This window comes from Chenopodium quinoa, unplaced genomic scaffold (genome assembly GCF_001683475.1).
Source record: "Chenopodium quinoa cultivar QQ74 unplaced genomic scaffold, ASM168347v1, whole genome shotgun sequence".
Classification (NCBI taxonomy): Eukaryota; Viridiplantae; Streptophyta; class Magnoliopsida; order Caryophyllales; family Amaranthaceae; genus Chenopodium; species Chenopodium quinoa.
The window spans coordinates 4,828,244-4,887,111 of NW_018745003.1; the positions used below are offsets into that span (position 1 = coordinate 4,828,244).

Here is a 58,868-nt window from a genome sequence, read left to right on the forward strand (position 1 = left end):
TACAGATTACTAACCAGCTCATACAATTAACTAACTCATACAATTCTACACTTGCTAGTCTGCAACTGCATTTATAATAAATATAGGTGACTTTCAGCTTATGTTATAACCGCAAAGGTAACACTACCTATACAATTGCATAGTTCACACTTCACATGACATAATTAATTTGCCATAATGGTCACGACAAAAGAGTCATCCTAACCGCATTTTTTTTGAGGAAAACTCATCCTAACCCCATCTAAGACATGATAACTTGTAATTGACTTATGTTACCCTACTTTCCTTTCGTTAGTGTTAAACTCAGTTTAATTAATGTAATTTCAGTCGTTTTCAAAATTTTTTTAAAAAAAAAACCATATAAACTTACAAACAAATTATACAAGCTTTGGTGTGTGAAGTTAATATTTGAGAAATGAGTGTAATGATAAACTAATACTCTCTACTTTTTAAAACAGGTTTACTCTAAACCCTTAAAAGTTCCGTTCCGCCCCATAATTGAACGATCCTATAAAGACTCAGCCCATTTATTTATTAGACGGATCTAACTCATTAATAACTGTGGCGGGTCATGGGTCATGGCTTTTAGTAGGGATCCAAGGCGTCCAACCCATTGAATTGCTCTGTTGAAGCGCATTCAACGTTCTCCATTGAAGCGCAGTTGCCGTTCTCCGTCGAATCTAGTTCTTGTATCCCCCTTGAAGCAGCTTCTGAGGTAAGTTGTTTGTATTTGTTATCATCATATCAAATATCCCTAAAATTATGAGATAATTGAATCAAGTATCCCTAAAATTATGAGATAATTGAATCAAATTTGGTTGCTAATGTATTGCACAACACTTTAATGTTAGGATTCAACTATGAAATCAGAGCTCTTTTCCTTGGGTCCAGGGCTGCCGCCCCTCTTGCCCTTCCTCAGGGACGGGCTTGGTTTTGCTTGAGATTGGACATTTGTTTGGGCAAAATTTGATGTTAGCAAACTTGGGTAATTTCTATTTTTGGGGTTTGTTTTGAATTTTATGCAATAATTGGGTTTAAAGGGGATAATTAGTGAGGTTTGTTAGTGGTAAAATCAATGAATTGGAGTATGTTTTTGAGAGGGAGAGAGAATGGGCGTTAAGCTTCATTCCCCTTTTATTGGGACACCCATTTGCAGCTCTACAGATGGAAGAAAGGGTGGTAATCTTGTGTATTTGAGGCGGGGATTGCTGCCCGAAAGAAGGAGCTCAAGCCCTTCAAAATGTAGATGTTGGAAGAAAAATCATTGGTTACCAAATGGTGTTTGGTTTCCCCAAATATATGGAAAAATTGCTAAATTTTTGAATGAGGACCTTGAATCAAGAAATGAACTGAGGGTAAATTATGTGAAAAAGCGATTTTCGCAAGGGAAAGGGCTGGTGAAGTCTCTTTCTCCGTTATGGCAAGAAGGTCTACTTCTTTTCCGGTGCTCAATTTTTGCCGCGGTGATATCTGGGGTGTGCTTGTTGCTGTGGTATGGCCGAGCTAAGGCTAAGGAATACGTTGAATTGAAGCTGCCTTCTGTTTCTTCGGCATTGAGTGAATACATTCAACGTGACATTGATTTTGGTAAGGTTCGACGGATCTCACCTTTGAGCATTACGTTGGAGTCGTCTTCTTTTGGGTCTCATTCTCAGGAATTCTCATGTGGTGAGGTTCCCACAATAAAGGTCAGGATTCATCCTTTTTCTAGTTTAAGGAGGGGAAAAGTTGTGATTGATGCTGTTTTGTCTCACCCCACATTGTTGGTTGCACAAAAGAAGGATTTTACTTGGTTGGGGATTCCCTATACTGAAGGTAGCTTTCAGAAACATACTTCAACGGAAGAAGGAATTGATTCTCGTACGAGGACTAGGAGGGCCGCTAGAGAGGAGGCAGGTGCTCAGTGGGATAGAGAAAGAGTTGATGAAGCTAGGCGAGCTGCAGAGACAGGATACATTGTGCCTAACCATGGCTCTAGTTCTTCTGAGGTTTATGCTGAGGAAAATAAAATGGGTACAACAGAATCGATGAATGAAAAGTCACACTTCTGTGGGGATGAAGGGATGCATCGGAGGGATCATTATTCCATGGATATGGGTGTTCCATATGATGTGAAGCATGATGATTTGGAGAAGTCGTTTGGCATAAAGGCTCCTAGATCAAGGCTACAGTCCCTTTTCCAAATCATGCTTGGTCCAACAATGCCTAAATATAAAAGAAAAACCAACGGGAAAGATCTCTCTGCGTCTGGTGATGCTGCTAAAAGAAGGATTCTTGAGCGAAGTGCTGCTGCTGCTTTTTTGTACTTCCAAAGGCTTGGACTTGAAGACTATACTCAGTCTTCTAGTTCAGGTGTGGCATTCACTTCCCTTACAAATACACATGAATTCACAAGGCTAGCCACCAACCGCAGTGATAATCTTGATGCCAATAGAGAGGAAGATGCTGATTATGGGACGCCTGAACTGTCAACTCACAGTGCTAGAAGCTCATATTTAGGAGCTCATGCGGAGGGTCCACATTCATCAATTCTGTTGGACAAAGAGATTGAAAATACAGCTGGATCCGAATCATCTAGTATTGTAGTGGACAAGGCTGAATTAACCAGTGACAAATTACCATGTATTGCTGATGGTGATGTCACAGGAATGAAAGATGCTACTGATCTGAGTAGCAGAAGTCCAGAAAGTGTTGATGAAAGCCTATCAGATGGATCAGACACGACGCAAAACCAAAGTTTTGAAATCGTCAGAGGCATGTCTTCTGATCAAGGATATCTTGGATCGTTTGATCAAGCCACTGTCTGTCAAGAACCTTCACCTATGGGTAATGATTTCCAACCTGCTTGGCCTCCAAATTTGAAATCAACCTCTTCCTCACCTCCAGGAAGCATTGGAGAGAAATTTTCTTATCTTGTGTCTGGTCCATTCCAAGAGTTGAAAAATGGCATGGGTCATAAATTTGAGGATGTTGTCACCGAATTAGTTGAAGAAGTGGATGATATTGAGACTGAAAGGATTGATAAGACACTACCAGTTACTCTCGATTCTGTTTATTTCAAAGGAGGAACTTTGATGCTGCTTGGATACGGGGATGCAGAACCCAGGTGCGACTTATTCACTTTTTTGAAGATTAATTATCGGTTAAAATATTGATGACTAATTTCTGAATTACTATTTGGTAGGATATTACTCTTGAGTGTTTTTATTGCACTTCCATTTCTGTGCTCGTTATCTCTGGTGTCAAGCTTACCGTTGGCAATATGTTAAAATTGTGTTTGTTGAGTGATACTCTTGACATTTCTTTTGAACTTGTATGCTTGCTGCCGCCTTGCCCTGAAGTGTGTCAAAGATAAACAGTTGGCGTTTTTGGGAAATTGTTGTTTGAAACTAGCATGTCCTTGATCCAGTTCTGGGTTCAATGGGGTAGATTCTATGAGATAATGAAGTAACTATCTGTCAAAGGAAAATTCAACTAAGATTTACATTGCTATTTGATACCTAATACAATCCTTCCTGTTAGAAAATGGAGATAGGTCTGCTGGAGCAGAAAATTCAGAGGTAAGATACAGAACAAGAATGCCAATGCAGAATGCGATTGGCATTGGTTTTTAGGTTTTCATTACCATTTGATACCTAATACAATCCTTCCAGTTAGAAAAGGGAGATTAGTCTGCTGGAGCAGAAAAGTTAGACGTAAGATATAGAAAATGTGCACCAACACACATCAACCAAAGGGCAATAGAGGAGAACAAGAATGTCTGTGCAGGATACAATTGCCATCAGTTTCCTGATTTATTGGCTTTTCCTTAAACTTCGAAACACCTTTTCTAAATAGTTGTTCTGTCAAGATTTATTTTATTGTCTTCTTTTAGGCTCTGGCATCATGTCCTTGGAAGCGTCATAAAACATCCCTCCCACCCTTCTGTTGCTTCGTACGAGCCTTTTTGAAAAGAAATTCAATGGAAGAAAGAACTAATTTGGATATATTGGATTTACAGACTTCACCTACCTCTTTTGTTTTGTAGGTTGTGCAAGGTCAAAGAGCAGTGCAAAGATATACCATACTGATACAATAGGGGGAGGGGATATGGAATTATGGATGTGGAATTCTATTTACCCACTACTTCAATCTTGATGACCAAGAGCATGAAATCATTTGGCTAATTTGGCCAAGTCTTCTCATGTAAAGCTAATTTGGTTTAGTCGTTTAGACATATGCAAGCCATGAAATCATTTATTGCCTATTGCTTTAGAAATATGGCCGGAGTCCTTAAATAATGTCAAATATGTTCTGTTTTTAATTCAAAGTTTTGCTTTACTTCTTTCTGACTTTGCAGCATATGCTTTTACTGGAAGTTCCGTTGTTACTGCTGTGCATTCGTTGGCTTAATTTATTTTTGTTGGTTGCCTTAAAGGCTCCTGTGTCATAGGAGTGTTGTTTAGTGCTGCCTAACATTTTTACTAAGTATGTGGGCTTTAGGATGTATTCTTTTCACATCTTTTGGCGCTACTAGAGGTCTAGAGTTGGAGATCTGGCATGGTCTACATCTCTGATGTAAGCCAAATTTTTGACTTGGATCTAGGGTTTTCTTTGCTTTGTTATTGGTGATGCTAAATGTGTCAGCTAGTAACATCAAGCATTCAAAAGGCTTGCAATCTTCTAAAATACAAAACAAAAAAAATACAAAACAAAAACGAAACAGAATTCTTATCTATAATAATCACACCTTTCTCTATAGTGTGCTCTATATATAGAAAACTTCCTCCAACAAATACTCTAACTTCTTTTCTAAGTTACTAATAACAAAACTATTATGCATTACCTAAAGTATCTCTCCCCCTAATATCAGTTCTTTGCAGTTTCTTGACGTACAAAAGGATGATGTCTGCTATGATTTCTATTTGATTGCTTTTATACTTTCAAATTTTGTTTCCAAATTTTCATTAATTGTCTGAACACTTCATCTTGGTGGGTTGTAGGGTATCATACTTAAAGACCAATGTACATGTCCTTTTACTCTTAATTTAAATATCTTCATTAAAGCATGATCTGCAACACTTAGTGTCAGATTTTTTTAGAGGTTTATACTTCAGGTGTACCTAGCCATCCATCTGCTGAGAGACTTTTTCTTTCTCTTTTGTACTCGTAAAATTTTTTCTGCTTAATTTGTTATCTTACCCTTTATTTTCCTTCTCTGTAGGGTGATGGAGAATGTTGATGGACATGTAAAGTTTCAAAACCACTATAGCCGAGTACACGTGCAACTTAGTGGAAATTGTATGATGTGGAGATCAGAGAGGGAAATCGATGATGGCGGCTGGTTATCAACGGATGTTTTTGTTGATATTATTGAGCAAAAGTGGCATGCCAATCTGAAAGTTACTAACCTTTTCGTTCCGGTAAGGTATATGCTGATTTTTATATGAAGTTGTGGAATTTGTCCAGCATTATATTCTTGAAAGCTATGAATGTTTATGATGTTATGTACTTTGTTTTTTTTTTTTTTTTTTGCTTTACAGCTTTTTGAAAGGATCCTAGAAATTCCAATTGCATGGTCAAAAGGAAGAGCAAGTGGTGAGGTGCTTATCTGCCTTTTTATTGCGTTGGTGTTATTTAACGGTATATGCCTGTATGATAGACTTGTAATGAAAAAAATATTTCATGGGCTTATTTGACGATAACATTTGTTTGAGTAAATGCTATATGTATCCATGATTTTTTTCCCTGGGCCTTATGGATTGAAAACTCCATAGGGTCACTGTCTAATTGTCTATTAACTCTATTGTGAGGCCTACTAATCTTAAATATTTAGGTATCTTTGCTATGTTCATGTAAATGTTTACTTGTCTAGAGATTCATGATGAATTAAAAAGACAAAGAAAGAATAGATGAGACATATGGGAGACACTAATTATTTATAGAAATCCATAGAAACTACAAAAAGGGAGGAAACAAACGGTCAGGACTCAGGAGTCTTCTTTAGTTACTCTATGCTTACTCTTGAGGCTCTTGCTTATGGAGTTAGGGGGCATTTCCTAACATGTTCCTTTCTGTTGTTTTGCAAGATTGGGAGTTCCTTTCTAATGTATCGTCTCTTTATTTTTGTCAAATGAAGTTTATCATGTTTTTAAAAAGTTCTCCTTGAAACATCCGAGTATCCAACTACTACTATAGTGTATATGATTCCTTTTTAGACAATCATGTTAGGTTTGGGGTTGGAAGCATGGATCCCTTCATATTAATTAATACTCTCTTTGCAGGTACACATTTGCATGTCGAGTGGGGAATCTTTTCCTAACCTACATGGTCAGCTAGATGTCACTGGATTGTCCTTCCAGATATTGGATGCCCCCTCATGGTTTTTAGTATGTTCTTTTAAATTCTCTCTCTCTCTCTCTCTCTCTCTCTCTCTCTCTCTCTCGCTATATATAGAATGCTAAGAATTTGATTTCTTCAGTAGGGGGTGTCTTTTCACCAATTATATTTTCCTATGCTCCAGAATACTCAGTGCTTTATTTTATCTATTTATTCATTTATTATTTACCTCTCCTCTTTACCCTCTTATAAAACTTCTTAATATTTTATTTTTATACCCTCCTTTTTTTTGGGTTTTCATTTTACACTGCTGTTGTTTCCACTTCCGCTTTCTCACTTTTCCTTGTTTGGTTTCTTTTAACTTATCTCTTTATTTTTCTTGTTTAATATTTTGTTGACAGTTCCTTATAATTAGTCACGTTGTCTGACACTAAATCAATTGGAGGCTCAATTGTGAGATTCTTGGCTTCTTGGCACAACTTCAAAACTTGCTTTTTAAAACTCTGAAGGAGTGATCCACTTAGTCTTGATAAAGTAAGGAATAGGGCTTAAATTAAAGTGGACAAGACTCCTAAATAAAATAATAAGGAAGTGATCAGAAACCACATTTTTAGAGTTTTCGACCAAGGCTTGCACCAAATTAGAAACTACTTACTCCATTTATGAGTGAAAATTCTGATGCAACCTAGAGCAGTTTTTGAAAAAGTGCGCCTAGGCGCTGAGGTGTAAGGCGCTAGGGGGTAAGCACTTAACTTGGTCTGGGCGAGGCATTTGTGGTTAGGCACATGAGACGCAACCAAGGCGCACTCGAGGCGCATCTGAAGCAAACTTTAGCCATTTTTTTTAAAGGTTCCTATAGTGCACTTCACTTCAAAGAAGCACACTTACGCGCAGCAGAACCCCTCTCGCTTTAGCGTGCCTTAAGCTTTTTTATACATTTACCTAGAGAAACTTTGGCCACCATCCACACACAAATTCGCATTGTAAAGTGAACATCCTTTGAGGGAAAATCAACAAGGTCACTATCATAAAAATCTCAAGTCTTCTCACAAGTATATTGAAAGACACAAAAGTCCATAGGAGCACACACTACCCCATAGTTCCCAAAGCTTATCACAGAATTTGGGTCAAGGACTGGGTTAAGAAGGAACATTGGTAGGCAGACAGACACAAACCACCCAGCACCCCTATCCGAAGTGGCTCAGGCTCACAAGTTTTGCAATATATTTGATGAGAAACCTTTTTTCCGAGAAAATTTTCTACATGCTTTTTAAGTACTTGTAAATTTAAATGCTTAAATGCGGAAACAATTTAAAGAAATTACCTATAGCGTGGTAGTAGGATCAAGACTCTGTTATTTTATTTAAGCACGATACTTTTTCATAATGTTATGCACCACTAAGGAGAGTTGGAATTTAGAACTAGAGAAGGGAAGCTGACTTAAATACTATTTAAACAGGTTTACGAGTTGCTTATTTTATGATTGCTTTAGAGGGTGCTTGCTTGAATTTATGCATTATCCTATGATAGGATAACTTCATTCTCAAATTGAATCGTATACCTTATTTTTTTTATTTATTTAGAATGATAATAAAAAACCAATGCGTTTCACTATTGCAGTGTAATTCATTATTGCATTATGCCAATGTTATTTCCAGGATATGTCAGCAAGTTTATGCTTTCGTGGTCAACGTGTATTTTTGCACAATGCAAATGGTTGGTTTGGGGGTGTTCCTTTGGAAGCTTCTGGAGATTTTGGCATTAATCCCGAGGAAGGAGAGTTCCATCTAATGTGCCAGGTATTGTTCTAGTAATCCTGGAATGCTGCTCACTTGCTCAGAGTGCTCACAGATATTTTGAATGTGCATTATCTATTATTATTAATGTAAGTGGTACTAAGTGATAAGATATAGTATTACCTCTGTGTAGCCATTAAGAATGTGTATGTAACATTGTAACTTGCTTTATGTTGGGATGGTATGTCATGGAATTGCCGTTGTGCTTGAGCTTTTGTTTACACCATGTCATCCTGTCTCTATTGCCGTAAGTTATGATTAATTTCCAGCCAGCATTCTGATAGTTGTCTTTTGTTTTGCAGGTTCCCTGTGTTGAAGTCAATGCTCTTATGAAAACTTTCAAGATGAAGCCTTTATTATTTCCAGTAAGTAGATTGTCTCTTATGGAAGGTTAAAATCTGTTTGTTTTAACCAGCTACTTTCTCATATGAAGTGAGTGATACGATGGTGTCAAATCCAACCTTGCTTTATGACAAGGTCCATAAGCTTTTGGTGGCTGGTTTCTATTGGAATTGGCATGTATGGTCGTACAGAAACCAGACCAGACTGAGCTTAGGTGGCTTAATCTTACTTCTGCTGAAAATTTTCATAGGTGCAAGTGTGCAATGTTATACTTTTTTCAACCCTCAATAGTTTTTACGCTTCTATATTTTTAATTAAGATTTAAATTCAAGAAAACCTTTTTTTTTTCTCTTGCCTATCAACCCTATTTCCTCTCTTTTTCATAATTCTTTCTCTTATTTTTCTTCTCTCTCTATTTACTGTGACACCTATACACATAGCATCCTTGATAGTTGTTAATGTGGAAATTTTTAATGGATGGAGTAGTTATTTTTGCGTTGAAATATTGTTGGCTTTAAGATTTAGGGTTTTCTGTTTCTGGAGTATAGCGGGCACTAGGGCTGCAGAAAACTGAATCATAGATCTCTTGAGAAGATGAATTTAGGAGCAGAAAATTCCACTTTATAATAACAAGAAAAAAAGGTTTTGGTTTCAGTTTGATCTTGGAAGCAAGTACCTGCTTTTCCAAGAAAGTACTCATCCTGTTATTTGTTTTTTTTGTTTTGTAAAAGGAACTCAGATTTTTAATCCTAGTATCTGATTATGATTTTTGTAGACGTATCATAGGAGGTTTATTTTAGTAATTGATGCCTTGATAGTCACCTGTTTTCATATGACGTTGAGTTTATTTATAGGCTCAATGTTTTCATTGTTTTGTGAGCTCAAAGATGCTCTTTTAAATCTGTTTTGTATTATGGGATGGTCAGTACTGGATTTTCTAGCAAGGGAAGTTCATTGGTTATGTTCTGATACCCTTATAACCTGTTTAAAAGAATATGTATAATAGTACAATTGATTTAATAAATGTGAGGGATCAGGTTATATCCTAGAAGTCTAATTTTTTAATGCTGGTAATGTATGAATTGACTAATAGTTAGCTGCATTATTAAGCATATCTGTGATCAGTTGCTAGTTTCTGCTGGCTCATATTTCTTGCCATCTTTTGTTTTGCATGGATCTTCTAGCTTTTAGATATAGTAATTAATTTGTTTGGTTACAGTTAGCTGGATTTGTGACTGCCATCTTCAATTGTCAAGGACCATTGGATGCTCCTATATTTGTGGGCAGTGGAATGGCCACAAGAAAGATGAGTCCCTCAGCGTTTGATATACATGCATCATCTGCATCTGAAGCAGTAGCAAAAAGTAAAGATGCGGGTGCTGTGGCTGCAATTGATCATATTCCCTTCTCTTATTTATCAGCTAATTTCACCTTCAACACTGATAATTGTGTAAGTGAATCTTAAAAACAGCAAATTTGTTAGTGCTCAGTATGATATGGTAGTTTTATGTTTCTATGTTAGACTCTTGGTATATCTGTCAGAAATTTCAGCACAGTTGTTAAATTCGTTGAGTTAGGTCTTAATGTTTCACTATGCTGGAATGTTCTTATATGTGATTGCTTCACCTGTAGTCTGGAAATTTAACAATTTTTTTTTTTTAATCATGTATGCTCTTGTTGAAATATCAGGAAGTGTATGTTAGCGCATTAGATGAGAAATGGTGGTGTCAGAATTATTTTTCTTTTTGGTTAAATTTGTCCATCTTTTAGGCTTTTAAACATGCGTAAGCCTTTAACATATAATAGATTCTTGTATATATTACCTGGTTTCAAAAAGGGTATAATATCTTGGCGTTTGATTTGCTAAGATGATCAAGTCTAGCTTTATCATTAGTCATAACTATTTTTTCATAGGCAAACATGAGTTTAATAAGATTCATCCTCTACGGGAATAAAATTCCCACTAGCCAGAGTAGATAATCACTTGAATATAATTGATTCATTGACTATTTTCAAATGTGTAGGTAAGTGTGTTTTTCTTGTGTATCCATCAATGAGAATAAACTGAGTCAAATGACTGCAAACTTATATGTACAGATCGCAGATTTATATGGAATTCGGGCAAGCCTTGTGGATGGCGGTGAAATTCGAGGGGCAGGGAATGCCTGGATTTGCCCTGAGGTAATGTATTGTTTAGTGATTATATACAGTTACCAAACAAACTAGCTGCAGTTTTCAGATAATTTCAACAAATTTAAATTTACCATTGGACACTTTATTAGCTTTAAAATGCAATGGACTAATCCAATATAACATTTATCTATCTTTTGCCTTTTGATTTTTTAAGGTAGTGGGTAATCCAATTGCCTTATTGATCAAGACTCCAATGTAAAATCTGCTTTTGCTGGGGTATTGCTGTTATCGGCCCATTTATGAGCTCATTCTTTTACTTGCTATAGGCGGGAGCCTTAATAGACTCAATAGAGCATTAGGGTGATGGTTGTGTATGATAGGTGCTATATTTGATACCTTCTTATCAGTCTTTGGTTATGTGATCCATTATTAATCAATTATTTTAAGCGAAAGGCTTCTATGAGATAAATAGATGACGTGACTTTTTATGTGATATTGTGTGACTCTTTGGATGACCTATAACACCTATTGATTGTTTGAGATGAGTGATTTACAACTACTTTTAGGTGTGAACTATGAAGTGACTTTTAACAAAAATTAGGTATAACTTGAGTTGTCTTTTTGTGTACATCCTTCTGAAGTAAGAGCTTGTCTTATATTCCTTTTCCGTATCTTTGGCATGTGAGTTTATCTTTGTTTGGAATTAGTTGGCTTAAGGGCTCAGTGAAGTAAATGATGTTCTTAAGGTTTAAAAGAGGAGTTTGAAGGATAAAGAAATTGTAAGTATTTGGAAGTTACTTTTCTCTCGCTATGTGTGTGTACATGGAGGGAGAGGAACTGGTTGAGTTGTAATAGATTCAAGCTTGTTGGACTTCCACACACACAAGTAACATTGAAAACAGAGATAAAGATAGTCTTTGATTGAAAATATTGAAACCGAGGCCAGAAGGATCCTTAGTTTGCTCCAATGTGTAATAGTCTGTGGAATTGCATTAGTTCTTCACACAATTCATCTCACTAATATTTGAATATTCTCTTGTGGAAACTTTTACTTTCTATCATTGCTGAAAATAGCAATATTTTGCAATTTGTAGTTCAATTAGAGGCTTGCATCTATATTTTACTCACTTGTTTAGAATCTTTAGAGCTAGTTAGTGATTATGTTGATTGGGTGGTTGGTTGAACTTGCCATTCATGTGATCAAGCTTTATTGACATCCTATAAGTAACTTATGATTGGATGATTCAGTATTATCCTGTTTTAGTTGTATTACTATTGTGGTTAAGATGAAATCAAGAACTATCCAACTTTTGTTCCTTTGATACTTGAGCTGTTTGCTTTATCACGAATTTCTCTCTTTTAATTTTCCTTATCAAAACATAAAAACAGGCCGAGGTAGATGAGACAGCATTGGATGTGAATTTTTCTGGAAGTTTATCCTTCAACAAGATTCTGCACAGATATTTACCTGGTTTTCTGGATCTACTACCTATGAAATTGGGGGAACTGAAGGGCGAGACTAAAGTTTCTGGATCCCTTCTAAAACCGTAGAACTCTAATCTCTTGAATTTATTTTATTAGCATATATGCAATTATGCAAAATTTTGTATGCCTATTCATAATTTTATAGAAAAGTCAGATTGTCTTTAAAATATTGCTTATCTATATCACTATTGTTATATCTCTATAAAATACTTAAGTTAATATTACAATCAACTCTTGTCTTTAAATGTAGGGTATGCAATTGTAAATGTAAATATAAAAAGAAATTAATATTTTTAATTTATTGATAACTTCTTCTACTATGTAGATGATAATTGTAAGGTGTGTAGATATGTTCTTTGCATATTGATGAGTCAATTCTGGTAGTTTGAAAAAATAATTATATGCACTATTACTTTAAATTTGAAAATATTTTCCTTTAGTTTTTTTATTTTTTTATTTTTTTAATCTTCTTTATCTAATATATTCTGTGTTTCTTGTGAAATACAAATTTGACTTTTGCAATATTCATATGCAATGTTTTCTTTAGACGCATAACATTAAAATTAAAAAATGTTGTTGGATTAGTTTCTATCTTTTTTTTTTTATTCGTATCAAATTTTCATAATTTATAATAACTTCATGTTCAAAGTTATGTCTTGGCAACTATGAAAGTGAACTAATTTCTTAAAACCAATACTCCTAAAACTTACTGACCATATAATATTTGCTAATGAGTATTTTAATTTTTTTTTTATAAGAAGATAACTTGTGTATATGTATTTTTGAGATAAATTTTTCCACATTTATTTATTTTTGGTGCTTTTATACAAATTGACACTAAGGCTAGCAAGGGTGTAATAAAAAAATTCAAAATTTGGACACCAAGTTATCGGGAGTTCACTTATATCATAGACAATAGATATAATTGGTGTGGCTCTGCAAAAGATTATGGTATTGTTGTTTATATTCTGTCATATTGCATTTGTACTTATGTGCCAATCGGTGTAATTGTAGGAGATTTGATGTGAAATGGAACGCACCTAAAGCTGAGGGTTCATTTGTTGATGCACGAGGAGATGTCATAATATGCCATGACTACATTGCTGTTAATTCTTCATCAATTGCTTTTGATTTTTATACAAAAGTGCTGATGCATTATCCAGAAGAAAACTGGTTAAATGAAGAAGACTATGCTGTGAAGACTGCAAAAGCTTTTATTATGGAAGGACTGGAATTAGATTTACGCATGCGTGGCTTTGAGTTTTTCAGTATGATTTCGTCCTATCCATTTGATGCTCCAAGACCTGTAAATCTCAAAGCAACTGGAAGAATCAAGTTCCAAGGGCAAGTAACAAGTGCTTTAAATACATCTGACCAATCTGCTGCTGATGATAATGATAGCGATAAGAAAATGGATTGTCTTGTAGGTGATGTTTCAGTGTCTGGCTTGAAACTCAACCAGTTGATACTGGCTCCTCAATTGGCTGGACATATGAGCTTTTCACGTGATCGTATCAAGGTAAGCTTCAGAAGTATGATTTATTCTTTTTTTTTTTTTTTTTTTTTTTGGGGGGGGGTGGGGGGTGGGGGAGTGGGGGTGGGGTGGGGTTGGTGGGATAAATGGGGGATTCATGTGATGATGTTTGCATTTATATTTCCTTACACAGGATGAATCTGCCTATCCTTGGGCCTCTTTATTGTATCCTTTCACAAATACTGGCATATGCTGCACATCTATTCAAGTTTTGCGAGAACCTAATATGAAAATTGTTTTGAGCATATGATTCCTATATACTACCTCTGTTTCATTATAGTGGTCGAGCTTTCGTTTTTTGGATGCTCAAATAATGGCTGCACTTACATTTTTTCTCTTGACATATGGGCCACAATAATTTATCATTATAATGGTTGCACTATTTTTTTTGGGGATTCAAAATTAATGTTGCATTAAGGTAATAGGGCTCATAATTGATGACCAATAGATCTCTTCTGACAATTTGAAATTCTTTCATTTCAGCTGGATGCTACAGGAAGACCAGATGAAAGTCTTTCTCTGGAGATCATAGGTCTATTAAATCACACAGCTGAAGAAGCGCAAGGAAAACTGTTTTCATTTTCTCTTCAAAAAGGACAACTGAAAGTAAATATTTTCTATCAACCAGAACTTTCAGCTAATTTAGAGGCATATCCTTCATCTCTTTTGCTTCTGTTCTTTTTATCCTTTTGGGCACTTTCTTTTCAAACTTTTTAAACATATTAAAGCAATTGTATACATGTGATTGTGTAGATTCGTCACTTGCCTCTTGATGAATTAGAGCTTGCTTCACTCAGAGGAACCATGCAGAGGGTAAGTTATTGTCTCCCTTTTTACAGCTGACTTTTACGATAGTACATTTCATAAGTTAAATAAGCCATAGAATAGGAACATAACAGTCTTTTGCTCGCTTTCTATTTTCTTTCCCATTCTTTGTGTCCTGCATTGCACTGATTCATTTTTTTTTTTTAATAAATCTGTGTTCAGAATTAATGGGAAAAAGAGTTTGCAATTTTTTTTGCATTGATTGAACCTTTATCCTAACTCATTATCCATTTAGGTTATGTTATTCCGTGTTTCTTGTTTGCATAATTTCATTTTTGCATCTTGAAAGAATGGTCTTACTGATTAGCCATCATTGAAAGAATGGTCTTACTAACTCTGACATATTCTATTCATTAACCCTGTCTGGTTATTATAATTGGGGATTTACCTAGGATCGGTGAGTGGGGTAGAATAAAATTGGTAAAATCGAATCATAGGATCGTATGAATCTACATGATTAAAAAATTGGGTCTCAAAATGTTACTTGGACGTGGCATGGTTGTGGCTTGTTTTATTGATATTTATCATTGGCATGCACTAATCTGATTAGCTTGATACTGTCGCTTCCTTTAAATTAGATTATTAAGAACCCCTGTACCCTGGCATTTATTTTTTGAGCAAAAAGCCCCCTGCATTTTGTCTTCAGATTTGGCTTTATGAACTTTGGTACTGGTTACTGGTTTATTTGGTCACTTTGTATATTTCTCTTCTACTATCAATTTGAGAATATTCCTCTAGTAATGCTATTCCCATTACTTCAATTAAAAAAAAGAAGAATCAAAGTTGCTATTGGACCATCAGCTACCTTGACATTAATGACATATTTCAGATGTTCTCTCTGTTTTTCTCTTTGTTTTCTGAGTGATAAAAGAATTTCGGATGCCTAAGGGATGTTTCATTTGAAGAATTTTGATTTACGAGGAACATGAACGTATAATCTGTCACCATTACCTTATTCCTATCATGCTCTAAATTATACACAGAATCAAGAGAAGCATTTGATGGTCAGTATGACCGTATGAAATACTTGGCTGCTATACAATATTCTCAAAAGGAAAAAACTAAATCCTTTTTACGAGAAGAAGCTTTGGTCTTATTTTTTATTTATTTTTTATTTTTTTTGTTTTGTTATTTCATGACTATGTTTGTCTTCTGATACTAATTATTGAAGTACATTGTTTACCTTTGTTTTCTTCAGGCGGAAGTTCAACTGAATTTTCAAAAGAGGAGGGGATTAGGTGTGCTTTCAATGTTACGTCCAAAATTCAGTGGAGTGTTGGGTGAAGCCTTGGACATTGCTGTTAGATGGAGTGGAGATGTTGTGAGTTCTTAAACTGATGTCTATTTACTCTAGAATAACAAGCTTGCTAACTCCACAATATGAAATAATTGTTTTATTGATGTTTTATTTCTATTTCCCCCTTTAGGTTTTTTTTTGGTGATTCTGATATAAATAACGAAGGTTAGTTCTAAAGTATCAAAGGTAACACAAGCAATGTTTGTACAAGCGAATAAATGACTTTCCGTGGAGAAAGGAACTTGGAAAATAATATCCTTGTGGTTTTAAAAGTTACTTTTTTTATCCAATGACATTTCCAATTGTGAAGAAATAATTTGCCATTAATTACTGGTTGGAGAACTATGTAATATTGTCATCACCATCATCATCAATTTTCACTAAAATGGCTAATTTTCACTAAAATGGGGCCTTTGAAACAATAATTTCATTGATAGATAGGATTTTAATGACATAAGACTGTGCTTCTCAAGGCTTCAAAGACCTCTTATATGTGTTGATTCCTGTGTTGCACCTGTTTACTCCCCTCTTATCATGTGTTAGCCATTGCTGTTTCTGCATATATGTCATGAAGTAATCATTCACTTATGCACCTATATGGATATACTTGATTTCCAGCACTTGGTCATTCCTTTTCTCCTGCTGTCCTACTCTTGGGACTCAAACACTCTCCCCACCCCACCCCTCCCCCAAAAAAAACCTTCTTTGAAAAGGAGATTAAGAATTCAAGATACTGTTGCCTATTTTTCTACGATAATTATTCAAAAATATACGCCCTATTAAAAATGGCTGTACCACTACTATTCCATGACGTTATCAGTACAAGGGGCTGAATGAAATGTGTAAACTTCAAATGCTCAAAGGGAAGCAGAAGTTTCTAAGGTCATAGTATATTTATAATGTGGAATTTTACTGTGCAAGGAAGTGAACAATGATCATACGGGCCCTTAGTCTTAATTACTGCCTGGCTGGTCAATTCTAGATTACTGTTGAGAAAACTGTTTTGGGACAAGGGAAGCAGAAGGTTTTAAGGACATAGTGTAATTATTATGTGGAATTTTAGTATTTTACTATGCAAGTGAATATAGTTCATATGGGGCCTCAGTCTTAATTCTCTGTTTATACTACCATAAAATCTATCTAATTATCTGTTTTGTTGCCTTGCTGGTCAATTCTAGATTACTGTTGAGAAAACTGTTTTGGAACAAAGCTACAGCCGATATGAGCTTCAAGGTGAATATGTGTTGCCTGGCACACGAGACTGAAAGTCTAGTCCTGAGCTAAGTGGCGGCTTTTTTCAGCAGGGCCATGTCTGGGCATTTGGGTAGTGTTATGTCATCAATGGGTCGATGGAGAGTGAGGCTTGAAGTTCCTCAAGCTGAAGCTGCAGAAATGCTTCCACTTGCAAGGCTCCTTTCCCGGAGTACTGACCCTGCTGTTCGCTCTAGATCTAAGGTTATATCTTATAACTCTAACCCATGGCAAATCAGAACATCGTTTTGTCCATAATTATGCTCTGTACTACATTTCCATGGTTTATTTTTTTCTCTTTTTTTTTTTTTTTTTTTTTTTTTAATTTTAACATTCAATCTTTTGGTAAACCATTCAATGATATTTTTTTTTTTTTTTTTTTTATAGAGCCTATAGATTGATTGCTCTTTGGCTTTATTCAAGATTGACTTAATTAAATGCTATATGCTTATATCAAACTAATGTGTTGTGCTTTCATTGTGTAAGTTGTTGCTGGTCATTTTATATTGAGTGTGTGATTTCAGCAACCATATTGATATTACAGGATCCATCTTTCTAGTTGCTTTGAATGCTTTCCCCTATAGTATCTGTTTGCATCTCTATCTGTTACATTATCTCATTAAGTTTCACCTTTCTAACCATAAGTATCACATTTAGGTTTTTTTCCCTATAATCTATTTCGTAATTTATTACACTTATTATGTGTAACTTGTGTGTTTTATGATCACATAGTTGTTTATGATTTGTGCTTCACTAGTAGAAGCTTAATTCTGTAACAAGCACTAATATGGCCAAAGTAATATCTTCCCTTTCAAAATGTATTTGCAGGATCTCTTCATGAAAAGTTTGCAATCAGTGGGTTTAAGTGCCGGAAGTCTCCAAGAACTGCTTGAGGTAAGTCGGCTCTTCAAATTTTGCACCAGTTTTCTTATAAAAAAATAACGTGGCAGCCCCAGTTTATTTCCGAAATAAATATATTTCGTTTAACAAGTAGCAAAATTGTAATATTTTGGCGAGAAACCGGTGATAGGCCTAATAGCATCAGCAGTTTTACCCTAAAACTGCTAACACCGTAAAACCAATACTGGTGTTAGCAGTTTTGCCTATAAATAGTGCAAAATTACGCCATTTAATTACAAGTTTGTCATTTGATAAACAACTAGGTAAACTTGTAATTTTCTAAAAAAAACTAGTCATTAGTAAAAATAAGACTGTTGCATGTTTTTTTTTATTACTAATTTTTGAACATGCTTGGGGTGAATCTGAGTTTTATACAAATGTAAAATAATGCAGCTGTTTGTAGATGAAATTGTGTTTCTCTTCAATTTCTTTGATACTGTGCTCAAATTCTGTTTCACAATTTCCTTCTGTGTTTATTTTCTTTCATTATCAGACTCTAATGCAGTACCAATTTGAATTTTCAGGTCATAAGAAGGGAATATACTTCATCTGATGAAGTTGTTCCTGAAGATATAAGTTTACCAGGTTTATCTGAACTTAAAGGCCACTGGCATGGATCTCTTGATGCAAGTGGCGGCGGCAATGGTGACACAGTGGTAGGTTACATCTGATTCATTTTTGTAATACCCGAAATTAATTTACAGTTTTGTCTTGTGCTACTTGACAGTGAAGTTTGGTGTCGTCAGTATGGTTATAGATTTCGTAGGGTGAATTTTCTAGTTTTCTATTGTAGATAAGAGGTCTTTCTTTTTGTTGCCAACTGTGACTCTGTCATATTGAACTGTTATTATTTGAAACCTATTAAACTTACTATTTCTGGCTTGCATTGCTGGTAGAATAGTATAAGCTATATAATTTAGAAGGACATGATGCTTTTCTTTTATGATGAGTGTAAAGTTTGTCATTTGAAGAGGGGGTTATAGAAGAGAACAATACGTTGCATATTTTGTCCTGAAAATGTTCTTGATCCATAACTTTTCTTTTTTTGAAAAAGAATATTTCTTATGGGTCTGGAAACACCCTCTCTTCTAGACTATTAAGAGGAAAAAGTGGATACTGGTGCTCCTGCCTAAACCCACAATAGGTGATATAATCCATATTGCTTGTTGGTAATAGCTACATTATTCCTCCTGCCTATTAACATCTACAGTCCCATATTGTGGATGGTAAAAGGTTAAACAAAACTGCTAACCTCTGTACATCCTATCTTACGCATATGTTACTTCTGAAGTTTGACTAACTAAAAAGAAGAGGGTTTTTTTTTTTTTTTTTTTTTTTTTTTTTTTTTTTTTTTTTGGGGGGGGGGGGTGGGTGGTGAGGTTTCTAGACTGTAATTTTTTAATTCCTTTTCTTTGGACTTCTCAAGTTGAGAGCAGTATGATTGTTCTTCTACCTGGAGGCTGTGCACTTTAACTCTATCTTTTGAGTTTATGGCTTAATTGGAGTTTGTTTCTGGGTGTTTTTTAGTTTATTTTGATGTATAATTTTGTGGCACTTTATCTTCCTCAACATATATTTGCATTGTTACAACTAAATTCAGAGGAATTTCAGACTTTCAGTTGACGAGTGACTAACCTAAATAACTTTTCAGGCAGAATTTGATTTCCGTGGGGATGAATGGGAATGGGGAGCTTACAAAACACAGCATGTTCAAGCAATTGGTGCATACAGCAATGATGGTGGTTTACGCCTTGAGAAGATTTTTATCCAAAAGGACAATGCCACCATTCATGCTGATGGCACATTGTTGGGACCCAAGACAAATCTTCATTTTGCAGTTCTGAATTTCCCCGTTAGTCTAGTACCTATGCTTGTGCAGGTCATTGAATCTTCAACCACTGCTGCAATTATGTCATTAAGGCAATTTTTAGCACCAGTGAAAGGAATTCTTCATATGGAGGGGGATCTACGAGGCAACCTCTTGAAACCAGAGTGTGATGTACAAATAAGGCTCCTGGATGGTGCTATTGGGGGTATAGATCTTGGTCGAGCAGAAGTAGTTGCTTCCTTGACCTCAGGAAGTCGTTTCCTGTTCAATGCCAAATTTGAACCTATTGTTCAAAATGGTCATGTTCATGTTCAAGAAAGCGTTCCAGTAACGTTTGTGAACAATGGTGTTTCAAAAGAAGAAGATACAACTACTAATGGTGGCAAATCAATCTGGAGCCCTGGTTGGGTTAAGAACAGAGGCAAAGAGTCTGGTGATGGTGATGCAGAAAAAAAAGCTTCAAGAGACAGAAATGAAGATGTTTGGGATATTCAGCTTGCTGAAAGTTTGAGGGGACTGAACTGGAACTTATTAGATGCTGGAGAAGTTAGAGTTGATGCTGATATAAAAGATGGGGGCATGATGTTATTGACTGCTTTGTCTCCCTATGCTGACTGGCTTCATGGAAATGCAGAAATCATGCTTCAGGTTTCTCTCGAATCTTTTCTCTTTCTGCACTTGATGTGATCAAAGATATACCAATGTGCAACCTATTAGTAATTTGCATCTCTAATGTATATGTTTCAATAACTAGGTGAGAGGTACTGTTGAACAACCAGAGCTTGATGGATCTGCAACTTTCCACAGGGCTTCCGTATCTTCACCAGTACTTCGCAAACCTATTACAAACTTAGGTGGTAGAGTTCTCGTAAAATCTAATAGATTATGCATAAACTCTTTGGAAAGTAGAGTAAGCAGACGAGGAAAGCTACTGCTCAAAGGGAACCTTCCCCTTACCGCAGCTGAAGCTTCCCCTGATGATAAAATTGACTTGAAATGTGAAGATCTGGAAGTCAGGGCAAAAAATATATTAAGGTAGGTACATGTTACCTCCTTAGTTGTCTTTAATTATCCAAGGTATATAGATAAAGATCACCTGGTTTAATAAACACTGTGTGCCTACTCAGCTTTTTTTTTTTTTTTGATTAGATACTCAGCTATTTAATACATTTCCTACAATGAAGAAAGTCTTTATTGACTTCCGCAATTACATAGACATTAGTCCCTCTCTACTTTTGGATTCTACTCGCATGGCTGACTTTTTGGTTCAACTTATAGTGGTCAGGTTGACACTCAGTTGCAAATAACTGGATCGATATTGCAACCTAGTATTTCCGGGAAGATAAAATTGAGTCATGGTGAAGCATATTTACCTCATGATAAGGGCAGTGGAGCTGCTCCATTCAATAGATTGCCATCTAATCAAACAAGGCTCCCAAAGGACACTTATAACCGGATGGTTGCTGCAAGATATGTTTCACGGTTTTTTGGCTCAGAACCTGCTACCTCAACCTCCAGTTTCTTACAAGAATTGCAACCCTCAGGTAGCTATTACCTTGATTAGATTTGTTGTTGTCACATTTTTGTTCTTGTTTTATTTTTCTCTTCAACCAAGACTACAGCCTGAAGATTAGCCAAACCTAGGCCTTGTGACTTGTCCTTGGCATAACTTTTTTTTTTTTTTTTTTTTTTTGAACATGTTATACTCATTTTCTCATTTACCTCAAGCATTGGCAGGAAAACAGACTGAAGTTGGGAAGCAAACTGAACAAGTAAATAGAAAACCACAAGTGGATCTACAATTGATCAACTTGAAGCTTGTTCTTGGACCTGAATTGAGAATAGTCTATCCACTGATACTGAATTTTGCTGTGAGTGGGGAGGTAGAACTGAATGGTGTTGCACATCCTAAGCTAATTAAACCTAAAGGAGTTCTTACATTTGAAAATGGTGATGTTAATCTTGTTGCAACACAGGTAAAGTTCAGTCCTTTTTTGATGTCCATCTGGCTACAGGCTGTTGTGTATGCTCATGTATTCATTTCAAATTTCAGGTCAGACTCAAAAGAGAGCATTTAAATGTTGCAAAATTTGAGCCTGATAATGGATTGGATCCGACATTGGACCTAGCTTTGGTTGGTTCAGAGTGGCAATTCAGGATTCAGGGTCTAGCTAGTAATTGGCACGAAAAATTGGTTGTAACCTCTACACGCTCTGTCGAGCAGGATGTTCTTTCTCCTACTGAGGTAAAGTATTGTACATTTAATTGGGTTTTTTTCAATGGATGTGATGATCTGTACATTTACATGTTTCTATCCAGTTGTAAACCTATTGAGTTGATGACGATGCATAAAATCTTATTCAATTGTCCACTTAAATTTATAATTGATGAAGGTTAAATTCTGGCTGTAGTGTACTGAATTGTGAATGTGCTTAAATCCTTGTAGCATGATTAGCTCTTGCTTCTTTTACTCCGACCACTGTCGAAGTAGTAGATCTTCGATAGATGTATTCTCTAGATGTTATTCTATGTATACTTAGTTCTGCGCATATTCTAGGAACACTTAAGTGCCTGTTTGGCCCGGCTTCTTGAAGAGTTTCTAAGTGGTAAAAGGAGAAACTTGGCCAAACGGTGTGATTTGCAAAAGTAATTTTAGCTTCTTGGTTTAGCTTCTCGGGGAGGAGTTTAGGCTATTAAATGAAATTTTTTTCAGACCAATATGCCCTTAAAAAAGTTAAAATGGCCATATATCCCCTCCTAAAATAAGGCCACTCTCTTTCGTTTATCTTCATCTCCATAGATTTGACCACAATTCCAAAAAAATATGCTCTGTATCTGCTAAAAACCCCGAAGATTTATTGTTCGATAGCCTAGTGGAGATTGTGGTGGCGAAATTGGTCACTTATAAGGAGACGATGGGAGGATTGATGTTTGGATCGGATGAAATTTTGGGTATTTTTAGGGTGGGTTTTTATGGGTCACTAGGTTGAACTTGGACAAGTGACAAACTAAGAACGACATTAAAGATCCATTACTCCATTAGTGGTGGGGCCGTGGTGGTGGGTGGTTTGATTAAAAAAAAAGTGAAATAATGGCATAAAGGGATTAAGGCTTCGATTGATTGATTGAATGGCATAAAGTTGCAGCACTTGCAGCTTTGCAGGGGAAAGGTGGAGAAATGTGAGAAAGAGAATGTGTATTTTTTCATTCAAGGGGCCAAACAATGTAAAATTGTTTCTATTTCTTAAAAAGCACTTCTAAACTTTTGTGGCCAAACAAGTATGTTTCTCACAAGTCTCTCTCTAGAAACAGTTTTTAAAAAAACTACTTCTAGGAATCAGAAACTGTTTTACAAAAGCTTGGCCAAACATACCCTAAATTGGATAACATTTTGCATGGATCTTCGAAATGATATCCTTTCTGGTTCTTATTGTGTCCTATACCTGCAATAGAAATATAGAATGCAGCCTGTTTATAGGCAAGGAGTTAATGTTGATGTTGTTTTGTTGATCCATTAGTGCTCCAGGTTCAGCCGTTCAGGTTATGATCCCAGAGCAATTTCTATGCAAGTCTTTGCAAGTTTTTTTTTGCTTCCTTTTCTTCCCTTTCAATAGCTTTGTCAGTAATACAGAGAACTATAAGAAGTTACCAATTTGGAATTTCTCAGTAAGCTTTTCTTGCTGCCTGTAAATAGTAGTTCTGGAAGAGAAATTTCTATGCAAGTCTTTATTACCAAATATTTCTTTTGGTGATGAATATCCTGCTTTGTAGAGGCTTGTGTTGTGAGGAAAACCCTTTCTTCCAACATTTTTCTTTCTTTTTTTAATGATGTGAATAATATGGAATAGGGATTACTTGTCATATTCAAAATCAAATAGGTATGTAGCACAAAAGCTGGCTCTTTTTTCTCAGAAATTAATGCTTATATCTCTTTTCCTGCAGGCTGCTAGAGTTTTTGAAAGTCAACTTGCAGAGTCGATATTGGAAGGTGATGGACAGCTTGCACTCAAGAAACTTGCGACTGCTACACTTGAGACTTTGATGCCAAGAATAGAGGGGATGGGTGAGATTGGGCATGCTAGATGGAGGCTTGTTTATGCTCCGCAAATCCCTACTCTGCTGTCTGTTGACCCCACTGTCGATCCTCTCAAGTCTCTGGCTAGCAATATATCATTTGGCACTGAAGTAGAAGTTCAGCTTGGCAAACGACTACAGGTTATTCTGGCATCCTTTATACTTTCTTTTGGGGCTGGGATAGACAGACAGACTGTATTTCTTGTTTTCCTCCTGCATGTGATGAAATCCTTTTCCTTTTCAGGCTTCTATTGTCAGACAAATGAAGGACTCAGAAATGGCAATGCAGTGGACATTAATATACCAGCTTACTAGCCGCTTAAGGGTGCTGCTACAATCTGCACCCTCCAAACGTCTTCTTTTCGAATATTCTACAACATCACAGGATTGACTTGCCTGCTTCCTCAGCTGCAGTTAGCTCACTTGTCTACTGGGAAGTACCTAATGAATCCAGTCAGAAATGCAAGATTGAAGGCAGGAATTCGGACTAGCTCATTGGTTAGGATTTGAATATGTACATAGAAAGCAATCATTTGTGTTCTCTAATATGAGATCTTTGCTCACAAGTGATGCATTGTATTTTTTTTTTTTTGGTGGGGTGGGGGGGGGGGGGGGGGGGGGCGGGGGGAAGGAATTTAAGAAACATGTAGATTAGGGTTAGAGAAGGCATGGATTCAAATGGGTTAGGACAAGTGCGTAGCATATTATTTGTATGTTACTAATTGGATTTTGTAAATATGAATATCATTCAATTGATTGGTTGTTACAAAGAAAATGCAGATCCTAAAGCCAAGAACTCTTTAGGGTCTACGTATCGGTGTGCCATTTATGGCTAGAATCTGAAAATTGACATGAAAAATACTACTAGTTGGTAAAATTAACTAATCGTACTAGATAAGAGCAAATGCATTGATCAGTTGACACACTATAGTAAGCCAATACTACCAAGACCAACTCATAGAATAAGTGTTGGTCGTGCTCATTGACTACGGAGAGAGTTGAGTTGAGATCTAAACCCGAACTCAGCTTTGAAGTATTATTCATACATTATGCCTCAAGACAATCAACCTGAAATCTAAAGTCTTTCTGTCGAGTAGGAACCTTGCTCTGAAATGCTATGAATAAAATGTACAAGTGCTTATTTGAAAATTCTTTCAATATAACAACAAAATCAGTTATCTCCAAGCTACATATAGCAACATATAAGCCCTACATTGTAATATTTCAGCTCTCTCTCAGAGAAGAGCCATGCAGACTCACTGGCTGCTGTGCATGAAAAAACATTTACATTGCTCTGAGAAGGGGACAAGAACAAGTGAACAACCGATGGTTGATGGAAAAAAGATCACCAAAACCTCCACGGATCCTTGTATGGAGGGCCATAATTTTCGGTTGGGGGGAGAAGCCGAAAGGAGCTGGCCGTTCTCTTCAAGATAGGTCCCATCTGCACCAAATAGAAAACAGCAGTCAAAAGATCAGATATAACCACAAGAACCACATGCCAATCTTTGGATGACTAACAATGCCTCCTCAATATCTAAGTGAGGAGGGTCAAATGCTGCAATGCCAAGATAAGAGAGCTTACAGTTTCCCACTGCTTGCTCAAAGTTGAAGCGTTCAGAGTGTATAAAAAACCTGCAAATATTGCACGAGTTAAATGAGTCTTTGGAAAAAAATGTTAGTGTATCAAAGACACACTTTTTAATATGTTAGTGTATCAAAGACACTTTTTAGATTAAAGCTTAATAGTCAAACATACTATTTTATACCTAGTATGCCAGAACTTAAATATTCATTTTTTTAAAGGTAAGACATCAGGAAACTTTCCTCACAAGAGGAAATCCTAATGCAACCAGAACTTAAATTAAGTAATGGGGATAGAATAGAAGAAAAAAAAAATCTTCAATAAAAAGTCTCTTAGTAAAATCATGTCATAATGTCATATCCTCTCTTTCTCAATACTTTTTCTTCGCTTTGCAGAAATAAAGCTTCAATTTTTATTTTTTTAAAATCTAGTTTTCTACTTTGTAATTATCCAAAGAGGGGAAAGCCTCTTGGAGACAGCAACCCTTGCAGAGACCTTGTGTTCAATATCTTAAGGTGTGTCATATAGATAAAAGAATATGTGTTATGGACTCACAGACGGGTCGACGGTTTCAGGTGCATACTCGGCGTCCAAGACAACAAACCATGGGGCAGCAACAAGACATGAGGCAACAACAACAGCAACAGCACACTGATCAGCAAGAAGACGCAGGCAACAGCAAATACTCAGGCAGCAGGGACACAAGGCAGTAAACAACAAACATGCAAGAAGGGGAGACTACTTTTGGGAAGAAACTATTTTTGAGCAAGGCAACAAAGTAAAGCAGATGTTTCACCGTTGAGGAAATAGGACTTTAGACTCTTGTTTCCTTACTTTTGTATTATCTATTTTTAGCATTTGAGGAAATCAAATTTGTAATATAATGAAAGGCTTGTGCCCTGTAGGATTCATTCAGAAATTGGAGTGTAAACACATTGGAGAGTTGTAGCCTCAAGCTACTTGTGAGATTGATAGCCTCAAGCTATTATTTTAATTATAATCCTATCATTCTCAGTTATAATTCTAGTTTGTATTAATTACAAATTAGTCAATCTGAATTCTTCGAGCTTGAACTATTAGTATTGTGTTGATTGAGAACCCACTATCGTGACGTTTCGGAAGGACTGGTTGGTAAGATTCCGGCCAACCATGGCTGGTCTCTACCAATATGCCAGAAACATACCATCATGCTCAGCTGTAGGAGCAACATATTGTCTATAATTGTTTGACTCCTGTGCCTACAGATAAAGGAAGTTGGATTAAATTTGCAAAACAGATGTAAAAGATCCCCAGGAAATCCAATTTGATTAAAAAAAAAAAAAAACATACAGATTTGGTTGGTGATTTGCGGACCAAGTATTCATAAAACAAGTATCTTTCGCCATCAACCTGAGAAGAAAAGGTACAACATAAACATCACTTCGGAATGAAAATGCGATTTTTATTTAAGTAATCGCTATAGATGTTAATTGTCAACTAAAACACCAAACAACCAAAATTCTGAGTACTTCATTTGATTGTGCATCAAGTATGGAGCTCTCAGCCAATTTTTGAGTTGATGTAACTCGCTGCAGAAAACCAATACCATATTAATTAAACCTGAAACGAATTTGAAATTAATGACGGATGCATCATTTCAACAACTGAGTCATATTTCAAGCAGCAAACTGACCTTCAATATATGGAATTTGAGAAGTACTATGGTGTATGCTTTTTAAATCAAACTTATTTTCATTACATACTCCATACTTCCATAACTCAGCAAGTTTAGAGCTGGGACTATGTGAAGGCAATTTAAATGGATTTGCAGTACATAGAAAAATGATTGTTATTAAGATGCTTGTGATTCCCTCAAATGAAAAGCTTCTCCATATTTCAGCATGCAGTGTATCTCTTTAATCTACTTAATTGATATTTGCTTACAAGCAATATTTGAATTCTTATTAATACCAATTATAACAGTGATCATGGCTTTGACATACAGGTGGTAGACTTGGTACTGACAATCATGATGAATGCATTAGCTACAGATCAATCTTCGAATCATAACAAGATTGCCACAATAATAAGTGCGGAGTTTTATAAACTCCAAACGAAGACTAGGAGTTCCCAAAACCTACATTATGTTTGGATAGCGAGAAATGGAGGAAAAGGAAGAGAAAAGGAGGGATGCATCATCCTTTGTTTGGATATCTAATGCAAGGAAGGAAGGGGAGGGAATTTCCATTTTCCTTCCCCTTTTAATATATCAAAGCCCTCCATTGTTGGAGAGATTTGGAAGGAAAATCGAAGTTCACCTTTTCTCTCCCCTCCCCTCCCCTCCCTTTTCCTTCCCTCTTTTTCCTTCTCCTTCCTTTTCCTTCACTATTGTTATCCAAACATAGTGTTAGTATGTAGTATAATTCCTCAAGAACAATCTATGACTTTAGGGATGGCATTTATGGCAACAAAGCAAAAATGTAAGACAACGCTGAACCAATCAATTTTCATTCTGTCAGGTGAAAAACAGCAGAGAAAATGACAAATTACCAAAGCAGATTTGTCAGACAATACTGAATCGGCAACGTCTTTCGGATTCCATGTACTCTTATCCTTGGATTTCAAGAACTCTGGATTGGAGGGGCCTATCTGAATCAATATACCAAGTCAGCTAATGTAACAAGATATCCCCAAAACAATTTAGCAGATACGTGTTTATGGTAATCACCGTAACAGATATGATGACATTGTCGATAAAGTCAACACGCTCGGACACTATACGCAGCCGCGCATTAGCTGCATCAATTCACATCAATGTCTGATCAGCTCAACTAAGATGAGGTACTATGGTTGATAAAATAGAAATTCATGACTACATGTCTACATTAATCATATTCAGGAATGAGTAAATGAACCAATCTTGCGCGCGTGCGTGGGGGGGGGGGGGGGGAACAAGGCGAAGTTTAACTTGCGGGCCAGAGGAGCAGCTGATGAATATCTTTCTGGCTTTCTGGATTCCACCCTTAAAATAGATGAAAAGAGTCAGGTCCCTACATTTGGGACAAAAAGAAGTGATTCGCAATAGAAGTAGTGCGTTAAATTTTTGAAAGCAAACTACAAGAATGAAATGTCATAGGAAGCATAAGATACAACTTCTCACTTTCAAATACGCAAACATATAAATTGATATATAAAAAAATCAGGAAAAGCTACTTTCTATTGCTGTACTCTTTTCAATACTAAGAGAACAGTTTTTTAGTAAAACATGTTGCTAAATCTGTTGGCATTTAGACTTAATTTACATAACTTCATGCTTGCAGCTTGAGAGGGGGAGCGGGGGATGCTTCAGAAAAATCAAAGTGAATGGTGGTTACAGTTATTTTAGCGCCACACAAAAATAAGCAAGAACAATAGCAGTTCCCTTCTAGAAGTAGAAGATAACAACATATGGTAAGCTGTCAATACCATCAATGTAAGACTTAAAGTGACTTGTTTGGGAGTGATACTAATTCAAGATAGGAGACATAAGGAGGATTAACTGATAAACAGCAGACCGAAAAAAAATAAGGGTGGAAGTAATTGAAAGAGGATGACAACCACCCAAATTATAAGGGACACATCTAACAAATAACCCATAAAGCTGAAGAAAACTCCAAACTGACTTAAAACTAGGTTGCCAACAACTATAATTGAATTCAAGATTGTGAAGCAAGTGCAAGAACTTTAGAAAAATAATTTCCATGAATAACAAGAAAGTAAGAGAAAGCTCATCGAGGAACTAAAAGTTGGTTTTTTCACTCTTGCCGTCCCAATATTATATGGTTCATTAAGATGTTCAACCACTAATTTCTCAAACATTATAAAGTGATTTACAATTTTACTAGATTTATCTCAGTAAGTACATTCATAGGTTTTTTTTTAACGGTTTAGTCATAGGTAGTAATCAACAACTTTTCGGTTTGAGTGAGTATACTTGACTATTATGAAGCTATGAACTGTAATACTCTGATCACTAATTGCAATCAAAGGGCCATGATATAATTAAACACTTACATGAGTGGATCAAGATTAAACGAAAACACAAGGATTAACTTCATAATAGTCCACACTCCACAGTCCCACGTATAACAAATTCTTCTCCCCCAATCCCAAGGAGCATCGCACTAAAGTTCAAGTTACACAATTGTAATCATAGGTTTAACAGTAGTATTAGAAAATAGAAAATATAACATTTAAAGGCAAGCTTTCTGGAGGGAAGTTTCATTGGATATGAGTAAGAATAGGCATTTAAATCATCAACAAATTCAAGCATTTTCATTTCCTCTACAGCATCAATTCCTGCAGCATTAGCTACTTAATTAGCGATATAATTCCAAACTCAATGACTATTTTTATTAATAAAAAAATTGGTTTTGATACATGTATCGCCACTCCATTACGGGGAAATTACAACAAAATCACACGTCCATTGGTGTTATTTTTGTCTTAATTTTCTACTCCATAGTAGTTAAATATTAGGATTCTACATATCATTTTCCAAAAAAATACTACAATATAAATAAACCCACATCAATAATAAGCAAAAATAGCATAAAAACACAAATTTAGAGTAAAATGAGCTCACCGTTAGTAGGGAAAATCAAGGCCATAGAAGAAGATAAGCCAAAGAGCAACAAATCCCTCTTGCAAAACACAAGTACTGAAGTGGGTATTGATGAATCGCAAGAACAAGAAATAATTTTACCTTTTGATTTGCATTTTTTCAGGAAAACAGAGGAATTTATCTGATTTCTGAACCCCAAATAACAATATTAATTACATAAAAAATAATATCCAAAATGGAATTAAAACAAAGTATTATTGCTAAAAGATAAAGAGAGAGAAAAAAGGAGTACCTGAAGAGTAAAAGATGAGAGGGTAATTGAGAGGGAGAATTAAAGATTGTTGGAGTGTAAGAATGAAAGACATACGCCATTGTTGAAGCTTCTTTCTCTCTCCTCTCCCGCGCTAAGGGAGGATAAACCGATAGAGTTTATTAATGGAATCAAATTATCTTTTTAAGAGTACTATTTTGTTTTCATTTTTTTTTTTTTTTTTTGACTTGTTTACCCTTTCGATAGAATGCTCTATGCACTGGTGCTAATGCACGAGATAATTATTCAAGCAAAACGATAATTTTCTTTAACGATGGATCAACTGATCGAGTAGATTTAAGTATTTAAGGCTCGAAGCGAGTTTAAAGGAGTAAATATATCATATACTTAGTACAATTTTTACTGAGTAGATCGGAATCTTTAAGGTTTGTCACAAATTTGATTATGAGGTTCTTTATATATTTATTTATCTATTGAATAATTATGAGGTTCTTTTTAATCTTGAATGAAAATATGGTTTTACAAAAATACTATTAACACTATGAATTTTTTGTATTAATTGATAAATTAAGTATATTATTTGTTCTTAATTCTAATTCAATATCTTTGAACCTTAGATACTTGATAATGTGCTCCTAATTTTTTAATCTTATAACCATTTTGATAAGGATGCACATCTTTGTGTTCAACACCAAAGTATGACAGAGAATTTAATTTGGTCTCCAGTTGTGCGTGGCTGCGGTTGATTATTGCTCGGATACGGGTTACAAAATCAGCACAAGAATTTTCATTTTCACAAAAGTATGAAGCGGCAACGGATCCATTCAAAAAGTTGTATGAGACAACGAATCGAGAATGCGCCGAATTGTTATATTTATGTATTTGGATTTTTAGCCCTTCCCCGATCAATTCTTGTTTAATTTTGTTAGATCTGTTTTCATTATTGTTATTGTCAATTGTAGATGTCGTATGACTTTTATTAATGATATATAATGTCCTCTAGGAATTCTTTCCAAAAAAAAAAAAAAAAAAAAAAAAAAAAAAAAAAAAAAACAAGTTGTATATTGTACTTTCGTATATTTTAAGAATGATTAATTTAGGGTTTTCTTAAGGAAATTTTGGGAAAAAGACCCTATTAATTAACTTATTTTTCAAAAAAGTAAACCAGGTTTCTGAAAAACTTTAACTACCACCTTCAAATTAAAAGAGTAGTTAAATTTTCCGTCTTATGGGCACTTGAGAATGAAGCTATCACAAATAAACTAGTTGTTTTCATTCTACGTTATACTATGGAAAATGAAGGCCTTTAATATTTCATTAATAACATATATATATATATATATATATATATATATATATATATATATATATATATATATATATATATATATATATATAGAGATTGGATCATGTGAAAACAAACCTAAAGCTGAAAACTGAAAACAGATGATCTAGACCATTGAATTTTCATCTGACGGATTAGATTACATTCGCGTTATTTGTAATCTTGACCGTCCATTCTCTCTGCTCTATTTTTATCTTTCTTCAATCTCACGATATCACTGGTTCTCTATCCTTCTCCCAAAAAATCATCAAATTTCAGAGGAATTTGCTTCAATCTTCATCAATAATTTGCTTCAATCTTCATCAATTTCGTCTTTAGCTTCAAAATTAAACCTGAAAAGTGAGTTTTGCGTTTCAACAATCAATTATGTGAGTTAATCATTTTCGTCGCTGAATATTCATCCCATTGAAGCGAGTTTTGAGCTTTCTCGATCCTCCATTGAAGCGAGTTTGAGCTTTCTTCTCCATTGAAGCGGCTTCTCAGGTAGTATTTCTTAAATTATCGACTATCAATTTCACAATCTAGGGTTTATTTCTAGTTAATTGCTCGAATGTTTTTGTTATGAAATATAAATTGTTGTTTGGATTCGAAATTTGTTGAATAGCATGCGAATTTTGTCGATTCAAGCATTTAATTGTTTTTAGATTTTATGTGTCATGTATTGTGAGTTTGTGACCCTTGAATTTATGTAAAATTGGGGGATTAGAGCAATCTTGAGCTCTTCATTGTGCCTTTTGCTTGGTCGGTTTGTTGTCAAGGATTCATGGGGGAATTCGAGTAGTTTAGCATCTGTTTCTTGTGATTGTACTGCCTTGCATTTTGATGCAGAGTAAAAATGAGAAATAGGGTTACATTTTTGGGAACTAGCAAGCTGAACTTGGTGAAATTGTATAATTTCTTGGATTATATTTTCTTTATGTTTAGTACTTTTAAGGCTTTATAAAGAGGCTTCCATTGCAAATATTAAACAGATTTCTACATGTGAAGGAGACAGAAAATTGAAGTATGGCGATCATCATGGTTTTCTCGTAATTACACTTATTGACACGCCAAGAGCTTATGCTGATCTCAAATCTGAGGAACTTGGTCAGGTGAGTAGACAACTACTAGTTTATTTTAAGTTTATATTGACTAAACCTGTGGTAATGAGGACGAAATGATTTGTCTCTCTGAGCTCAGGGTGAAGCTATAGCTCAAAACATAAGGTCTATGTTTGGACTGAGAGTTCCTGTCATCTCAATAGTCACCGGTGAAGGTGGTTTTGGGGGAGCTCTGGCCATCTGTTGCTGCAATAAATTGTTTATGCTTGAGAATCCTGCTTTCTATGTTGCTAGGTTTTCTTCGCATCTATTGTCTATTTTTGGTTTCTTATTATTATTCAAATTCCTTCATCATTTTCCAATACATGCTTACCTTATTATTTCCCTTTTGACATTCCTGAAGCATCTATTGTATATGAATTTTTCTCTTGCTAGATAGTTAATAAGCTTTCATGGGATACAGCCTTATTAATTTCAGAAGAATCTATCTTTTTCATGAAAAGGCTGCTGAAAACATGAGGATAACAGCCCAAGAACACCTTCGGCTAAAAATTGATGATGTTATCATTCCTGCAAGCTTTTCTAAATTCTCAAATTTCTGCCTGAAATCAACATGATTTGTTTGGACACTTGGAATGCGTTCATTTGGACTGCATGCTTATTCCACATAATTGGCAGGTGTGATACTTTTGTGTTCTTTGTGTGATATTCTTTCTGATTATTTGTCTCGAACACTCTTCTTTTTTCTTTTTGCTGTTATTCTGAAATGTTGATTTGAAGCAAATTTCTTGTAGAGACATACTTCGTATACCTTAAAAATATTTGGGTCTAAATTATGTGATTTTGCAGATTGGTGAGTGTGTTGCTAACTGGTGGAGGCCCAATTTTGAAACAGTGATGTATCCCTACTGCCCTCCTCACATCACAATGAGTTAATAGCTATGGAGTATATTGTTTTTGTGTGCCGGAAGCCTATTAGCTTAATTGGTCGAGCATTGTGCACTTGCATTGCACATGATGTGGGTTCGAATCCTACATAGGCTTACATGTAGTGATCTTTTTAAAATGTAGTAAAAATGAATATAATTAGCTTATTTTTATTTATAACGACTTTTATAATTACCTGAAGTTTATATATAGTTACCTTATTTTCGTATATAATGACCTTTTTGTAAATGTCATATAGTTACCTTATTTTTATATATAATGACCTCTGTGGAAGTGTCATCAAAATTGATATATATATATATATATATATATATTGACCTATGTGCAAGTGTTATCAAAATAGATATAGTTACCTTATTTCTATATATAGTGACCTTCGTTATTTTTATATATAGTGGCCTCTGTATAAATGTGGTCAAATAGATATAGTTACCTTATTTTTATATATAGTGACCTTCATTATTTTTATTTTTATATATAGTGGCCTTTGTATAAATGTGGTCAAAATTGATATAGTTACCTTATTTTTGTATATAGTGACCTTTATGTAAATGTGGTCAAAATTGATATAATTATCCTATTTTTGTATACAGTGACCTCTAAGGAAATATTTTAAAAATTGATATAGTTACCTTATTTCTATATATAGTGACCTCGATGTAAATGTCATCAATTTTTAATATAACTCGATATAATTACCTTATTTTTGTATATAGTGACCTTTGGGTTGTTTCACACCATCAGATTATCTAGTGAACATTCAATGGCTAAGATTGCTTGTTTTTAGTTTTCACCATAAGCACTGTTTTTAGCGGAACCTCCCCGTATATATATATATATATATATAAGACTTTAAATATTCCGGTAAAAGTATAATCTACTGAAATTTAAGGTATAATATCTGAATTGTTATTGGATTCAAAAAGACAAATCATTTCAAAAACAATGATAATTAAGCATTATTGCATTATTTTGAAATAATTGTTAGAAAATTTAAAGTTCATTTAGAAAAAAAATCTTATGTAAATCTAGAATATATAGTCTAGAAAACTCTAGCGAGATAATACCTAGAAAGTAAAATATTAGTTCTAGAATAATATAGATTTAAATGATATCAAGTTATTGTATGGTATAATGTAGAGTAATCTGGATTAAGCTCTATATATGTAGCTCTTATAAATATGTGGTAAAATCCTGATTTGTAGCAAGAGTTCCTCAGGTTATGTGTAATCATCTATCCAATGTTTAAGGAATAAATCTTAATATTTAGTAAAGTCAGATCCATCAAACTTTGCATGCGATCCCAAAATTTTTATCAATAATTTTAGAAAAATACAAAAGCCCATAATAATCAATTATATATAAACAAACAAAATTTTTATACAAAGGTTGCTTATTTTTCCTTTAATTCATATTTATTATTAGTTAGTAAATTAAGGGTTTTACACGTAATAATCCCATAAAAATTAAAAAGTAAATGTATCACAATACCCCTAAAATAATGAAAGAAATGTCATTTAAACCCCTTGATAAACAAGATATGCTTATATTATCTTGTAGATGATCTTATATTTCCTCAATATTTGCTACGGTATGTTACTATATTATTGAATTGTTTTAAAGGTGTAGATTGTCCTTGCATTATGCTAAATTTCATTCTAATTACTAAAATATAAATTGATAGAAAAATTAATTATAGAAATAAAATTAAACTCTACATAAGCCTAAAATCGGACGACTGAGATTGAATGATACAATAGATCCACAGGTCAAAGTTGAAAGACAATACTTTATCCACACCCACACGCTCACTTTGGAAGTATCTGGGCTGGGTATGCAAGAACGCTGCTGGGGTCAGGCATGAATGCGTTTGTGTCTGCCGCCTGGACCGTGGAATGGCCAACCGTCCAGGTGTCTAAAAAAGGTGAAACCAAGTCGTATCAGATGACTGAGAAAAGAGTCTGTCGGAGCCTGCGCTGGTGTCTGTCTGGACCGCGGTATGGCTAACCGACGTGGTCCAAAAGTCAAACGACCAAAAAAAGCCCCCGATCGTGGCGTGAGAGTCTCAATGTCAACTAAACAGGAAAAAACAAAAAAAATCAATTTTTTTTGATGAAATTGTTTTTTAAATCACTATTTCTATTGAAATAAACAAAATTAACACTACTACAATAAGCCTAATACAACGGAAGCTGCTTCTTATAGTACTCATAATATATCCTGATTGTGTTATAGCATTGTACTTGTTTCCTGTTAAGAATTGTTGTGGGGTTTAGTTGATTGGTGATATTTTAGATAATTTTTCATGTATATAATAGGTGCTCTACAATTTTGAGTACTACAATATTTATTAATTGATTTATTTTTATTAGTTTGGGCCTCAAAATTATTGAAAACTATTAAGAAATTACTTAACTCTGGTTTGCGGCTATTGAACTCAAACTTCTTGACCTATACTCACATGTGCCCTCACTAAAGGATGGAGATTCTTTAAAGTGGGGATGTTGCTCTTTTAGAAACTCTAGAGTACCCTGATTCATTCATTTTATCCTACAAAGTCTATGTTGTATTCTATTATTATATATTAGAATGAGTAGCTCAATCTCATTTATAATTTGTTGTTTTAAGCTCTTTTGATACCTTTTGAGGCATGATATATATGCTTAGTCATTATCAAAGCCCTGAATTTCCAATGATGTCTCTGTAAGTCCTCTTGAAACTTTAAAAGGGTATAAACTTTTAGTCTTTAACCAAATAAAAAACTGAGCTGGTTTATTTTGTGCTATTTATTTTATTTTATTTTTCTTATAATCTACAAGGACCTCCCCTCTTAGTTGACACTGGACATGAATTTCTTAAGGATTTGACTTAGCAATGTATGGTTTAGTGGATTTTAGTTCTTTCTTTTATTATTAAAGTAATCATTCTTTCTTGTGTTAATTTGGTATGCTTGACACTACACTTGCTAAAATTAAAGAAATACTTAAATATTTATTATCTAAAGAACTTCAATTCCCATTGTCCAATGGTTAGAAATAGCCATATCGAAAAACAATAGTGCGGCAATTTCACACGAGAATAAAAAACTTACTTTTTTAATCTAAAATGTCATTAACGTCTCTCTTTTACAATTTACTACTCTATATTTGTTATTTTTTTAAGAGACATTTTAAAATGACATCAATATGCGTTATAAAAATAACAAAATGACAATCGCTTAAAAATACTTATCCGAAACATGTGTTACTGTTTGAAATCTACAGTGTGATTCCGAAAATATCCCTCTGTTATTTTTTTCCTCTACCTTTCCTGAATTTCCTCACAGCCATTCATCTCTTTGACTTCATTTTCCATTTCCAAATTCCCACTTTACTTGTCTCTCTCCTCTATTTCATTCCATGATTTCACCTTCTTCTTAATCTCCCCTCAAATTCTTTACCAAACCTAATTCATTCAAACTAATTTCCTTTTCCAGCTATTTGTTTTCTCCCCCTAATGTTGGAAAAACTAATTCATCAAAATGGCAGTCTGCAAAACGAGCCGTAAATAAATCTCCCGTAGTTGGCTCTAAGTACTTAATTATCGATGGAGATTCAGATCATATCCAACATATATCGCTAGTCTTCTTTGAGGGCCCATTTTAGTGCGTCGTGGTGGAGCAATTGGAACATATACTGCACATCCAAATATTCTCAAATGGGAAACATTTGGTTCCTGACCAAAAACCAATTGTGATGGGGAGAACTTATGATGACTTGTCGACCTGATGCGAATTAGTGCTGTTGCATGTAATATAGCATGCCCCCAAGCAGAAATTGGGAGCTTATATTTCAGAAGTAATGGTCTAGCAATTAATTGTAAACGTTTAATTAACGATTCCGCAAGACCATTTTATGTGTGAACATGTGCTACAAGATGTTCAACACTAATCCCAATTGACATGCAACATTCATTAAAGGCCTGAGATGTGAATTCACCAGCGTTATCAAGACGAATAGTCTTAATAGGAAAGTCTGGAAAATGTGCTCGTAATCTGATCAACTGAGCAAGTAGTCTCGCAAACGCCAGGTTGCGAGTTGATAACAATGATACGTGTGACCATCTAGTTGATGCATATATTAAAACCATGAAATATCTAATTGGTCCACATGGGGGATGAAATGGTTCACATGGGGGATGAATTGGTCCACATATATCCCCTTGTATACGTTCTAGAAAAGTAATTCATTCGAAATTTATTTTAGCTGGTGATGGCCGGAGTATTAACTTGCCTATTGAGCAAGCAGCACATGAAAAATTATTATGAAGAATCCGCTGGCTCTTCAATGAGTGTCCACATGAATTTTCGATTATTTTTCGCATCATTATTGAACCGGGATGGCCTAAGCGGTCATGCCAAACTTGGAAGTCATCAATAAACTTCTGGTTTACTATAGCATGTGATTCAATTGTATTGATTTTTGTATTGCAAACCAGTGGAGAATGTAGGTAATTTCTCCATTATAAGTTTATTGCCTTGAGTTATACTCGTGATTTGAAGGAATTCATTATTTCCTTCATTAATTGTCTCAATATGTTATTCATTTTGTCGAATATCTTTAAAACTTAGTAACTTTCTTTGAGACTTAGGGGAGTATAATGCATCAGTAATTTCCAATTTTGTTCCCCTTGGCAATAAAACAATTTCTCTTCCGGAGCCTTCTATAATCTCTGTACTGCCTGATATAGTAAAAAATTAGTATAGATATAAAGGGGAGTTTTTTCTCGAGTTTGTAGAGAGCCACGTAGGATTAAATTTTCTTAACGCGCCTTGTAGGATTAGAAATGTTAGTTAAAACCAATTAAATAAGAGATTTGTAAATTCTTTTTAAATTAAATAATTCAAATGCCACATAAGCAAGTTTAGCGAATGAGATTTTAAAGTTTAAATTAATTAAATATAAATTATTATCTTTTGAGATTGAGAATTTTATCTAAATATATACAAAGAGAAGGAAATTCACAATTTATCTTAAAATAAAAATATTAATATATATTCTACGTACCACGACTAAAATTTGTTTTAAAAAATAAAAATAAACCGTGCATCGCACATGCTTCATCTAGTCAATAAATATTTAGAACGTATGGATATAATTTCTCAAGATAGTATTGTTAAATTGTCACCTTCAATAATCAACTTATCATGTTACAACTTTAGCTTTTTGGATATTCATTATTATAAGAATGGGGTATTCAATATATTCAGTCTAATTTCATCCAAAATCTATAATCTTTATCCCTACATAAAATTTCAATTCTCATTTGTCTATTTTGTATTCTATCCAACAAAACTACACAATACTTTTTTTTTATATAAAAAAATTTATGTTTAATCAACCAAATTGTATTATCTTTTACTCCGTATTAAACAAGCAAATGTGGGTTTAGTATTAAAGGGACAACGACTCAATGTCATTCTCATTTGCTAATCATTACTCTTTTCCTCTCTATTATTTTGTCCCATTGTCAATAATTGAGTTAAAATTTAAACCATAAACACTTATTAATCTATAAGAAATTATATAGTTACGTGAAATCCTATTAGATTAATTTCATTGTATATTTTATTAATATCAAATAAAGATGTATACTTGCATGTTTTAAGATACATTGTAAAAAGTCAAAATGAAAAAAAAAATAAAAAAATAAAAAAAGGGATAATAAGACATTAATATATTTTTCTCATAAAAATAATATAATAATAAGATAATAATAATATAGAATAATAGATGTAGTATATGATAGTGGAATAGTGGGGTACGGTGTGACATTAAGGACATGTTTGGCTTGGTGTCCACTAAAAGGCAATTGGGTAGACGAAAGACGATAGTCCCACACTTTTTGGTGGAGACTTTACAAACAATCCAAACAACTTTTGTCAGCCTTTTTTTTGACAGTTGAAAATTCCCGCGAGAATTCGTTACCCTTTTACAACAGATAGCTTTGTAAGAGTGACGTGAACACCACCCTAACAATTTTAAATACGTACTTCGTATTTCTTCTCTAATTTATTATCGTTATAAATTAAGATTAACTATCGTTCCTAGAACTATATGAAGTATTATATAATTTGTCCCTTTATTCTACATTCATTACGTCTTTAAGAAATGAATTTGAAGTAAAGAGAAATGATGAAGATTGAGAGTTATTTTTCTCCAAGCATAAAAATAAATTTATTTGATGAAGACAAATAAAGGGGTAATCAACTAATCACAATAATGCTCTTTACATTTATGACATGTTAAGTTGATAGTTAACGTCCTTGGCGATATATTTTCTTTACATGGAAAATATATATAACAACTCTACCAATAAAATCTAAGTGATTGTACAATTCAATAATATGTACTGACATTAAGATCAATTGGTTTGCCAGCTTGGTGATATAATTAATTTCGATATATTGCAAGTTACGTACTTAATTTTCCGATAATATACTTCCTATGCATTAGAAATGTGTACCATTGTACATGTTCTACTTGTGAAGAATTGTGCTAAAAAATCTTAACTGTAGATTATTTTATCATGATTTTTGCTAGGGGTCGAATATTCTTACTACTCCCTCTATTCCTTTATTTTTGCTCCATTGCCATTTTTTGAGTCAAATTTTGAAAACTTAGACCATAATTTACCGTTAATGTATAAAAGATAATATAATCATAAATGGTCTTGTTAGATTCGTCTCATTGTATATTTTATTAATATCATGTATTTATAATTTTTACGTACGTGGAAATAAAGATATAGACGTTTTAATACGCGTCTTGAAGATCGCGCACAGTCAAATGGAGCAAAAAAATAAAGACAGAGGGAGTAACATTTTGTATTTGTTAGTTGATATCAATATTACTCCACTTTAACAATCTCGACATATCCTCACATCTACAACTGTACTCATGTTACTATTTTGTAAAACCTTCCAAATTTATGATAAGAGTATCCAAAGCTTACATATACTATTTCTATATATAAAAAAATAAAATTAATTTCCACCAATTTATATGGATCTTGAAAAAAAATATCTGTATTTTGTGCACAAATTCTTACACGATGTGACCAACCATTATATGAATTATTTCGCTAGTGTTATAGGGGTTACTCGATCAATGTTACAGGTGTTACTTTGTTAATGTCATGAGGATAGTCGGTTGGTGTTATAAGGGTTACTCGATCGGTAAAGGTTAGACGATCAGTGTTATAGAAGTTACTTTGTTTTTTTACGTCACACGGTATGATCAGCTGCACACGAGACATATTGTTTTGTATGGAATAAGGTTTTTTTAAAAAAAAAAAATAATTTTACTTTTTTATTTTTTATTTTTATTTTTTATAATATAAAAAAGAAAGCAGTAATTTGAAGAAGAAGGGGATCCGATAGCGTGTAGAGAGAGAAAGAGGGAAAGGAAAAGAAAGAGTGCGTGTTGTTGGCAAGCAACTAAGCATAGCTCAGATCTCTTTCCTACCATACTCTGTTATTTTATATTCCTCCTTTTTTTTCCTCCCAAAAAAAACATTTTCATATCAAAATACAGAAATTCTATATTTCCATTTATACATAAATCATACACAAAAATTTATTATACCTTCTCCAATCCCAAAGAAGATTTATACAAATTTCTGCCATTTGGGAGAATATGGCAAATACCCAATTTGTATTTATTTAAAAATTTCAAAATTCTGGAATTTTTATCTTTATTTCTGGAAAAAGAAACAAAATTTGTAGCTCATTTCTTATCTTTTTCATGTGGCTTTGATGCTAAGCTGTAAAAAAAGTGATTCAAGATAAAAAGAAAGGAGGACCCATTTGTATTTGGGGGTCTTCTTTCACAATTCTTTCAAGTTTATCATTTTCTCTCTCCAATTTTTTGTGGTTGGTGTAATTTTACAGGAATTTTGTTGCCTAGATTACTCTTTTTCTGTCTGCTGAAGATAGGTGTTTTGCCTCCTTGTAAGTTATTAACTTTATAAGTATTATGTTCAATTAATTGATTTTTTGAGCTCATTTTAGTTTATTGTATTTATGCAATTGAATATGCTTGATTATGATTCTGATGATGTGATGGTATAATAATTTCTAAATATTGACAGTTGGAAAAACAAAATTTGTGGGATTTTAAATGGGTTTTCCAGCTTGTAAGAGATAATGCTGATACAAATTCTTCCTGCATTTTTGAATTAGTTGATACTCTCTCCATTCCTAAATTGGGATTACTCCTATTATAATCTAGAACTTTTGGATTTTCAAGATCGAACTTTGACCAATAATTTCTGTCGAAATCTATAGAGTAAAATTGCTAAGAATATGTATTTTGTTAAATAAGTATGAAGTATATCTAAGAAAGGAGTAGTATATCTAAGAAAGGAATGATCTAGTGTTGTGGAACTGAAAATTTTGTGAATTTGGGTTGGTAGGTCTGCAATGGGGAAGTCAAGTGGGAAGAAGAAAAAACAAATTGGGGAGAAATCAGGAGATTTGACCCAAATGCAAACTAGATCAGTAGATAACAGCCCGAGGGCGTATGATAAGGATACAGAAGTTTTCATTGCCATGGCACAAGAGCTGAAGGATGAGGGTAACAGATTGTTTCAAGGGAGGGACTCTGAAGGAGCCTTGTTGAAGTATGAAAAGGCGGTCAAGTTGCTACCGAGAAATCACATAGATGTAGCTTATCTTCGCAGCAATATGGCTGCTTGTTATATGCAAATGGGTATAAGTGATTATCCTCGAGCTGTTCATGAATGTAATTTAGCTCTAGAAGTTACTCCAAAGTACAGCAAGGCTCTTATAAAGAGAGCTAGGTGTTATGAGGGGCTCAACAGGTTGGAGTTGGCTTTAAGAGATTTGAATGCAGTTCTATCCATGGAGCCGAACAATTTAACAGCCTTGGAGATAGCGGAGAGGGTGAAGCAGACTTTAGAAAGTAGAGGTGATAGAGTATTTGACCATCCTCTTCCTGAGTATATTGAATCTCCTAGTGCTCCAGCTTCACAGCCTCTATCCAAAGCAGTAAAAGAGAAATCTAGGAAGAAAAAAAACTCGAAATATGAGGAGGGGAAGGCAGAAGGTGACGGCAAATGCTTGGAGGACATTTTGGAAAAGAAAACAGTAAACAAGAAGACAGTGGCTGTTAAGGAAGATAAAAAATCCAGATCCCAAGAAAAGAAGAAGGCCTTGAAGAACAATGTACAAACAAAAGCAGAAGATAGTCAGCAGAGAGAAGTTGAGGATCTGTTAGAGAAGAAAACCGAGGATAAGGTGGTGGTTGAGGAGAAGATGTCTTATGCAAATGGAGATGAGCCAAAGAATAATGTGAAATTGGTGTTTGGAGAGGATATTAGGTGGGCACAACTGCCTGTAAATTGTAGTCTTTTGAAATTGAGGGAGGTCATACAGGATAGGTTTCCAACGTCAAAGGCAGTTCTTGTCAAATACAAAGATCATGAGGGTGACATGATCACTATTACTACGAGTGATGAGCTAAGATTGGCTGAAGCATCTGCTGGCCCCCGAGGTTCCGTGAAGATTTACATAGTAGAAGTTAGTCCAGAGCATGATCCTTTCTATGAGAAAATAAGAGGTAAAGATTTATCAGAGAACGGAAGTTGTGGAGGAAAAAAGGTAAAGGAGCAGGGGACATTGTGCATTGAAGAATGGATTGTCCCATTTGCTCAATTGTTCAAGAATTATGTTGGATTCAGCTCTGATGCATACTTGGATCTTCATGAGCTAGGGGTGAAGCTCTATTCTGAGGCCATGGAAGAGACAATTTGTTGTGAAGAAGCTCAGGTCCTGTTTGATATAGCAGCTGAAAAGTTTCAGGAAATGGCAGCATTGGCACTGTTTAATTGGGGAAACGTCCACATGGCACGGGCGAGGAAGCGAGTACATTTTGTAGAAGATTCGACCCAACAAAATATGCTTGATCAGGTAAAAATTGCCTATGATTGGGCCCAACAGGAGTATGAGAAAGCAGGGCAGAAATATGAAGCAGCACTTAAGATAAAGCCAAATTTCTACGAAGGTCATCTAGCGTTAGCACTACAGCAGTTTGAGCAGGCAAAACTTGCTTGGTACTATGCAGTTGCAAACAATGATGATTTAGACACATGGTCGCCAAATGGTGTCCTTGATCTGTATAATAAAGCTGAGGAAAACATAGAAAAAGGTGTGCAAATGTGGGAGGATTCAGAGCTGCAGCGTCAAAGTTCACTCTCCAGCCTTAGGAACAGCCATGCTAAGATGCAGAAAATGGGTTTTGATCGTCTATTTAAAGATATATCAACTATTGATAGTGAAGAGATGGCCATGACTATCAGTTCCCAGGTTAATGTTCTATGGGGTACCATGCTTTATGAAAGATCTATCATGGAGTTTAAGCTAGACCTGCCAGTTTGGCATGAATGTCTGGAGGTCGCTCTTGGAAAATTTGAACTTGCAGGAGCTTCTCCGACTGATATAGCTGTTATGGTGAAGAATCACTGTTCTAATGATTCCGGGGTAGAAGGTAGATGTCTAGATCTTTTACAGAACTATGCATTAATTTCAACCCTTTTGCCATTTAGAGTGCTCAACTATGTGTCATGATATTAGGTGTAGGTTTCAGGATTGATGAGATTGTACAAGCATGGAACGAGATGGATGATGCAAAAAGGTGGTACACTGGAGTACCGTCATTCCGCCTTGAACCATTACTGCGGCGACGGGTGTCAAAAATATATTATGCACTTGATCAGGCATGATTAAGATATTTCCAATTCAGATGCCATGAAGTATGTCCCAGAACTTAGGTTACTCCTGAAGTACCGAGCACAAATATTTCCAGATGTGTAATTTCTTAATTGAGGTGAGTAAGTGAATGTGCTTAGCTTTTTCTGCAGTTTTCACATGCATTGTTTTGTCCTATCTGATTAATTGTTTGTTTCTCTCAATTATTCGAAATTTATGAAGGTGAGGTTGCCTAGATTTGTATTGGATGGTTTTCTGGTTGATTGTTGTTACTATGTTAGAAACAGTAGCTTGTCTTACCTGCTTATAGACAATTAATCATTTTTTTTCCCCTAGCAGCTAGATATTAACATGACTATCCCAACTGGTAACTTGACTAGAGTTATCAAATTGAGTTCAAGGGCTATATTCTGTGATATATAAATTCACAAATCACAACCCTATCGAAGTCAGACAGTTTTTAAATCACAACCCTGTCGAAACTTATTACTAAACGAAAGTGATTAAAGTTCGATTCAAACCTATCTAACAAGTCCAATGTTCAGAGACTTTCTGCATCTTATTGAGAAATTGGCTTCAATGATGTTGATCCTGGTGTATACAAGTGTCCTGCCCATTAATAGGGACAGTGATTTGGGAAGATATCTACAAAATAATTCCCACTACCTCGGCGGAGATGAGCTTCCCTGAAAGTCTCAAGTCTCTTTGATGCTATAGAGAAGGACACTACTTCATTATATACCATGTTTAGCAACAAGAAAATGTGGGGCTGCTTTAATAGGCCAGTTGTAAGTTTGTTGAGTCCAGATATAAGTTTAATATCTGTTGAGATATTGTTTTGCATAGGACAAATATATAGTTGTATTTAAACTTGTTGCTGAACAGATGGATTACTTGGGCTTATGTTGATTTTCATTGATAAATTAGTAGATGATTTTCGAGTATAGGGTATGCCATATGGTAACATGATAGAATAGGACAGAAGGAAAGGATTATACCTTTAAAGCATAATATATAGCTGTATTGAATCCTTCTCTGTTTCTAATCCTATATATTAGAGTAACTTGCCTTCATTTATGTAGCAATTTTTTCTGCTTTTCTTATGCAGGTCAGGCAATTTTTTTTTCTGTGTGCATCAACTCACAAGGCCTTCATTCGGAAAAAGGAACTAAGTTGCAATTTTGTTGTTTGTACATTTTATACCACCATATCGGGCAGAGATGAAACAGTTGAAGTCCACTTATGGCGGCGTTTTGCTTTAAATTCATCACATTCCCAATGCAAGAATTGAAAGGTAATATATAATTCCATACAGAAAGTACTTGTCATATTCTTTCTCAGCTAGTGTAGCTTTTGTATTTGTATTTTGAGCTATGAGGTGTGGCAAAGTGGTAGCACACACACTCCCGATTCTGCAGTCCAAGGATCGAGCACTATAGTCACACATAAAGGAGGGCCAGCAGTTTCTGTAGGCAGTAACTGAGCTACACCAAGGTTTTGCAAGAAGCTACTAATTTTGTGGCCCAACATCATACCACCCCCCCCTCCCCCCCCCCCCCCCCCCCCCCCCAAAAAAAAAAAAAAAAAAAAAAAGAGGATTGGCTTGTAACTATTGTATACGAAATAGTGTGTGTCTGATGTCTTTTTATTTAGTTTATTTTGTGATAGTTTTGCCCCCCGTTGTAGGAATGGAACTTGGAGCAAGATTGATGAATGGTTATAGTTTGAAAGGTTTGTATTAGCCAATTTTTTTCGTTGTAGTAATCTTAAATCAATGTTAAATTTCCTTCTTAGTTGGAAAATGCCAATGTTGCTATTTAATGATAGTTAACATGTTTATTTCAATAAAATTTCAAAAAAAGAATTAATAATTAATACAGACTTCTTCTTTCTTCATGATTCTTCTATCAAAGTAGGTATCACATGATGAAAATGTTTGAAAAATCCTAAAACTTATCACAACCGTACTTATTATTAACTGAAGATAATAAAAAACATAGATTTGTGCCATATTCTTAAAGATACAGGTTTTATTAAGTGAAGATTGAATCTTTATCTTTTGGTGTACAAATACACACATCCATGATTCCATATTGACAATTTGACATCAGAATCATTTTGGATTTCATTATATTACAGAATGAATCTGATTATATTACAATTGGATCCTGTCTTCTGTTTCTATCTCAAATTGATTTAAAAAAGGGAAGAATAGCGCATCAGCGATTTGAATTTGTTGTTGATAATGTATGCTAAGTGATGCGAGGATAATTGATTCGGTAATCAAGAGGCGATAGAGCTTACAATTTACGTATTAGTAGATAAAATACAGGGGTGATTGAACTTACTATCTTAAAACTTATCAACTGAAGATCGAAACCTTAAACTTCAATAAACACATAGTTTTATACAATAGTTAAAAAGATACAACTTCCATTTGTGTAGTGAAAGCATTATATACAGAGTTCAGATGCATGGCTATAAATTCACTAGTGCAGAAAATCGAAGCTATTTACAATGATCCATCAAAGTTACTTTTCAAGATCGCACTCCATTTCTTAATTTTAATCTTAATTTAAAAGTGTATTTATTTCCCCCCATTATATGTACAATGCCAGAAAAGACGACAGAAATGGACTATTTACAGTTGCAGCTGATCTTATTCAGGACGAAAGCTGACCAGATTAGGAAGGGCGGAGGACTGCAGCTTCCTTATCTCAGATGCAGTTACCTTGCATGACTCTAGTGTCAACGAACGCAAGTTCTTCAAAGGCTTCAAGTGTTGCAGGCCATCATTAGTTATACGAGAATTTGAGACGTTCAAAGATACCAATGATGTTAATCCTACACCAATGAACAGGAAGATATGAGTAGACCCAACAAGGGCAACAACTCCAGCTTCCATATCAGTGTAACATATGCATATCACACCGGATTTTGGTTAACTTAATTAGAAATGAAAGTGTTAGCGTGGGAGGGGAAGAGATTCAGGGAAACGATTACAACACAGTTTTATACAAAACTTAATATCCTACAAAATACGCAGGGTAGATTTACGTTTTCAGATATTCCCTCCTTATGCAATTAGTAGCCACACAATGTATGGTGTCTAAAAAAAAGTATCGCATTGATTCATGATTGAATTTCGCACTTTGCCACCCCTACATAAATTAATTAATGGGAAGAACATAGATATGATTGATCAATGGAGGCTTGGTGAAAAGTTGGCTGAGATAAGTGGATGGCTCACCCCTTTAATTAGCATAAGAAGTCAAAACAAGATTACCCAAACCAACCATTTTGCATGCTTTATAATAATATGATCACATTTGATCTTAATTTTTTAAGTCGAACCCAAAGTGCTATTACTATCAAACCTATCTTGTAGAAAAGTTGAATTGCTTAAAATTAATTGAAACAAAAAATTTTATATCTACGCAACTGTAGCCATCTCGAGTAACAGTAAAGACGTACCAGAAACCATTTCCAGAGCCTTGTCAGTGAGGCTGCAGTTTTGAGACAAATTGAGCAGCGTAAGAGAAGTAAGATCTTTAATGTTCTTCATACCAGCATCCGTCAAGCCTCCACCACATATTTCAAGTGACAGGAGGTTCTTGAAGCCTGCAACAGGAACAAAAATATAAGGTATTTCAACAGGATTTTATTTATACCAAAAGAATAAATCTTTTTAACAGTAACTTCCCCTTTCCCCCAACACAGAGAGAGAGAGAATCCCCTCTCAATAGACCATCATGCTAGCACACCTCTTTTTCTTCTAGCCCACACTATTAGATTGAGGCCAAGGATTAGGGTAGAAGGAAAACAGGCCAACTCTCCATTATCTCTACTAGGGCCAGTCCCAATAAGTTGGGTCAGCTCTCACTTCCCTGAGTATGGGGAGTGGGCAAGGGTGGGAGTGAAGTCAACAGATTTTTATACCAATGTATGTGCTAAACACAACACAAGAATCAAAGATATTTGGCAATTCATACTGGCAATTACACAGCATGAATCCTTAAGCACTGGAAAACTCGTAAAATCAGTTCAGCATGAGAGGGAGCTTAGATGAGATGTTAAAACAGCAGAACCCACATGCAGAGCAAGATGTGAGTTGTTATTCATGACAAGGGGATGAATTTTTTCTAGTATACAAGAATAGTGTAATTAATGACAAGTGGATTAGTGGACAGAAAGGAATAAATTAATAAGGTGTGGTAATACATAAATGTTATTTCCCAAAAAGAAAGAACAATCCTGTAATGGACAGAACCTTCTTTAACGATCAGGATTCAGGATAATATTAATGCTGCTGTCATAAATCAGTACAAAACATTGTATAACAAAAGCAAGTTGGCATGACTTACAGCGCAAATATTGAGTCCCTGAGTCTGTAATTCGTGCCCCAAAAAGATCTAAATGAGTCAAGCCTTCCAGACCTGCAACATTATGTACAAGACAACATATAACTTTTTGATACAGAATAAAACTTTTTGACATACAATTCCACATTTAAATGTATGTAGCAACTTCTAATATAATTCCACATTTAAATGTATGTAGCAACTTCTAATATGCGAAGTGGCTCACAGTTGAAGCAAGCTGAGTAATAAAATACTACTCCGTATCATATTTCTTGAAGCAATACATTTGTTAATGCACAAAAATTGCTTACTTGTCAGAGCAGCTAACCCAACATCAGTGATTTGGCGAGCATCAAGGTTTAGTGATTTCAGAGAACTTAAACCCGACAGCTTCTTCAGACCAGCATCAGTAACCAAGGTAAATGACAAATTTATGCTCTCAAGATTCACCAGACCTACAAGTTCGAAAAAGATTTGATCATATCAAGTCAGTTCTCATCAATAGAAGTCTAGAAAAAACATTCCCAAAAAAGCTGCCAATAATGACACAAGAATGATGTCTTACCACTCAGATACCGCAGCCCATTGCTTCCAACTTCAGTATCTGATAACTCCAAATGTTTCAGCAGCAAAAGTCCTATTCAGAAGAATCACAATGTTTAGCATACAAATGCTCCCAAATGCAAACATACAAGATCTAAAGATCATTAATATAAGCCCTAACTAAGCCTTAGCCACTGGCACTGAATCTTCAAGCATTCCAAGAAAGAAAGAAAGAAAAAGAAGAAGATATTGAGCTTCATAGTAAGCAGCAAATTATCAGAAACCAGAGAAACAAAACATTTGCACATTGAAAATGGGCCTCATTGGCATAGACATAACATTATAAAGGACACAAAGAGCATAATCCTAAAACAAAATGTAATTGAATCTTAACCCAATAATTTGCCATCAGCTATAAAACGAGTCATAAAGCCAATTTTACAAGCCACAAGGGGGCGGGGGTGGTTAAATAGGAAATTCAGAAAAAAAATTCATCTGCAAGCCAAGATATTGACATGCAAGAATACGATACTCAATTAAACAGACAAGCTTGTTCAAGAGCGAAATTCTGCTATGTATTGACATTAGGGGAGGGGAAATTTAGGTAGCTGTATTATGTCATTTGGGTAATATCCTATCTAGTTAGAGGAAGAGCTCTATATATAATTAGAGAGGACTTATGTAAAATATTGATTGAGTGTTTTGGATTAGCTTAGAAAGCAAAATTGGGAGGTAATCCACATCTTGAAAGTGGAATTATCCTACACAAATGCTGTATTTCAGTTTATTATTAAAGGGAATCATCTTCTTCCTATTTTTTGCCATTAATGATGCCTAAGATAAGTTAAATATAGAAAATTCTTCCAAAAGCATGCAGAGAAGCATTAATACAGCAGCTGTAAATAAATTGATATTTAAAATTTTAAAAATAACCAAGTGAACATCAAGACAGATTATATGGTGAAAGAACAAGGGGGAGTTAGGTTAAAAAACAAACCTGTCAGGTTAGCAAGTCCTTCATCACCAATCCTACAGGAGTCTAAGTTCAAGGTTTCCAAATTTGATAAACCTGAAATCATGCAATAAAGGAAGAAAGAAACAACCTGAGCACTCATGCAAGTCGCTAACCCTTCAAGTTAACAAGAATAATTGGCCATATATTAAACTTGCTACATAAGTGCTAAGATTTATTCAAGAAAGTATGCAACATCTGATAAAGAAGTGAGGATGCAGAAGTCTGAGATGTTAATTTTAGCAACAAGCTTAAAAAAATTGGAATTCTGCTTTTTTGAGAACCAAACTAAAGGTTTTTCAAGTTAACTAAGAAAAATTATCATGTTTATTGATAATCTTTTCCTTGAAGGAGAGCGAGAAAATTCAGGCTAAAATGTAGCGTATTTTTTTCAGTATTGGTTACAGGGTAATTATTGACCATTAATAGTTTAAACATGTCCTCTCAGAAGTTAACGTAGGGTAGAACCAAGTAATATCTATTTTTTGTGAAACAAACTAACTTAAATAAGGGCCAAGCAAATGACACAGCCTCCACTCATCCACAGGCAGAAATTAAAAGGAACCTATTACATTCATCAGTGCAAGTACACACATAGAGAATTACACAGAAGGGGGAGTGAAAAAGCAATAAAACCTTTGAGATGAACCAAACATGCATCTGTTATATTGTTGAAGGCCAGATTGAACACCTTCAAGTTCTTAAGTCCTGTAATCAAGGATCCAAATTTAGAGGTAGCATGAAAAAAGCAAATTTTAGAGGAAGTTACATAGCATTGGTATCATCAATCAATAAAAGCTCAACAGAACTAACCTGAGAGCTTGTCAAAACCATGATCAGACAGACCGCATCTGCTAAGGTTCAAGTATGACAAAGCTACAAGAGCTGCATCAGCGAAAATAATTGAGGGATGAGGACCTTCAATAAACAATTCAATCTAAAATGTTTTTCGCTCATAAGGTTTGCTGTATAATCAAGTTAAAATCATTATTTAACAAAAAAAGGGGACAGCACAAGACTTTCCTTTCTAAAATTTAAAATATTTAGTGATACACAATTCTATAAGAGGAAGGTAGAACTTATTTCTCTTCCTCTACTCATTTCATCATTGATTCACTGCTGAAAATTAACAAGTAATAAGCCCACAATACAATTTAAAAGTTACGGATATGGGCATTCTTGTTAGATACTCCTTCCGATCCTTGTTCTTGGTTGATATATATATATATATATATATATATATATATATATATATATATATATATATATATATGATAGTGCGAATGGGATCTAATCTAATACTTTCACGATAAATATATAAGAAAAAATTACACTCTTGGGATCTTGTTTGATTTGCCTTCATATGAAGTTATATAGATGAATTAAGTTCTATTAATTCTGCAAAATAATCATTATATAGCCACCGCTTGCAACACCAGTGTAAATTATCACCGATTACTGCCACCGCTCCATAACTACCGTTGGTACAAAAAGACCAGATTTAGCAACAAATCCATGAAAACTACCTAGTACTTCAAGTAAAAGACCCATTTTTATAATACATGTATAAAGATGTTTATGCTTAAAGGTGTACAGTGGAAACTATGTAAATAGTAAAATAAGAACAACATAATGATGCGGAGGGAGCATTGAGTTTCAGAATATGAAATACAAAAATGGTGGGTATTAATAAATAACCTGAAATGGAGTCCAAACATGCAGCACTAAGCTGGCAACCTTCCAGGTTCAACAATATAAGATTTTGCAATCCTGACACCCAAAGAAATTGGCTCCATCAGCACATTAAAGGGGGAAAAAAACAAACTTGAAATTATAAGTGACATGAAAGAATCTGGAGAAGTAGCAGATAGACTCAGAAATTTAAATTGGTTAGGAAGGTGCCTACCTTTCAAATAAGAAACGCCAGCATCAGTGATACTGCTGCAAGAAACTTGCAGCTCCCTCAAGTTTGTAAATTCTGGAGTACCATAAAAGAATGCAGGAGAAAAAAAAAAGTACATCAATCTAGCTTAAACCAAAGTGCAAACATGTGCAATCATTTTGACAAAAAAATAGTCACAACTTAACAATTAGCTATACAGAATATACACATTTTTGTTACATCATTGACTAAGATATGTTATGTTGGTCCATGAGAGGTACTGGACAATAATATGGGTTTAGAAGCAGCTATTATTGAGAAAGTTTTCACAAATGTTGATTGCAAGAGTCAAGACTCATGTACATACATGACAAGTTGATGCTTATAAAGCCAATGAACGTGAAAAAAAGCAGATACCTCACCTGAAATTGCCTCCATATCTGAGTCTGTAACGCATTTACAATACCTAATGTTAAGAGACTTGAGCTTCTTGAGACCTACAAGTATATGAAACATAAAAGTTCAGAGGTATTGTAGAAAAGTACAGAGTAAAATATAGTTCGCATAAAGGAAAAAAAAAAAAAAATATCTCAAGAATCTCAACCAAGATAATTATCCAGCCCCAATAAGAGCCTAAGCTCACTGCTTTATACATATTTTACCATCAAGGTAAACAATAACAGGCATTTACCATTTACAGGTTCAATTGTACATAATTTTAACCCTTGGCAGAATGGTTCTTTATATAGACTGTTGATTGGGAAAGAAAAAAACACACACACACAAATGCTTCACAATACACAAGGAGTAGAGCACATTTAGTGATTAATTATTTTCAGTCTGTTATAATCTAAAGCTGAAATTGATCAAGACCAAAACTTTCTTTTTTTGTTGAAAGTCTAAAGGACAGAATAATACTGCTCATCATGCGTGCACCACGTAAGAACTCCCTTCATAGCTAAATAATCAATTTAATGAAAAATTTCTTGACCTGATAGGCGTCAGGTCAGAAACAAAATGTAAAATAACTCAGAGCCTCCAAGTATAGATTTCAGCATAACATGAGATAGCAGGCCGCCAAAGTATGAACTATATTACATTTTTAGTAGTGTAATAAATCAAGTATTAAAAGGCAAGAAGCATGACAAGGAGATGGCCATCTTGGAGCCTAGGTCATGAAGTATAAGCGAAGGCGTGCCACAGCAGAGAAAGCGCCAAGCGGAGAAATAAATGCATTTTCATAATTTAAAATTATACTCCGTTAGGCAAGAAATAAATATATCCAAAATATGTATCTTGTAAATAAGCAATAATTACTGTTTATATTTGATGCAGCATCTATAGAACATCATACTTCCTCAGTTCATCAATAATCGCAATTTTTTGACTTTTGTTGTTAAAAAAACTAATTTTGACCAATGCTATTACGCAAAATGTAGTTGGATTTAGTCTTAGCATAAAATTCAAAATTTCATCTTGTTTGTGATTTTTAGTATATAATATATTTACAAATATTAATGGTCAAAGTAGTGTATTGGCAAGCGTAAAAGTCAAAACATTGCAAGTGATTAAGTACAAAAGAAGCATAAAACGAACTTAAATTCATGATCACATTTGCCATAAAGGCTACTGTGTGATGTATCTAGGTATGCCTCTTAATCCTCAAACGTCTTAGTGGTTCATTCAGTGATATTGCATGGACAAAAGCCATAGAGCCGATTACCTAGAGACCTAGAGTGCTATGCACCTTGGAGTTTCAAGTCAACAAAAGCTATACCCAAATGAAGTCAAGACACATTCTCCTCCATGAAAAAGACAAACTCTGAAATTTTATGGATCTTCTATAATATGATGATTGATGATCAAACATCATGAAAATTTGACTTTATACATGTAAGGATACACCAAGAAACTAACCTTTAAGATAAACAAAACCGCCATGAATCCCAGAACATCTCTCAAGATCCAATTCAAGCAAGTTGACTAAGCTGGAGAAGGCACGCATTCCTTCAACGGTCACAGCATAACTTCTCCTTAAACTCAAAGAAGAAAGGTTTGAAAGCCCTGAAAAACAATAAGTTCATCAGTTTCCAGTCAAAAAGCCAAAGATAGCATATAATCCATGCTGATGCAACTCAGTAATAAAGACATCTGTAAACCATACCCTTTACCATTCACCCTCAACTCCCCAATCCCACCCCTTCCCCTTCCCCCCAACCTCTTTATTTGTATAAGCACCAAAGAAAGGGATTTCTAAAGTGTCATGTAGGGAAGAATTTAGCCAACAAAAAGATGACCTGTAAATAAGTACACAGAATCAAGGAAGACTTTTTAAGCAGACAAAATAGGACTAAAGTTAACCATAAATGAACCTATCCCTTATTTAAAAAACTTAACAAGCAGATAATCAAAATTCGGCTATAGAGAACACACATGAAAATCATTTCCGCTCCCTTAATAAAATTGATAATACCATCCTGAGTTCTTGACCTACCCGGATACATGTCTTTATTTTTCATTATCCAGAAAATATCTAGAAAATGCAAATAACAAATTTGAAAAAATACTGCTATTTCAAAACATAACTCATACTTCCATATTATAACTTCCATTTTTAAGCTACATTACTTAGTGATGTTGATGTATCACAAAAAGATACAGCCTGAATGAAGATGGGAAAACAGTATATTTTGACTATTCACACAAAAAATTTGAACTTCACCATATTACTCTCACAAATTTCTACTCCCTCATTCCCTTTTTGTTTGCATCATGGGCCCACTTTTTGTGAGAGCTTTTTGGGTCAAATAGCGCAAACAATAAGGGACTGGACCATAACGAGAGTGAAAAGTAAGATAATAACTGAGGCCATCAAGAATGTGACCATAAAAATAAGATAGCAGCAATGTTAAGAATACTGGAAGATAAATTGATGATATATAGAGATCATAAATACGCACAGCGTAGAAGTAAACTATCAGAAAATTCATAATTATCACAAGCAACTTAAAAAATTTACCACTGAAATGCCTCAGGCCATTTGCTGAAATATGATCACAGTAATTGAAAGCCAAAGCTTGAAGATTGGAGCAACTTTTCAGGAGAGCCAACCCAGAATCTGTCACATCGGAACCAGAAAGATCAACAGAGAGTAAAGAGGAGCCTTGAGAAGAGACAACGTCAATCCAACTGTCATCAACTCCAGGATAGTCTCCCAAGCAAATATCCTATCAATATTAAAACACAGTTAGTCAAATTAACTATAGGGATCCATACAAACATATCACGATAATGTCAGTTGAGCCAGACCTCGAGAGCACAGTCACGGAAAGCTTCAAGTGAAACATCAGTTAAGCGATGTGAGCGGACTAATTCATCAAATATTTGCTGACTTATATCTCTTGGAAGCACTGAGAATGACTTGTATTTATCAATATCCTGTACATAGAAATAAATATTATAATCTATATAACTTTGACAGATAACATACAAAAAGTAGAAGACAGACGGCGTAACATTAACAAAAACCACAGCTACCTGACAGGCTTTATGAACGCATAGCTCCATCAAAGACGGGCAATTGACACCCTCTGGCTGACATCCTGATGTTGTCCTAAAGAATGGGGTGCCCAGTAACCATTTTGAACTCCCATTTTTACTGTATCTTCTATTGACCCCTATGCGCACACCGTCTTCATTGACCTGGTTACCCCTCTTCCTCGAACAAACCCCACCCATTGCAGCAACAATATTTCTAAAAAGCTTCAAATGGAGCTAAGAATTTTTGGAGAGAATATGAAAACCCCATGTACACCTAAATATCTTGTTGACCTTGTCACCAAAGTAACCAACAGAAAATCAGAAACTTCCATCAGCCATAGTAGAACAATCAAATAGCATGCAGAATGAACCAAAAAAAAAAAAAATATTCGTCGAGATTTGATTGCCAATGAATTTTCTCAAGCACCATATCTCTTCATTAAAATTGATAACCTATAAGCTTAAATTATCCATATAGATCATATTAGTAGACACTGTGGACCTATCACGTCTAAAAGTCTCAATATAACAAATACAGGTATCATAAATTCTTGGACTCGAACAAAAAAGGGGAAAATATTAGGCCATGTATAAGAAGCTTAAGAATAGAAATATTAAACATTAAAAGCACAAAGATACACACAATTTGTAAGGGAAAATGCTTAGGGACATGTATAAGAAGCTTAGAGTAAAAACATTAAACATTAATAATATCAATCTACACGTAATGTAAAAGGGAAAATGCTTAGGGCCATGTATAAGAAGCTTAGAGTAGAAATATTAAACATTTATAAAAATCGATCTACACGTATTTTGTCATAAGTTCCGAAATCATAACTACTTTAGAAAACACTTTAACGCTTATACATAACCCTTTAAGTTACTCATAGCAACACCCAAAAAAGCTACTCCATACAAAAAACATTTAAAAATAGGAAGCTAAACAAGAAGAAGAACAAAGAAATCATGGGCTGACCCCTTTAATCTTCTTTTCTACAGAGTCGAATCGACTATGTGAACCACCTAATGTAACAGTCAATCAGTCATTGAAGACGATCACAAAAAATACCTTAGCTACCCAATTTGGCAATTTAAAAAGAGATAACATTTCATCTCAAAAAGTTTTCGATTTTATACTATGTCTTTATATTAACACAATGTACCTAAAATTAGAAACTTCCACTAGTATAATGAAAGTTTGAGCTCCAATACTCATTCAAAAAACCACATTCACAAAATAAACCAACTAACAAGTAACTTTACTTGCACATAGTTAATTTTTTTTTATATATACAGTGTATAAAAAGCCAAAGGACAATAACATAGACTGAATTTGATCCGAGGCCTTAGTTACCAATTTTCAAGTCCGTACCAACTAATATATCGACCATAGATTACATACATATTCAAACCCATACAAGAAAACAAGCAGATATAAATTAATAAAGATCATCACTTTACCGAAATTTCTGATAATCGCAGAAACATATTCCCTAAACTTTCAAATTATTTATTATTATGAATTACCACCGAATTATATATTCTTTTCCATTATTACGAAAAAAAAAATTGACAAAAACAAAAAAAAAATTAAATATAATAATCTTCATAACCATCCCCAAAATATACCCTACACAAAAAAAAATCTCAGATAAAGCCTAAATGATCAGCTAATTAAAACATAATTCAATGCCAAAATTAAGAAATTTAAAACAAAAAAGAATTAAAAGAATACCTTTCAAATTTGAAAATTGATGATGAAAAATTGTTGAAGACGATCAAGTAAAAGAGTGAAGCAAAAAAAGAGGAGAGAGAAAATTGATGATGATGATGATGTCACGAAGATGGAAGAACAAGAAGAAGTAACAAGTTACGACTGTGAAATGTTGTGGTAGAAAGCTGGTGAGTCCGAGCCTAGTTCCGAACCTACGGATGTATGACACGTGGGCGGTTGTAGTCGTTCGGTGGGAAGCCGTAATGGATAAGGAAGATAAATAGCTAAGGGGCTGATGTGGGTCCTACTTTGCTTCCACTTTATCTGGTAAATATAAGTGTTAAATATTTGTATTTATCTGTAATCTTGTCAGTGATTTTTTTCTTTGATTGAGCTTATTAATGAAATTGTTCTAATTAATCAATTTATTTAGGGGTGATAATGTTAATAATATGATATTGTAATGTATCAGAGTATTATTTTTTGAGATTAACGTTTTGGAAAACGGTTTGCGGAATCATTAGGTTGCATACTTGCACGCAAGTGCAAAAGTAGTAGCCATCAATATGCATGTATTCAATGGATGAAGATTTTAATTTATAGAATCGACTATGATTCATGATAGATGGTGCAATCGAGACTATTTTAATAGAAGTATTTATATGAATTATGAAGATATGTAAATAGTTATGATTGTATTTTACTTATAATATATTTTTTCTGTTTTCTTTTAAATGCAACACTTTGACTTTTACATTATTCATATACTCTATTTTAACTGGATAATATGGTTTGACTCTTGTTATCATGCTTGCCTTATGATGCCCCTGACTTGGCGTTGTGTTATCTTGCCTTCCGAGGCTTTGCATTACCTTGTTTTGGCCCTAATGCAAGCTAAGAACACACTAACCTTATTACAAAAGATAATCTTGTTTGTTCTTCTTGTTTGAACTTTTTTTCACAAAATGATTCTAAATAGGAATAACAAAATGGATCAAAGGGATTAAAATTGATATTGTATTTTTAAAAAAAATATATAAGCGGCACAAAAAGTTTTATTTAGGTTCAAAGCAACATACCAATAGTCAAATATCAGAAATATGATCAAATATCCAATTGCAATTGGTTTTGGAATACACTTAATTCAAGTGGACCATCATGTTATTCATGTAGGACATTGTCAACATCACATCTTCAAGGAAATTTCTAACATCTAATCAAAACATATTCAAATTGTCTATAATAAACTTAATGGTACTGTATTAAGGTTTTGTACTACTGTATTTGTCTATTTGACTAATTCTGTTTGAACTATCCATTATTCCATTGTAGGACTTTTTATCTCACTTATCACTTTAGCAGAACTTTTGATTTCTTTTTCACTACACCACAACTTATTTTGTCCAATCTAAGTCAAAACAATTACCAAAATGGGGGCTAAGACTTCATCTCATTCTGATGAATTGACAAATTTTTATTTCTATACGTGTTTAT

General features: G+C 34.5%; 4 protein-coding genes and 1 long non-coding RNA gene across 9 annotated transcripts; 3 read left to right on the top strand and 2 right to left on the bottom strand.

The window, feature by feature from the left end:
- The first annotated feature begins 583 nt into the window (after positions 1-583).
- LOC110708047 lies at positions 584-24,558 on the top strand. Its single transcript, XM_021886143.1, is given in 25 exon segments — positions 584-715; positions 852-3,106; positions 5,204-5,402; positions 5,523-5,582; positions 6,264-6,368; positions 7,977-8,117; positions 8,417-8,479; positions 9,676-9,906; positions 10,554-10,637; positions 11,979-12,136; positions 13,089-13,593; positions 14,092-14,256; positions 14,362-14,421; positions 15,632-15,754; positions 16,909-17,019; positions 17,021-17,185; positions 17,810-17,875; positions 18,406-18,537; positions 19,533-20,357; positions 20,464-20,744; positions 20,988-21,253; positions 21,447-21,685; positions 21,763-21,954; positions 23,652-23,924; positions 24,028-24,558. Coding segments are annotated over 24 exon segments (6,588 nt in total). The 5' UTR covers positions 584-715; positions 852-1,109; the 3' UTR covers positions 24,175-24,558.
- A 156-nt stretch (positions 24,559-24,714) lies between these two features.
- LOC110708048 (psbP domain-containing protein 5, chloroplastic-like) lies at positions 24,715-30,616 on the bottom strand. Of its 4 annotated transcripts, none has more exons than XM_021886144.1 (9): positions 30,243-30,616; positions 29,972-30,138; positions 28,076-28,143; positions 27,898-27,996; positions 26,862-26,936; positions 26,698-26,757; positions 25,924-26,606; positions 25,369-25,418; positions 24,715-25,227 (listed from the first exon to the last, which is right to left on the bottom strand). In XM_021886144.1, the coding sequence occupies exons 1-7, from the start codon at positions 30,320-30,322 to the stop codon at positions 26,529-26,531; spliced, it is 627 nt and encodes a 208-aa protein (XP_021741836.1). In that variant the 5' UTR covers positions 30,323-30,616; the 3' UTR covers positions 24,715-25,227; positions 25,369-25,418; positions 25,924-26,528. The 4 variants fall into 4 exon arrangements, with proteins under 4 accessions (XP_021741836.1, XP_021741837.1, XP_021741839.1 ...); XM_021886145.1 differs by having other exon boundaries at positions 26,877-26,936; positions 30,243-30,615; XM_021886147.1 differs by lacking the exon at positions 30,243-30,616 and adding an exon at positions 28,320-28,369 and having other exon boundaries at positions 26,877-26,936; positions 29,577-30,090.
- Positions 30,617-32,412: 1,796 nt separating this feature from the next.
- On the top strand, positions 32,413-33,827 carry LOC110707657. The gene is made up of 3 exons (XR_002508578.1): positions 32,413-32,657; positions 32,746-33,284; positions 33,456-33,827. It is a non-coding gene; the product is annotated as an uncharacterized LOC110707657 (long non-coding RNA).
- A 7,127-nt stretch (positions 33,828-40,954) lies between these two features.
- On the top strand, positions 40,955-46,068 carry LOC110708050 (protein PHOX1-like). 2 transcript variants are annotated; one of them, XM_021886149.1, is made up of 5 exons: positions 40,955-41,544; positions 42,009-44,101; positions 44,188-44,440; positions 45,431-45,616; positions 46,009-46,068. In XM_021886149.1, exons 2-3 carry the CDS (start codon positions 42,016-42,018, stop codon positions 44,334-44,336), a joined length of 2,235 nt encoding a protein of 744 aa, XP_021741841.1. In that variant the 5' UTR covers positions 40,955-41,544; positions 42,009-42,015; the 3' UTR covers positions 44,337-44,440; positions 45,431-45,616; positions 46,009-46,068. The 2 variants fall into 2 exon arrangements, with proteins under 2 accessions (XP_021741841.1, XP_021741840.1); XM_021886148.1 differs by having other exon boundaries at positions 45,431-46,068.
- A 616-nt stretch (positions 46,069-46,684) lies between these two features.
- Positions 46,685-57,588, bottom strand: LOC110708051 (F-box/LRR-repeat protein 13-like). Its single transcript, XM_021886150.1, has 16 exons — positions 57,396-57,588; positions 55,658-55,951; positions 55,430-55,558; positions 55,140-55,347; positions 54,038-54,184; positions 52,543-52,617; positions 52,145-52,216; positions 51,937-52,008; positions 51,052-51,123; positions 50,875-50,946; positions 50,224-50,295; positions 49,249-49,320; positions 48,995-49,138; positions 48,687-48,758; positions 47,797-47,943; positions 46,685-47,166 (listed from the first exon to the last, which is right to left on the bottom strand). Exons 2-16 carry the CDS (start codon positions 55,856-55,858, stop codon positions 46,982-46,984), a joined length of 1,740 nt encoding a protein of 579 aa, XP_021741842.1. The 5' UTR covers positions 55,859-55,951; positions 57,396-57,588; the 3' UTR covers positions 46,685-46,981.
- Between the last annotated feature and the right edge of the window lie 1,280 nt (positions 57,589-58,868).

Coding starts and splice junctions, on each gene's coding strand:
- LOC110708048 (XM_021886144.1), bottom strand. CDS start 30,322: ATGGCGTATGTCTTTCATTCTTACACTCCAACAATCTTTAATTCTCCC. Junction 27,997..28,075: donor ATGTCATCATATCTGTTACG/GTGATTACCATA, acceptor ATATTGATTCAG/ATAGGCCCCTCCAATCCAGA. Junction 26,937..27,897: donor TGTCTGACAAATCTGCTTTG/GTAATTTGTCAT, acceptor GGTTTTCTGCAG/CGAGTTACATCAACTCAAAA.
- LOC110708050 (XM_021886148.1), top strand. CDS start 42,016: ATGGGGAAGTCAAGTGGGAAGAAGAAAAAACAAATTGGGGAGAAATCA. Junction 44,102..44,187: donor TAATGATTCCGGGGTAGAAG/GTAGATGTCTAG, acceptor TCATGATATTAG/GTGTAGGTTTCAGGATTGAT.
- LOC110708051 (XM_021886150.1), bottom strand. CDS start 55,858: ATGGGTGGGGTTTGTTCGAGGAAGAGGGGTAACCAGGTCAATGAAGAC. Junction 52,009..52,144: donor TGGCGTTTCTTATTTGAAAG/GTAGGCACCTTC, acceptor TTTGGGTGTCAG/GATTGCAAAATCTTATATTG. Junction 48,759..48,994: donor TGGGTTAGCTGCTCTGACAA/GTAAGCAATTTT, acceptor ATAATGTTGCAG/GTCTGGAAGGCTTGACTCAT.